Source organism: Cryptomeria japonica, chromosome 8 (assembly GCF_030272615.1).
Source record: "Cryptomeria japonica chromosome 8, Sugi_1.0, whole genome shotgun sequence".
Taxonomy (NCBI): Eukaryota; Viridiplantae; Streptophyta; class Pinopsida; order Cupressales; family Cupressaceae; genus Cryptomeria; species Cryptomeria japonica.
Genome location: NC_081412.1, coordinates 443,351,619 through 443,423,707, shown reverse-complemented (window position 1 = coordinate 443,423,707; position 72,089 = coordinate 443,351,619). Strand labels below are relative to the sequence as shown.

At 35.3% G+C, this 72,089-nt stretch overlaps 1 long non-coding RNA gene and 1 other non-coding gene across 2 annotated transcripts; one reads left to right on the top strand and one right to left on the bottom strand.

Annotated features, from left to right (window-relative positions):
• The first annotated feature begins 31,979 nt into the window (after positions 1 to 31,979).
• Positions 31,980 to 43,855, top strand: LOC131052366 (uncharacterized). The gene is made up of 5 exons (XR_009107321.2): positions 31,980 to 32,433; positions 32,716 to 32,780; positions 42,778 to 42,843; positions 42,925 to 43,083; positions 43,194 to 43,855. It is a non-coding gene; the product is annotated as an uncharacterized LOC131052366 (long non-coding RNA).
• On the bottom strand, positions 34,677 to 34,749 carry TRNAF-GAA (transfer RNA phenylalanine (anticodon GAA)). Its single transcript has one exon. It is a non-coding gene; the product is annotated as a tRNA-Phe (tRNA).
• Positions 43,856 to 72,089: the final 28,234 nt, after the last annotated feature.

Here is a 72,089-nt window from a genome sequence, read left to right as displayed (position 1 = left end):
TGAATAAAAATGACTAAGTGTCTGGAGACTCATCTCATTTTCAATCATTCTTCACCAATGGAGTCTTCATATTGTTGCAAGGTAGCCTGTACTTCACAGTCATCTGGTCCCACTGTGCTGAATCTGGCATCTGGAGTGGACTTGCCGAAATGGATTTGAATAATTCCTAGAGTTGGACAAAAACAACCAAAAGGGGGTCATGAAGTGCATTTTGGATTTATAAGTCTATTTTTCATTTAGGGAGGGGTCGACAATCATATAGGTGAATATTAGACTTATAAGTCCGAAATGCACTTATGCAAAACACATGAAAGAAGAATGGTCTCTAGTGCAAATCAAGACTATAACCTCGATTTACACCTAAGGAAGAAATATGGTGCAAGTTGGAGTTCCAACATCAGTTTGCACTAACACTTAGCACTTGGCAAAATGCAAAGGAAAATGGTGTGGGTCAGAGTTATAACTCCAACATACACTATTATAGGGAGACTCAGTGTAGATCAAGGATACGACCCCGATCTACACCAAAATGGGGAGACTTGGTGCAGGTTAGGGTTATAACCCCGCCTTGCACCAGAAAGGGGAGAACTTGGTGTAACTCAGGGTTGTCTCTGACTTGTACCTATTTATGGTAAAAATGGAATAACAATATTGAAAGATCAAATGAATTCAGCCACAAAACCCTATCCTAACAACAACAAAGATCCACAATAACATATGAAGATTACCTAAGACAATGCAAATCAACAAAATCACAAAGATTATACCATCACATGTCCAATAGGGTTTGAATCTCCATTCTTCCTATCTCCATTGATCTTGCTTGATATATTTGCTCTCAGATTTTATGTGTGCACAAGAGCTCAACAAAGAATGGAAATGTGGTTGCAAGTAGGCTTGATCGCATATGAAAGTTTGAATGCTAGAATGCTTGGGAATCCTTGACAATGAAGGAAGCATCTTCTTATATAGAAGACACTGTAAGAAATGGAGGGATAAGATTGAGAGGTGTAAAAGATAAATGGTCAGCTAGGATTAGAGGGTAGGTAAAACAAATAAGAAAATAATAAGAGGGTAGGTAGTGTAGGAATTAAGAGATGAATGACATGTGTCATGGGTAGAAAAGGATAATGAATTAATTAAATAAATAAAGATTAAATTAATTAATAGAGGAAGTGGGATCAATTAAATAAATAAAATATTTCTTTAATTTAGGAAAAGGATAATTTAAATAAATAAAAGTATTTATTTAAATGAGGATAGGCTTAGAAGAGGATTAATGAATTAATTAAATAAATAAAGATTTATTTAATTAATAGAAGACTTAGGATAAAATAATTAAATAAATAAAGATAATTATTTAATTAGACAGGACAATTTTAGGTGTCTAGAGTACCAAAAAGGGAGGACTTGGTGTAGGTCGGGTTTATAACCCCAACATGCACAAAAAACATGACTTGGTTATGAAGTGGTGTAAATCAGGGGTTACAAACTTGATTTGCACCAAACTAAATTTTTTGAAGGGGGACTGTAATTCGGGTTTGTAACCCCGATTTACACTTGTGTGCACAAAAGAGGTGTAATTCGAGTTTGTGAACCTCATTTACACCAATACACAAAAAAGACTTAAAATACCCAAAAAAGGACTAGAACCTCTGAATCAAGAATCGAGGGTCCTAAATCATGCATGAGGGGGAATAAAGACTAGCTTGAAAAGCGTTCTTAGATCACATGGACTATAATTGGACAAAATTTGTAGGGGTTATCCTATTTTTGTGACATGCCAAAAATGAGGAAAATAGGCCTACAGCCTAAAAGATGGCAAAGAAGCAAAAAAGTGTGATTTTGTCATTGAAAAGATTCCAGTGTATCAGTGTATGAGAATTTTTTTGAGATTATATTTTATGAGTATGCAAGGCATACCCATAGAGATCGATGGTTGGACTTGCAATTCAAGCTATGCAAGGACACATTTCCACTTGATACCATCATTTCAGTTGTTGACTTTGCAGAGAACTATGCACTAAAGCCATGGGATGAGGTGCAATCCCAATATTACAACTCCACACAAGTTTCTATATTTGTGCATATAGCATTCATTCATGCTAGTGATAGTATAAATGACAACATGAAGATATTGATGGAGTATCATTTCTATATCATCGATGATCACACACATTCTATAAAGTTTGTGCAAGGTTGCTTTCAGATGTTCTACCGTCATTTGGCTAGTAGGGGTATTTCATTCCATCGACATATCATATGGTCAAATAATTTTGCATCACAATTCAATAACTCTTGGATATTTTATTGGTTGAGAAGAATGCATAAGAGCATTGTTTTTCAACATATGTGGAATTTTTGTGAGGCCAGAGATAGAAAGGGGGAGAATGATGGCGTAGGAACATGTATCAAAAGATCCTTGGAATGAGAAGAGTTAAAGTACAAAGATAAAGAAACGTTTATAGATGTGAAAGCTATTGTTGAGTGGTGTAATGCTACAGTGGGCCCATGTAATCAAGGTGAGTCTATAGTTCGTATATTTTTTGGGTTGATAGATGATACTGTCATTGCAAAATACGAGGATTGTTGTACATTGACAGGATCGAGTGAGCTACACTTTTTTAGAAGCTCTAATGCAGGTTCATGGGATATACATATGCGACATATGGTGTGCTTTTTTTCATCATGTGCAAATGAATAATGGAATGAGTGTGAGTCAAAGGAGTGGGTTGATGAATGGTGTACGAGAACTTTGAGCCCACTTGAGACATATCAACTCCTAACAACATTGCAACTCACACAGATGGAAGCATTAGTTGACTTTGACCATGTGTCAGATCTAGTGCAACCAAGTAAATTATCCACATAAATATTTTAATCAAATTCAATTTTATATCATATTTGTTTGCTAAATTCATGTACATGATTGCACATGTCATTCTAGGGCATGTTTATGCAGTTATTATAGCTGAAGACAATGAAGAAGGAACAAGTTATTATTTGTGTGTTGTCTGGAGACAAAAATGAAATTGGATGACCCTGAGAAAATATTGAATACTCTAGAGGATTAGTGGTTGTTATTGGTACATGGCTTAGGAGGTACGAAGTGAAGATGTCTAACTTGTGGTTGTTTGATGACTTTGAAACACATAGAAATAATATTCATTATTTGAACCTTGTGGTGGCATCATTGACTTGATTAAATATGGTGGTAGACCACTGAACAGGAACCGATGGAAGGTTTATGAGTCTAGTCATGAGGCAATTCTTGACATGATAAAGAGTAGAGAGGATCCATATGGTTCATTGAATTGAATGTAAATATAAAAAATTTTATAATATCAAGATTATTTGGATATATGTACTTATGACTTGTATATTTGTACAAATGAAATACACGAGGCATTGTATATCAAATGTCCTTACGATATATTTATGTGCAATATAATTTTGTTTTCCAATGATTGAGATACTTAGTGTTACAATGTTATAGTTATGTGATTTTCAAATGGAAAGGTAATTGAGAATTGGATTATATGATACACTTATGTGATTTTCAACTGGAAAGAGTAATTACTAGCACAAACATTAAAGAGATGACTGATTTGGTCCACTAAAGTAAGTAGTTCTTGAATTAGACTCGTATTACTAGCACAAACAACTTCTTTAATTCACCTTTTTAGAAAATTGATATTTACAGGGAACTAGAAAATAAAGATTTGAAAGCTCCAAGTTGCTTGATCATTCAGAGCCAAACCCTGGTGACACGTTCTCTTAAGTGCTCGAAGTGTGAAAACTGTCAAACTTTAGCGATGTGTCTCTCAGAGCCTGCCACACATACGAATGAGCCTTCTAAACCTACAAGGTCATGTGATGCCCCCCTACAATAACCTCTATCACTTTTTGATTACTCAATTCCATTTGCCTCTACCAAGACTTTTTCTATTGCAATAAAAAGTGTCAAATGCATTTAATGAAAAGTTGTAACATACCCTAAATTTCATTCTTCTCATCATGGATGCAAATCATCAATGTGAGCACATCTAGGAGGCTGGGTTTATGCTAGGCATGCCCTTGTTTCACTCTCCAAGTTACCCAATAGTTTTGAGCAACACCCTAGTGACACATTATCTTAAGTGCTCGAAGTTTGAAAACTATCAAACTTTGGCAACACATCTCTCAGACCTTGCGACACATACAAACAAGTCATTTGAACCTATGAGGTTGTTTGATGCTTCCTTATAAAAATATCTTACTTTTTTATTACTCAATTTCATTTTCTCATGCCCAGATTTTTTCTATTGCAACAAAAAGCGTCTGATGCATTGAAAAGTTGCAACATACCCTAACTTTTGTTATGTTCATCATGGATGCAAACCATCAATGGGAGCGCATCTAGGAGGCTAGGTTTACGCTATGAATGCTCCTATTTCTCTTGCCAAGTTTCCCGATCATTATGAGACACACCCTAGTGACGTGCTCTCTAAGTTCTCAAAGTGTGAAATTTTTTAAACTTTGACGATGTGCATCTCTAAGCTTGCAATACGTATGAACAAGTTGTTTAAACCTACAAGATCAAGTAATGCCCCCTACAAAAACCTCTCTCAGTTTTGGATTACTCAATTCTATTTTCCTGTGCTAAGACTTTTTTGTTGCAATAAAAAGCATAAAATCCATTCAATGAAAAGTTTCTACATACCCTAACTTTCATTATGCTTGTTGTGGATGCAAATTCTCAGCGTGAACATGTCTAGGAGGTTGGGTTTATGCTAGGCATGCTCATGTTTCGCTCATTGTCGCCCAATTGTTCCGAGCCACACCCTAGTGAGACATTTTCTTAAGTTCTCAAAGTGTAAAAATTGTCAAAATTTGGTGACAGGTATCTCAAAGACTGAAACACATACGAACGAGCCATCTAAACCTATGGGGTCATGTGATGCCCCCTACAAAAATCTCATTCACTTTTAAATTACTCAATTCCATTTGCCCATGCTGATACTTTTTCTCTTGCAACAAAAAGCATAAAATGCATTCAATGACAAGTTGCAAAATACCCTAACTTTCATTTTTCTTATCTTGGATACAAACTATCACCGCAAGCTTGTTTGAGAGGCTGAGTTTACACTAGGGATTCCCCTATTTCTCTTGCCAAGTCACCTGATTAGTCCAAGCCACAACCTAGCGACGCGTTCTATTAAGTGCTCAAAGTGTGAAAACTACCAAACTTTAGTGATGTGTATCTTGGAGTCTACGACACGTACAGATGAGACATCTGAGCCTATAGGGTCTTGTGACACCAACTACAAAAAAATCTCTCACTTTTCAATTACTTAGTTCCATTTTCTCATGCCGACATTTTTTTTGTTGCAACAAAAATAGTCAAATGCATTCAATGAAAGGTGGCAACATACCCTAACTTTATTTATTCTCATCATGGGTTCAAACCATCAACACAAGCACATCCAATAGGTCGGGTTTACACTAGGCATGCCCCTTTTTTCCTCACCAAGTCACTTGATCGTTTTGACCCATGCCCTAGTGATGTGTTCTCTTTAGTGCCCTAAGTGTGAAAATTGCCAAGCTTTGACGTTGCATTTCTTGGAACCTCTACAACGTATGAATGATCCATCTAAACCTATGGTTTGTGTGATGCCCCCTACAAAAACCTCTCTCTCTTTTTGATTACTCAATTCCATTTGTCTGTGCTGATACTTTTTCTGTTGTGACAAAAATCCTCAGATGCATTCAATGAAAGGTGGCAACATACCCTAACTTTCTTTCTACTCATTATGGGCACAAATTGTCAACATGAGTGCATCTAGGAGGTTGGGTTTATACCCTTGTTTCACTCACCAAGTCACCTAATCGTTCTAAGCCACACCCTAGCGACGTGTTCTCTTAAGTGCTTGCAATATGAAAACTGTCAAACTTTGGCGACGTGTATCTCAGAGCCCATGGAACATACAAATGAGTTGTCTGAACCTATGATGTCGTATGATGCCCCCTAGAAAAAACTTTGTCAATTTTGGATTACTCAAATTCCATTTTCTCGTGCTGAGACTTTTTTTGTTGTAACAAAAAGCGTTAAATGCATTCAATGAAAAGCTGCAACATACCCTAACTTTCTTTCTTCTTGTCATGGGTGCAAACTATCAACACAAGCATGTCTAAGAGGTCAGGTTTATGTTAGGTATTCTCTTGTTTCACTCACCAAGTTAACCAATTATTCTGAGCTACACCCTAGCAACACTTTCTCTTAAGTGTTCAACATGTGAAAATTGTCAAACTTTGGGGACACGTGTCTCAAAGCTTGTGGCATATATGAACAATTTTTTTGAACCTATAGAGTTGTGTGATGTTCCCCTACAAAAACCTCTCTCACTTTTGGATTACTCATTTCCACTTGCCTGTGCCAAGACTTTTTATGTTGCAACAAAAAGTGTAAAATACATTCAATGAAAAGTTGCAACATACCCTAACTTTATTTTTACTCATTGTAGGTGCAAACCATTAGTGCAAGAATGTCTAGGAGGTTGGGTTTACACTAGGCATGCCCTTGTTTTTCTCGTCAAGTCGTCTGATCATTTCGAGCCACACACTAGCGATGCTTTCCCTTAAGGGCTTGAAATGAGAAAACTATCAAAATTTGACGACATATATCTTGAAGCTTGTGGCACGTATGCACGAGCCATCTGAACCTATGGGGTTATGTGATGCCCCCTACAAAAACCTATCTCACTTTTGGATTAATCAATTCCATTTTCCCGTGCCAAGACCTTTTCTGTTGCAACAAAAAGCATAAAATACATTCAATGAAAAGTTGCAACTTACCCTAACTTTCTTTTTGCTCATTGTGGGTGAAAACCATCAACACGAGTGCATCTAGGAGGTTGGTTTTATGTTAGTCATGCCCCTATTTTCTCACCAACTTACTTGATTGTTTGGAGCCACACCCTAGCGATGCTTTCCTTTAAGTGCTCGAAGTGTGAAAACTGTCAAACTTTGATGACACGTATGTTGGAGCCCACGACATGTATGAACGATCTGCTTAAACCTATGAGGTTGTGTGATTCCCCCTACAAAACCTCTTATTTTTGGATTACTCAATTCTATTTTCCCATGTTGAGACTTTTGCTATTGCAACAAGTGTAAAATGCATTTAATGAAAAGTTGCAACATACCCTAACTTTCATTCTACTCGTCGTGGATGCAAGCCATCAATGTGAGTACATCCAGGAGGCTAGGATTATGCTAGGTATTCCCCTATTTCATTCGTGAATTTGCCCAATCATTCTAAGCCACACCCTAGTGATGCTTTCCCTTAAGTGCTCGAAGTGTAAAAATTGTCAAACTTTGACGATGCATATCTTGGAGTCTGCAACACATACGAATAAGTTGTCTAAACCTACGAGGTTATGTGATAACCCCTACAAAATCCTCTCACTTTTATATTACTCAATTCCATTTTCCTGTGCTGAGACTTTTTCTATTGCAACAAAAAAACATAAAATGCATTCAATGAAAAGATGAAACATACCCTAACTTTCATTTTGCTCATTGTGGATGCAAAACATTAGTACGATCACATTCAGGAGGCCAGGTTTACACTAGGCATGCCCCTATTTTGTTTGCTAATTTGTGTGATCATTCCGAGTCACACCCTAGTGATGTGTTCTCTTAAGTGTTCGAAGTGTGAAAACTATCAAACTTTGGTGATGTGTATCTCAGAGCTCGTGGCACATATGAATGAGTTGTATGAATCTATGAGCTTGTGTGATTCGCCCCTACAAAAACCTCTCTCACTTTTCGATTACTAAGTTCCATTTTCCCGTGCCAATACTTTTTTAGTTGCAACAAAAAGCGTTAGATGCATTCAATGAAAGATGGCAACATACCCTAAATTTCTTTCTGCTCATCATGGGCACAAACCGTCAATGTGAGTGTTTCTAGGAGGTAGGTTTTACGCTAGGAATAACCCTATTTTTCTTACTAAGTCGCCCGATCATTCTGAGCCACACCCTAACAACATGTTCTCTTTAGTGTCCTAAGTGTAAAAATTGTCAAACTTTGACGTTGCGTTTCTTGGAACCTGTGGCACATACGAATGAGCTGTTTGAACTTATGGGGTCATGTGATGCCCACTTTTTTATTACTCAAATCCATTTGTCCATGTCAACACTTTTTCTGTTGCAACAAAAAACATCAAATGCATCAATGAAAGGTGGAAACATACCTTGACTTTCTTTCTGCTCGTCGTGGGTGCAAACCATCAACGTGAGCATTCCCAAGAGGTTGAGTTTACACTAGCATGTCCCTATTTTTCTCACCAAGTCACCCGATCATTTTTTGCCACACCCTAGCGACATGTTCTCTTCAATTCCCTAAGTGTGAAAACTGTCAAACTTTGACGTTGCATTTCTCAGAACTTGTGGCACATAAAAATGAGCTATCAAAACCTACGAGTTCATGTGATGCCCCTTATTAAATATATGTGACAATCAAATAGAGTTGTTTTGTATGAAACAAATGAAAAATTAGTGTTTGAAAACAAATTAGACTTGATTTTAGGACTATTTTCGGACAACAAAGATCAAATCGAGTGATTAGCCCCTAAGATTGATAAGAAAAGTGTAAATAGACAAATCTAACATTTCTAAACACTCTTCTAATAGAAATAACTCATTCAAGCACTCAAGTTCACAAAAATACAGTCTGCATGTGTGGTATAAGTATGAAACTTGGCATGCTTTTTTGTAAACCTATAATCAACAACAATCTTTCTCTTTTTTAATTCCTTCAAGAGGACTTTGTAAGGGTATTCATGTTACCATGGACTGTAAAAAACTTCAAATGGTATTATTCATCTTGGAGAACCTACTTACAACCTAGGCATTTATGAGGGCACATATTATAACTTACATTCTTATAATTGGTCATTTTCTTATCATGATGATGTTTTCTACATGTATGCACAAATAAAATGTTAATAATAGTTCATTAAAATATAGGATTATCATAACTTCATTACGATTGTCTTAGCTTCATTGTTAAGATTTTCACAACATTTTTAGAATAGTCATAGGTTCATTTCTAATGTATGTTACTTTCTTAGGATAATGATAGGTTCACAAGACAATCATAACTTCATTAGGATAGTAGTCTATTTAGGACTCTCATAGTTTCATTACACATGTCATAACCATGTTAAGATGTGATTTAACTTCATGAGGACTATGTTAAGCAAGATCATATATTGTACCTAATTTTCATTCTTAATTAGAATGCATGCTACAATCTATTGATTCCTAAAATTGCACTTTAGGAAAACAACCTTATGTGAAGTTCAGTGAGTGGGTAACCAAGTGCGCTTCACTGGAAAAACTTCAGGATTCAGAAGCCGACTCTTCATGTTTAAAAAAAAGGAGGAGAGAAAAACTTAAAAACTAAACTAAACTATGGTGATATGCTAGAACTTTAATGTTTAGGACTCAGAGAGCACATAGTGCCATACTTTAAAAGCACAACCAAAGACCCACTAACAGTATATCTATCACAAAGAATCAATTTATCATTCAAAGTCTCACCCATTTGACATAATGCAATTTTAATACATACCTACCACATAAATTGAAAGAGTACCAAGGATGATTCAACTTGCAAGAATTACATTAAAAATCACAAAAGCTAAAATTCAGATTACAGAACCTTAACATTTACTCCCAATTTCACACTAAACACGATTTATCTATCGAGTGAAATAAAACAAACACAAAGGCCAGGAGTTGGCACAGTCTGAGTGTCTAATTTGCATAGAAATTCAAAAATAACAATGCTATGGCCGAGAGTAAAAATGCTAAAAAATCATTCCTGAGGGTGAACTCCCTACAATTGATGACCCTTTCACCTTAAAAAGACTTCACTCACGAATTGGGATGCCCAAGGAAATAGGAAGAATCATGAGAATTCACCACGTGGCCATGACCATCCAGGGATGTTACAACCTTTTTGCCTTGTGAACATGCTTCTCCATCATACTGAGAGTCATCATTTCTACTTGAACAGATCGATTCCCTGTTCCCACCCTCACACTTCCCTAAGAGGACACCTGCCACTTGATCATGCTTTCAAATAGACTCTGTTTGTGAAAAGTTTAGGCATTCTGCCTTCCCTACGCGTGGTTCCCTATTTGTTTTGTTGGCTGGGACACGTGGCACACGAGTGGGGCTCCTCGACATCTTTTATTTATTTCCCTCTAAAACTCCTCCAGAGCCAATGTGTGGCATCTCCTCGCGTATGGGACTTGTAGCATAGAGCCACTTGCGAGAGTCATGTGAGGAAAGAACACGTGGCAATGTGGCGGAGCTCTGAAGGATCAAGGTAAGAGAACATTTTCCAAAAACACGCCCAACCAACATGTGGCTTTCGTGGAAATGACTTAAATCAAACTTTAGGGGCGCGAAGGACAAAAACCTACGGACATACAAGGCTCGAAAGAGAAATTATGGATTTATCCACACAATATTCATGTCTCCGTGGACTATGAAAAAATTGAAATTCTAGGCATGAAACTACAAATATTTACTATTACCAACTTATGAAGTTGAATTGTGGAACAAAAATTGATTTCAATTAAGAATGTAATAAGAATTGTAGACTAAACCGATATAATATATAATATCTCACATAGAAAAATGTTGATACAATTAGAGAATCTTGATTTCAATCATCAAATATATATGTGTGATTATGGATAATAGTTGCAATATGATTTGCATTAACCAAAAAAGTCATAAAGTCATACAACATTTCATGTTGATAAGAGTATAACATATATATCCAATATAGTGATACAAGCTTACCAACAACCATATGGACATAAAGTGTCACATATACATAATACAAAACATATGCCCAAAAATTCCATACATGCATACAACAAAGGCCCCTAGTCTACTGATTTCCCACTAGCACAAGGAAATAGATCACGAGCTGCCTTCAACTATCGAGGGGATGGAGGTGTATGTTATGTTGGAGTATTTTGAATGTTCTCACTAGTCCTCCTATCTAGACTTCTCTGGATCTCCAACTGATACAATCAAAAGTATAGACAACAATGCATAATATATATAAAAAATAAATTGTAGAATGACATATAATAGAACAATTACTTACCGCAAATATATAGTCACGTTATTCATCTACAATGGGGGAATGTTCACACCCAAGAGTGACAAGGCTCTGCAACAAGCATTAAGATATCAATTAAACTACATACGAAGTATCATCACAATTCTCAATAATAGACCATTAAAAGAATGAGTGAAATTTACTAATTTGTCTCATACCTCTGACAAAGCTTCCAAACTTGCTACTGCTATAGCAACACCATGATCCAATGTAGCGCAAACATCGGGAGGAGTATCTGATGTCAACAACTAAAAATGAAACAACTATTATTCAATTATCAAAACTCCCTAAAATTGTTTTACAACCACATTAATGAATAAGGTTACCTCAATGCAAGTGTCTCGACAAACTTCACTGTGAGGCGTCGATGTCAAAGGTCCAACACCAAACTTTATGACATCCAAAGTGACTTATAAGAAAAATCATTCATATAATGTTTACTATTCACATGTAATAGTTGAATTAATTACTGGATACATACTTGATCACTCAATGGTGCCATGTAAAATGTGGCTAAGGGAATGTCATAGGTAGTATAAACACTATGACCCTGCTTTTTTATCATAGTCATTGTACTAATTTAGTTATTCTAACACTTCAAAATAAAATTTAATAGACAAAATTAAATGAACTTACAAAAATTACTTGGGTATCAATGTCGAATGTCTCATTCATCAGAGACTCTATCATGACCATATTCTATATAGAAAATGGTTGTTGTGTAGGTACATGCTGACTATTATTAGGGTCATAAGTGCAAAGAGCCCTGCATGACTGACACTAGTGAGATGGAACTAGAGGCCTATAAGATTCACCCCATCAACATGTACAAGAGGCTCAACATATTGTATGATGGTCTAAGTCAACGAGCTAATGGACTCTAAGGTATCCACCTCAACATTGTGCTTCACATGGAAGGAATGGTCATGTGCTCCACCATAGGTCTAACCAAGGGTCTTTGTGCCACATTTGGGTCACATTGTTCCCCTTTTCTGTTGTGTGAAGATCCCCCACCCCTACCTTGGAAATTTAGGTAGTCAAAATAGTTAGGGATCACATTGAGGAAAAAATCACAATAGAGTTTCCTCAAAAAGTACTAAGGCACCTCATGATTATTACATGGCAGCTAATCAAATACCATCCACCACCTATCCCAAAAGTTATTATTATCCCTTCATGGTGGCACTAATGGATAGGGAACCTCCTGCATCTAGGTTGTAAGGGTTGATTGGTTCGAGGGTCCGTGAAAAGTGCACACAGGTCAACTTTTTTTCTTTTCTTTATTGTAGCATATGATAACTTGTTTGCATGAAATTATTTTTGTTCTTCTCTTTTGTAGGACCACGCATTAATTTGACCACTCACTGAAGCTACATGGGCTACGATATATTGCAGTGAATTCGCAAGGCTTGTCCTATGAGAGGTTGTTAAATTAGGATCTTTAAGCCTATTTATCAATTCAAGTTGTTTTTTGTTGTTTCCAATTTGCCCTAATATGTTTTCTTGTGTGCTTGGGGGATGTCTAGGAATTGGGGGAGGGGTTGGTTGTGCCTCTTCTTTAGAAGGCTCTTGATGAGGAGATGGTGATGGGTTTTAAATATTTTCAGATGGATTTTGCATTCCTAAAATTTAAAACAAATTTCAATTTAAAAACCTAATTTAATCCATAGTTTAAACAAAATTTGAGAGAAAAAAAATGCATACTTCTTCGAGCCCCTTGACATCGTGGTGCCATTTTGATCAAGATCTCACACCTTTGGGAGCAAAAACATGGTCTCTATTTGGTGTGCGTAGTTTGGAAGGTGAAAAAAACAATTGACCCCATAGGCTTGATAGAAAAAATGAGGAAAGATTGTGAATTTTGAGTTTTTATTTCACTTTAACTATTTGGCACATGCCAAATAGGGTGCACACCTTATTTGGTGTGCGCCAAAAGGCTTGATGGGGGCCAATCATTTTTTTGGCACCTTTTTAGTTCCCCATCTTGGTGCACTCGCCCTATGTATGTATGTATGTATGTATGTATGTTGTATGTATGTATGTATGTATGTATGTATGTGAAATGGAAATGCACAAATAATGCATTAAAATAATAAAGAGAAAACATGAATACCTAATGAGGTACTCTAGAGGATGTCACGGTCATGACCAAAAGAATATGGACAAAGATAAGGGAACTTAGATGTGAAAATTTTATGGGCAATGGTACAAAGCAACCATAATGTGAGAACAATTTGCGAATCCATCAGGAGGACAAGTGTGAACTTGAGAAGGCTATAAATTAATGGCATTTAAGTGATTTCCTATCATTCATGGTCAAGTGCATCACTAATAATGATCAAGACAAAAGATAGTGATAACATTTTGACATCATATTGCCTTGTGTTGAGATAGTTGTGAAAGGTTTAGTGTTGGTTTTAAAGTGAAAAACTTTGTATGAGGTCTATCATAAAATAGGTTTCTTTGTGGAAGTCTTATATAGTTCATGAAGCAACAATATGCATTGACCTTTTGTTTGTTGAGAATGTGTTTCCATATGCACACTTCAAAGGATAGAGATATAAGGAAAAATAATAGTCCTTGTGAAAGATTAAATGTTTAAATCTCAAATGGAGAATCCTGAAACTCATTGGATAGATAACATGAAGTATAGGTAGTGGTACTAGTGAGTTTTACCTCTTCTTTATCAAAAGGTCATCCATATGATAGTCACGATATACTAGGAATAGACAAAAAATAATCACATAGTTACAATATTCTAGCTTTGGACAATCCTTTCATCAAGATGATAGATTATCCTTGTCAAGTTTGGACTGCCTTTTGGTTGTCTAAATATATTAAAAGAAAATAAAATGATTCTAAAACAAGTCTTCAACTATAGGAAAGTCAAGAAATGATAGTACTTGAAGAATATACCTAGAACATAATAGTCGAAGGGATATTTGAAGAGGGGAATGCCATGATAAATGGTAGATTGAGCATTGGACATAGATATTTTACAACATAAAATCTAATGGTTGATAAGGGTTTATCTTTTATGAAGAGAAAGATGGTAAAGGACAACTATGGTTTAGAATACTCTGTGCAAGATCATAATAGAGGATAGCAAGGTTCAACATGACAGTGATAAGAATGAAAAAGATAGTCCTGTGTGCTTATAATTATGTTTCCCAAGTCAAAGAAACTAAGAGAAATAGTCCATAAACCATGAATGAATATGTCATTTTGATAGAGAATATAGCACGAGAATTTTTTTAACAATGTTTGTATGATGAAGTTGTTATAAACCCAAGGCATAGTCAAGTCTTACATGATACTCATACCATAGATTCATTGCTAGGAAGTGCATATAACCAAGGTTTGAATCTCACTATAAATAATGGTTGTTCCTAAGCTCTTCATGTCTTTGTGTCCATTATAGAGATCATTGAGGGGTCCATAGGGAAAACTTAAAGGGACAATCCATAGAAGACTACATGGAAATCATGAATACCTCCATTTGAGAGTGGTGGTATATTTTCATTGCCCTTATTCTAGAAAAATTGTAAGGTGATAACTATGCTCAAAGATGAATAAAAAATGACAGTAGAAATCTTCAAGATTAAGGCCATTAAAATATCCTAGATCAAATGTCAAGGTAAAGTACTAATAAGGAACATCATGATAAGGGACAAGGGTTTGGAATTTGACTTTCTAGTAGTAGGACAATGAACAAGTGATAGTTAATAATTCAATAAAATGCATGTGGAGTGTGACTTTCTTAGAGGGAGAGGAGACATTGTTGTACCATGTAACTTGTAGATTATGAAGCGGCCAACTAAAGTAAACAATCATCAAAAGAATACTTGGACCAAAAAAACTTCTTGACAAACAAAGGTTTAATAAATATGATGTATAATGTTTCCGACACCTTCTTAGGGTAGTTGACCTTTTTCCAAAGAACCAACACATGCCCTGAAAGTGTAGATCAAGGAGACGACAATAGTTGAAGAAGTATGTTATTTTTGAAATATGATGAGAGCATCTACGGCAACTTGGTGACTTGTCCAAGTGGTTGAGGAGTTTAAGGAGATAGTTTTGACTCAGTATGAACTAGTTGAGAGCATTTAGGAATTGATTAAGGGGCACCATAATGGATGGGTCAAAGTATGAGACTTTTCCTCACCTTTCCACCATTTTGGAGGATTTTGAGGCGTCAAAAGTAGGGAGAAATTAGTTGGATGCCTAAGGAGGATTTGAGCAAGAAAGTAATGTACAACACATGTCATTTCTTTCTCAACAAGTGTTCTCTTCTTTTAGCAAGTTGTTGCACACTATACATTGTAGCCTTAGGCTTCTTTTCTAAGTTAGTTCTTGTTTTTTTAGGCTAGTATTATAAATTGAAAGATAGTTTTTTTTTTTTAAACAGGGTGGCAAGCCACATATATTATTATAATAATAAGATACAAAAATCTGGTTCAACAAGCATACCAGCAGGAAAGAACCAGACAAAAGAAAACCTCTGGTTATAGCTTCAATTACAATCGAAATCCCCTAGGTAACTAAAGCTAAACTAATGGAACTAATACTAATGATATGATATAAATATCATTTTTACAAGACCAAGTTTACCAATTTTGTAATTAGCTGCAGGACAACATGTCGGTCTTGATCTCGCTACAATCCAAAAATATTAACTTGAATAACAATTAATACTGCACATACACTTATAATTTCACAACCTGGCCATCCTCTGCAAGTTCCAAAATGTAGAGCCATCAGTTGTCCATATTATACCCATCAAAAAAGATAACAATTGTTTTTTTTTTACCCTCTAATTACTCATCCATTAGTTGGACGTTTTCATCTTGTTGTTCTTGCATAGTGCCCCTATCAACCGCATGTGGAATCCTGCAGCTTCATTGGAACCCTATAATAAGACAGGCCCTAGGGAAACAATTAAATTTGGCACTAATGGTTGCGGATGTGGATTCACCTCGGGGAGTTCCGCATTCAACAGGATTAACAAGGCATTCATCTTTTTCTTGATCAAGGTAACCATTTCATGTCCAACTTCCCTACAATGCCTATCCAAAGTACTTTGTATATATGAGAAGTTATGCATCTCCAACGTGTGTTTAATGTTGTCATAAATTGATACAAAGACATGCCTAGTTAGAAGGAAATGTCGTGGGAAAATTCCCCCAATGTGAGCGTTACCCTCCCATAAGTCATACCTTTGGACTGCAAGCAGAAGTTTATTACTAGGCAAGAATTCATTCTTGACGACTTTGGCAGCAATTAACTCAAGCATTGATAGGGATTGAAGCAAATCAAACGCATTTGACAAGAAAATAGAGATAAGTTGTGAAGGGAAAATGGCCCGTCTTGCCCGAGGAAACAAGATTTCTTCACCAATCACCTGCTTGATACTCCTCCTGATCTGGTATGATTGAATGTGAAAGACTTGTCCCAGAAATATGTCTGTGATGAGTTCTGAGAAGGGTCTCTCCCACTCTTCCACCACTAATAAGACTCTATAATTGCGCGGCATATACTCCGTGTGCTCTCTGTGACATGTTGCGCAAGTAGTGTCCATCTGCAGGCTTCTTTCCATTGAAGCCAACGAGCCCTGTTTTGTTGTTTTGTTAATTTTTTCCCTCTTCAAAACTTGTGTTGTGCACAAACCAGTTTATCTTGCAAGGGAAAATGCCATTGAGATGGAGGAAATGATGTTTAATAGCCGGCCCATCCACCTATGTTTTAATTATGAAATCTTAGCCTACTTGCAAATAATTCGCATGTGGAAGCTTTGCTTAACCATGTACAAGAAGTTCTCGGTTTACATCTCACACGCACCAAGGGTGTAAGTCATGTATGTGAAGATGTCGAGGGACTAATTTAAGACATATTACACATACGATCGTGCTAAGTGATTAATTCACCCTGGTTCGAATTCATTCTTGCAAGTGTAATTAAATGACAACTTAAATGATTAAACATGATGGTTACCCCGTCTCATCACACACGAAATCTCATCACATAAAATGTTTTTTAATATTGGAAATTCTTTTAAATCACGTTCATCCTTGATCGATTCAACTTGAAGCCCATCGTAGCCCATGTTTGCAAGTATGTTTGTCATCTTATTACCTTCCCTGTATGTGTGCGAGATATGAAATGCTTCAAATGAATCTAGCAAATTCCAAACTTGTCTGAGAATATAATTGATCCTCCAATTTAATGTTTTCCTCTATATGCATGCATTAATAATAAGAAAGGAGTCCCCTTCAACATGAACTTTTGCATAACTTTTGCATAACCCAATTTCTTTGCGATAATCAATCCTTCCAATAACGCTTGCACCTCTATCGTATTGTTAGTTCCTGGGGGCAAAACAAAAGATTTGAATGCTTTTAACTTACCCATATGATCCCTAATACAAGCTCCAGCCCCTAAGTCACCTGGGTTCCCTCTTGATGACCCATCAAAGTTAAGTTTGACAAAATCTCGATGAGGGGGTTGCCATAAAACATTAGATCTATCAACCTTATTCAATTTATTAGAAGAAGGCAAGCTGGAGTTAGACGGTGATAAAATATGCTTCCAATTTTTGATAATGGAAGAGTCCCATGACAAAAATAATGAAGAAATGTTAAAATAGGATTGAATGTGAACATTAACTATATCTGAAACTTATTTCTCTATAATTTCCAAAACTTTATCAACAATCAGAGACACTTTCTTAAAGACTCTTTTATTTCTTTACCACCAGATGGACCAAATGACTATTGCTAGAATGATGTGCCAAATACAAGAAAAAGTGGAGGAGGTAAACAGAGTAGGCCATGACTGAAACAAATCTCATACTGTGTTTGGCAAAGGCAATGAAATTTGCAATCTGTTCAAAATGAAGAACCACAGTTGTTGAGCTAATGGACATTGAACAAACAAGTGGTCAACTGTTTCACTTTCCTTATTACACAAAACACAAAAAAATGCTTGCGAAATTTGCAGCTTGACTAGTCTATCACCAGTTAAAATCTTGTTTTGATTACCAACCAAGAGAAACAACCTGCTTTAGGCAAGACCTTGTTATTCCAAAAAAATTTAAATGCTCTTTGGTTCTGTTGTTGATCCATCATAAGTTGTAAAGCTGCATATCCATTTTTAACTGAGAATACACCTTGTTTTGATGGAGCCCAAAATTTTTATCTGAATTATCTGAAAGAAATACAATCCTCTGATCCAAAAGGTTTTGTAACATCTTCTTTTGATTATCATCAGTAATAACAAGCGAAAAATCTTTCCAAATGGCCTTTCCTGAATGTAATTCAATTCCACTGATATAATCAATGAGTTTCTCACCCCATGCATGAGTAAGGATAGGAATTATTCCTTGCAGGTGTTGACATTGTGCTAATGGAGGGTGTCCATTCCATGAGTCATTCCAGAAATGAATTGTCTCCCCAATAATTTTGTTGCGGATGGTCTTGCTAACCATGGCGTTATATCCGAAAAACAAAGCATATGGAATGGTGAAGATAATATTGAGTTCAATATTAAAGACCTCATTAGAAATGACAAAATTATGGGGAAAGAAAGATTGCATTTTAATCATGGTTGTATTAATGATTAAACATCAAAAATTTGAAAAGGAGATGATAGCTTGTCAGAAGAGCAACGTTTTAAATAAGAATATTAAAAATTTGCAAGCTTTGTGGGTGCTTATTTTCAAGTGTTCGAGTGTCATCTGGAAGCTTGCTTTGAATTTGTTGAAGCAAAAAAATTGCAGAACGATTTCAAGAATGGGAGGTGACCTTAGAAGAGAGGAACTCAATAACCTTTCTAGATGGTGGGAGATGCCCAAGGTCTGGACAAAGTCGGAGAAGGGTTTTACGACGTCATTCATGGAAAAACTGGTGGATTATGACAAAAGCAGAGTTAACTTGGCGGTTACTAGAGTGACTGAAAATTGGAAAAATGGCACTTTCAAAATCCATGGTGTCAAATTCAAGCTAGGCGCGAACCTCATCTCTACAGTCACGGGTATGCCCCATACTGGTCTCAATTTCTTTGGGGACTTGAAAGTATCCAATAATGTTGTGAAGCTCTTTCCGCGCAAAGATAAGGAGAGAGCTAAATTAGGCAAAGTGTTTGGGAGGTACTATGATGCATCTAACATTAAAAAATATGGGGTTTTGTGCTTAATGCCATTATGGAGTATATCACTATGGAGGGTCGCTTCACCAGGGTCCATACATATCACTTTGTGCTTCTGAACCACTTTAGGCATGAGAAAAGGGTGTCTCTTCCTGATTACCTTTTCAGGTCCCTGTTGCGCTCATTGAACAAGCACAGTAAGAATCCCTCTTCTCCTGTGCTACATTATGGTCTTATTTTGCTCATTTACGAGCATTGTAAGATTTGGCAATTTAGGAAAACAAAAGGCTGTCGGTGTCCCCAGGCAAAGGCAAGAGGAAAAGTGAGGATTTTGGGCCCAGCAAGGATGAGCAGAAATAGAGTAAAAAGGCTAAAAAAGGCTCTATGGAGAAAAATGTGGAGGACATGGATTTGAGCCATACAATAAGGATGTGGAGGTTGATCTTGAGTATACAAGAAAAGAAGGTAGTGATATGGAGACTGATGATACTGATAGGGTGGAGAGCTGGAAAGATGAGGAAGTGGGGTAAGAGGAAGGAGGAGAAGAGGAAGATTCCGATCAAAAAGATCGGTCAAGGAAACATCCAGAATGGACAGTGGTAATGAGAAGGAAAATCAGGAAGAGGATGAGGGTAATAAGGAGGAACCTACCAACAGTGCGAGCCCTGGTGATCTCAACAACCAGCCCATGGAGGAGCCAGATAACCAGAAAAAACAGGAGGACAAGAAAATGGAAACAAAGCTGAACAAGGATAAGGAGGATACGAGCATGGAAAAGGATAGAGCTGGTGATGAGATGAATACTCGTATGCTTATCTTGGATAAGATTAAGAACCAGTCTGATGCTCGTCTGGGTTTCAATAGATGGGTTTATAAAAGAATTAATAAAATAGAAAAAAGGCTAAACATCAAGAAGAGCAGGGACAGAAAGGTGAAAGAAACCTGGAGAAATGGAAAAAGGAAATGGACGAAAAGGTGGAGAAGCTAGAAGTTCAGATCAGCAAGCTGGAGGAAGGGAAGGCTGCCATGAAGAATTTCCTGGTTTTGATTCTGGAGATCCTCAACTCTGCAACCAAGAACATGGAGGAAATTGCCAAATACATTGATGGTCCCAGCCCTACCAAGTCTATTGTGGACCTTGATGCTGAAGAGGCTGCTACTGAGGCTGGGAATGTGGATAGTGCTCCTGGAGGTGCGACCAAAAGGACCAGGGCGAGCTTGAAAAAGGTTGCCTTGGATTCTTCAAAGGAAATCCCAATTCTCAAGGAGAATATCAAAGAAAAGCAAGGGATTAGCGAGAAATTGGCTAATGCCCTTAAAAAAATAATGTAATTTGTCTTTTTTCTATTTTTGCTGGTTGTTGTTGGTAGTGTTGGACTTTTGTGTTGCCTTTTGTCCAGTACTTTGCTGGTTTTTTCGCTGTCTGCCATGTTTTAGTTTCTTAATGCTTTTATCTTTTATGGTTCCTTTGTAAAGGGTTTCGGGGTCCCTTCAAAACCTGATTTTCCCGTAATCAAAAACTTTCCAAGAAATATATGTGGTTACCAATTCTCTGGAGGACATCATGAAGTTCCACATTGCAGATCTATTTGGGGGATTAGCAATGGTGAGGATTCTCAAAGGGTTTGAAGAATCTAGATACTTCACTTGCATAATTTGACACCATTTTGCATTAGGCCTGGAGTACATTTTCCACACCAATTTGCCTCCAAGTGTTTTATTCCATTTGGTGACGTCATGCAATCCTACTCCTCCCACCACCTTTCCATGTGTCATATTGGTGAGTGAAATTAATGGAATTTTCTTTTCTTAAGATAAATTAGCCTTCCATAAAAAGCTTCAGATAATTTTCTGGATCTTCATGACAACTGATTTTGGGGCCTTAAGAACAAAGATGTAGTAGTTAGGTATGGAGGCCAAAACAATTTTGATAAGAAGGATGCGACCTGAGAGAGACAACCATCTAACTCGCCAAGCTGAAATTCTAGACTTAATCCTTTCAAGCACATTTTCCCAATAAGTTGATTTATTAGCCCCCATAAAGAAAGGAATACCTAAGTACGAGCAAGGTAAATCTTCTAGCTTGAATCCCAAAATTTTGATGATCTTTTTGCTAACTGCAGCTCTTGTGTTGAAAATAAATACCTTTGATTTCTAAGCATTAATTTTTTGTCCTGAAACTGATGTGTAGGATTCTAAAACTTTCTTAATCTGATTAGCCTCTGCTATAGTGGATTTACCATATAAAAGAAATTCATCCGCAAAGAGTGTATGTGTGACTGAAATGGGAGTATTGGGAATGTGGATACCCTGCCAAGTGCCCTTTTCATTATTAAATTTGATTAATCTACTAAGCGCTTAAGCCATAATGATGAACAAGAAAGGGGATAGGGGGTCTCCTTGCCTAACACCTTGAGTAGCTGTAAAGAAACCTGAAGGTGTCCCATTGATAATGATTGAGAAGAATTCTCCTGAAATACATGCTCTAATCCATTGGCACCATTTATCAGAGAATCCAAATTTGTGGAGAACTTTTAAGAGAAAATTTCAATTTACCCTATCATAAGCCTTCATCATATCAAGCTTAGAAATAAAAGATGGCATTTGGGCGGTTTGGACAGAATGGAGAACTTAATGTGCAACTAATGCTCCTTCCATAGTTTCCCTCCCAGGGAAAAATCCCCCTTGTTCAAGTGAAATAAGTTTTGGAATGAGTTTTTGCAATCTTCGATAAATGGACTTAGTAAGGATTTTATAGATGGTATTACACAAGGAGATAGGCCTAAATTCTGCAAAAGTTTTTGGTTCTCTAACCTTGGGCAGAATTGCTACATTAGTAACATTGAACATCTTCAACACTGAAGCACTTCTTCTTGACTCTTCAAGTGCTACCACTAAATCAAAGCCTATAATATCCCAACACTTTTGGAAGAAAAGGGTTGTATATCCATCAAGACCCAAGGCTTTATCCGGGGCAAGTGAAAACACCACTCCATGAACTTCTTCTAGAGTGAATGGTTTCATGAGGTCCTCATTGTCACTTTGGGAGATGATATTTGGGATAACATCTAAGACTTCTTGTTCTTTAGAAACCAAATGCGTATTACTAATAAGGGGAGGAGCAAGCAAATTTTTTTTAAAATTCACTCCTTCATCTTGAATTTCCCGAGGTTTTGTTAGCTTAGTGCCTGAAATAGCATCATTAATCTCAAATATTGAAGAGGCCATTCTTTTTTCTTTTGCTGACGCATGAAAGAATTTTGTATTCCTATCTCCGTCTTTCAACCAGAGTTCCCTAGACTTCCGCCTCCAAAACTTCCTCTCTCTTACATAACTCTTCCCATGTTGTTTGTAGATGTTTTTGCCTGTCATACGTGGCATTATCCATGCCCTGCATAATGATATGATCCTAAATTTTTGCTAACTCTTTTGCCACCATATCTTTTTCATGAAAAATGTTCTTAAAAACTGTCACATTCCATACTTTGATTTGAGATTTAACATACTGCATTTTCTTGTAAAATTGAAGCATTTTATTGCCATTATGAAATGGTGCACTCACCCACCATTAACAAAGTAGGGGAAGGAAATGAGGATGTATGAACCACATCCTTTCAAATTTGAACGAAGGTCGATGCACATAAGGTGAAGTCTTAGGAGAGACACTAAGTGAAATGGAAAAGTGGTCTGAGCAGATAAGAGGGAGAATCTCTGATTCAAATTGATAATTTTGTAACAACCATTGTTGAGAAATGAGAAATCTGTCAATCTCTTAACTATATGTGAGAAGTTCTTTCTCCTATTTGTCCATGTAAAAAACCCTTCTTTGGCACTATATCTGTTAATGCATTATCAAAGGTAAAACCCACAAAATATTCAATAGTCCTTAATGGAGAACAAACACCCCCTCTTTTTTCTTGGAGGGAGACAATAGCATTGAAGTCTCCTCCCAGAATAATGTTGTGATCTGCAAAATGATTAATAACTATCGCTATTGTATTCCAGAGCCTCTTTTTGTCAAGTGTACTAGTGGGGCCATAAACATTAAATAGCTTGAAAGACAGATCAAACTTTTGAATATTCAATAGCTACCAATTATTACCTATGGTTACTATTTATGCATTTACTATTTTAGGATTCCACAAAACTATAAGCCCTTCTGAAGCTCCCTGAGCCGGAACATGCAATGATTTCCATTTTGACCACTTGTGAATAGTGTTATGAAAGTATCTTGAGAGGTTTTGGTTTCTTGCAACATAACAATATCAGCTGTTGTCGAATCAAGGCGGTGCTTAATTCGATTTATTTTGTCAAAGGCATTAACATTCCATGAAATTATTCTCATTGAGGGCGAGGAGAGAAACATGCCCTCCTCGGGCTTTTAATGACAATAAATTTACCATCTAAAGTGAATTGAATGCCAACTATTATTTCCTCTTTCAATTTAGTTGATTTTGGTTTTCTCCCTCTTAGTTTTGGTGAGTTAGATAACGGAGAAAGGCTGGCAGGTGATTGGGAGATTGACAAAGATTGTGAGAAACCATATGGAGGATCTTGCTGGCTTTCACAATCTGTTTGGTAATTGTTGACCTCTACTTCCATATTACTACGCAAAATGTCAATATGAGGGTCCTGAAACACAGTTGGCATAACTATTAAGTGATTTGGGAGAAATTGATCATCCTCATTTATAACATCTTCAACAATTTCATCAAATAATTGGGAACCAACTGAATGTAACATTTCATTGGCATCTAAGTTGTCTAATGACTTTTGGACCTTGGGTTCCTCATACCATTGAACTGCCCGAACTAGGCATAGCCAATCATTAGCAACTTGGTCTAGTTTGTTTGGTGATCTCTGCACATCAAGCTCCTCAGACCATAGTAGTGACCTCTTGGAACATGGGAAATAATTGCTACCATCTTCCTTAAACGCATTCAATAGATCAAGAGGCTGACTAGATGTAGACAGTCTAGAGGCCACCATATTTATTTTACTAGAGATTTCTGAAAATAAACCATTCGCCTTCCTTGGAAAGTATAGTGAAGTAAAACTCATGTTCTTAAAATATAGAGAAGGAGATATCATTTTGGCCACAAAAGTTTTACCAATTTCCTCTAATGCATGTAAGCATAAGAAGTTGGTGAGAGTCAAGCCTTGATCCTTCTAATTGAAAAATTGAAGTGCAAATATTAACCAGTTGACTAATGATCTTTGCACCTTGGGGTCCTCGTACCACTGAGTAGCCCGGGCTGGGCATAGCCAGTCATTAGCTATATGGCCTAGGTTATCTGATGATCTCTGCACACCCAGCTTCTCACACCATTGTAGTGGCCTCTTGTAACATGGGGCAAGATTACTACTATCTTCCTTAGTGGCATTCAATAAATCAACAGGCCGACTAGATGTAGACAATCTAGAGACCAACATATTTATTTTACAAAAGATTTCTGAGAATAAACCATTCGCCTTCCTTGGAGAGTATAATGAAATAAAACCCATGCCCTTAATATTTCAAGAGAGAGATAACATTCTGACCACAAAAGTTTTACATCATCTGGAGCATGCGAGGATACGAAGATGGTGAAAATCAAGCCTTGATCCTTTTGATTGAGAATTTTTACTACAGACATTAACCAGTTCCAATTTGAAGAGATATTGACTGTATTTAACCTTTCAGAAGGCAATATCTGCATTTCCTGATTTGTGGATTGGTTCTTATGCTTAGAAATAGATGTCATAGAATGATTATTATGGTTATTATCAACTTGAATGTGTTGAATGGGAATAGGACTATCATGCAAATCCACACCTGATCTAGAGGCAAACAAACAAAGGGATGGATCTATGGAATGATCATCACATACTTTTATTGTTTGTTGCAAATCTTGTTGACATTGGGCATTGAAATGTGCCAGAACGTCTAAGTGAGAATCCACTATTTCAGGTTCTTCAAGAATGATAGATTGCTTCCAAGTACCAAATTTGGAAACAACTGATAGACTATCTGGTAGCAATTTAGCCATGTCCAGAAGCAAGCACACTCGAATCGGAAGATGAGTAAATTCAAAAGGAATTAGATCATGCTTAATGAAAATTCCAATTTGGTTTGTAAATAACTCAATCAGCTCTAAATCTCTGTATTCCAAAGGCAAGGATGAAAAGGAGATCCAGAAGGGGGCAAATTTGCAAATTGCAAAATCCGTCTTGAAATTTGGTACCCATGGGACAGTGAAAAGACCAAAACCCTTACAAAACCAACCCTTAAACTTATGGACCATATCCCTAGAATTTTTTGAATGAAATATTGCAATAAAAAACCCTGATCCATTATCACTATAAAAAATCTCCTTAACCCCTTTCCAACATTTCTTAGCCCATGGCAATAAATCGGCAGATGAAGGAGAAGATTTCCAAAACTTACCAACAAGCACTCTCTCTCAGATGCAAAATTTGAGGCATAATAACCTGGTCCGAGAGAGTAACCTTGTACTGCTTATCAAGGCGGCCTGGTTTAGGAGTGATCGCATTATCTCTCTTTTTGATCGGCAGTGCAATCTGGACTTTATTCAACTTTTTTTTCCTCCAAATTTTTAAAGGCTCATCAAATGGTCGATGGGGGAATCTCCTCAACCGATCTGTATTTTCCAACTTGCCTATCAAACTTTGGGTTAAAGGGAACTCTAAGAATGAAATCTAAAGAGTCTTAGCTCCCTGCACTATCAAATTTTGGGTTGAAGGGGGCTCTAAGTGTGGAATCTGAAAAATCTCGGTTCCCTGCAATCGAAATATTGTTCGGATAGGAAAGGAACTCGGGATTGCATATTGGTATATTATTGGGCCAGGAAGTATACGAAGGTATAGACTGGCCGTAGGGTATATATATGCTTTTGAAATCCGCTTTAATATGGCTTCTCAGATGATCTAAGAACCCTTTTCCCTTGACAGGATCCCGTGGATGCTCAGAGAAATAGCCCTCACAGATATCAAATATTAGTTGCTTTTGTTTGGATAGTCTTTTGAACGAAGGTCTTTGATGTTGTCGGGTATTCCAGATATGCTTATTCCTCTAATAATCCCAGTGAAAATTCCTGGAGCCCGCGGAGTTCCATTGGCCTGGTTCCTGCCATCTATTGCTGTTGCTGCTAGTCTGGTACACGTTTTTTCTCACAGGTTCAAATTTATTCCTTCCCGCCTGCCCAACTCCAGCGGACCACATCATCCCTTTCTTTTGCATTTCCTTTTTGGTTCCTTAAATTGAAAGATAGTTATTTTTGGACTTGTAATGGTATTATAACTCAATACTTGTTTTTTAGGCTTGTACAAGCTATTGTAAACACCTTTTAATCAATAAAATATAAGATTTTTTTTCCTTCAAAATAAATTATTTTTAATATGTATTATCATATGATTGATGTATCTTCTTCATATTTGTATGAAGATCATTGAAGCTATTTCTCATTATCAACACCTATAGGTAGAAAATATGTGTTTTGTGGAGGTTATAAGTTGTGTGGATGATATTAATAGTCAAAGTTATGAAGAAATGTTACATTTTTCTTCTAAGATAGTAAATATCAATGACCTACCTTTTAAATAATAATGTATGAGCATATGAAACTTCTGAGTAGTGCATAGACCAACATTGCCATTAGTTAGTTGTGTATCCAAAACAACAGTTTAGCTTTGAAATTAGCTTGGTGCATCACTCTAGTAGAGGTAGGTTCAATTCATGTTACTTTCAATCCTTTTTCCACTATGCAATGATAGTTAGTCTAGTTTAGGTGATTGCAACAAGGGAACTAGACCTCTTCATATGTTGACCTCTAACTATCAAATCCCACACTTTGAGAGGTCTTCCTATGTTTCACAAGGTTGTTGAGTTGAGAGCTTGACAAGGGTGTAAACTTTAGTGATAACACACACCATTCAAAAAAACAACTAAACCTGTAACCAAAACTCTCAATGAACACGATGAAGTTGAAACATTGTGCAACACTCAGGAGGAATAAGCACATCCCTTGATACATAGTCAAAATGATGTTGAGGTCCAAACATCTTAAGGCTACAAATGAGAAAAAATTACAATTGGTATTTCATGGGTTGGTTCAATACAAAAATATGATTGATATATCCATAAATATTTATATATCATGTCATAAGAATGCACCAAGGTTACTTAATCTCTATAAAATGAGAAGAATAGTTTTGGATTACAAATTGTTGGTGCTTGAATATTAGAGTGATTACAAAAGAGAAATTTATAGATGGAAACTCTATAAAAGGTTCCAAAGACCTTATTATATTGAATCGATGTTGATTAGATATATAATGTAACTATGAACATCTTTTAGTGGTGGTTTTTTTTTTCCCAAAAGGGTTTCTTGTCTAATTGTTTGTGTCTCATGAAATCTTGTGGATGTGCACCATTCTATTTACTTGTGTACATTTCATTAGATACATTGTTAAGTGTTAATGATTATTATCAAAATATATAATATTAAACTTTTTTCATCCTATTCTATTGATCATCTATAATACAGGTCAAAATCCATAACTAATATAACTTTTAAGGCCATGCCAAATATGATGAAATTTATTCTTTGAAATTTGATATCAATCAAATAGAGAGGATTTATTTGCAAAAAAAGGTCAATTAATGAAACCATTGTCACCCATGATTTGATGACCATGATGGCTAAATCAAATATCAATAAACCAAATGTTTGGGTTAATTGAGAGATTTTATGTAAGAATATTAAAAGATTCAATTTGGATTGAAATGAAGGAAAAATGTTTTTAGTTGCATTTCAATCCCGTAGTACTCCATCTTATTTAATATAGGTGTTGTTGGTTTCCTTGAGCCTAGAAAGAGTGATCCCTAGTTCTCTTTTTGTTCATGATTATGCCTAGATCTTTTAGGAGACCCATAAGTCTTAAAAAATCAAATAATGTGTTGGAAATGAACTATTTACATGGATATAATGATCTTATTCACTCATATTCTATTTGCGAATGATACCATGCTCTTTAGGGAGGCTTTTTTTTTCTTGAAGCAACATCACTCAAATATATCCACCCTTTCTACATAGTTAATATTATGAAGTCAATTTATTAACAAGAAAAAAAATAAAGAAAGTTTAATACTTCTCCAAGGCTAGGGTGGGATTGCAATATATATGGGTTTCAAAAATGGTAAATTTTTAAAGCAAATATCATGTCATTTAATTTTCTAGAGTTAGGAAACATTTTATTTGGAAGAAAATGATTAAATCTAGTAAATCCAAATTATCCTCTTAGAGAGTTAAATAAATCTCCTCTTTTTAGAATATTATGATGATTATGTTTGTTATGTGAACCCCTCTCATTCATTTGATTTTTCTACCTTGAAAATTCTTTTAGCATTTCCAAAGCTCTTAATATATCATAGAATTTTATGGAAAATAATAAATAAGAGAAATAAATAACAACTTTGAAATGTATAAACATAGTTTGACTTCGAGAGCTAAATTTGTATGGAGAATTATTTGAATCCTTTAGTCAAATGGAATTATATTCTAAAAAGTATATGTATTCAAGTGATTCAAATATAATTTTCACTACTGCCAGTCTTCCCAATGACTTAAATTTTTAATTTTTTTAAATTTATATTAGATAAATTATCTTTAATCATCTTGCATAGGAGTTCACTAGTTTATGAGAAAATTATTCTAGGATGACTCCTAAAACAAGCTTAAGCTCATTCAATAAATGAATGATTTGAAATATGTAAGGGATCTTCTTATCTCAAAATGGGATATGTATGTCCAAGATTATACATGCCTTAGAGAGATTGAAGGTTTAAATATTTTGTATTAGAAATTTTTGTTTTTTAGAAGAATTAGAGAAAAGTAAAAATTTTATTAGAGAAGGGAAGGAAAAGTTAAGATGAGCATGTTTGAAGAATTGAAGCTATTTCTATTTGTAATAAAGTTTTAAATGCTATCATAAATATTATTTGTTCAAATCTAGAAACTTTTCTTGGGTTTCCATCCTTAAAATTTTGTTAAAGAGATATAAGTTAGATGAAATTGGTTATATTGGTCGATGTAGATGTACCCTTTGTACACAAGAAGAGGGAACAATAGCACATGCATTTCTTCATTGCCCCTTCACCCTTACATACTAGCTTGTTTGTGTGCTTATCTAAATTGGTGTAGAGCTCTCATAGAAACTTAGCTTCAATTTTTAAAGTACTTGCTTCTCTTAAATCCAAATGAAGTCTTCTCTTGTTTGTAGGTAGCTAGCCCTTGTTTTCTTATTTGACACATTTGGAAAGAAAAAAATAGAAGGATATTTTAAGAAAATATTCTCTCTTTTGAGATGATACTATCTATATTAGAAGTTGCTATTTTAAAATTGGCTATGGCAAGAGTAAGAGAAAAGTCTCAAAGGAAAATTTTTTCCTCCTCTTAAGATAAAGATATGTTAAAAATTGGAAATGGTTAAACCTTTCTCCTATTGGGACTTTAAGAGCTAATCTCTGCCTTTCAAGGAGGGAAAAGGCAAAACTAAAATCCCGTTCATCCAAACTCTTCAAACACAATTTTGATGGGGCATCTAATGATAATTTGGGGGTTTCTAGAGTGAGTTTTGTGATTAAGGATACTTAAAAAATCTTGTTAAAGAAACTTCTAAAATATTGAAAGAAGGCACTTCTAAAATATTGAAAGAAGGCACTTCAAAAATCTTGTTAAAGAAATTTCTAAAATATTGAAAGAAGGCAAGTTAACAATGAAGCTAAAGATTTTGTTTTATTTTTTGGTCTATAGATTGCTTGAATAGAGATGGATATTCATAGTTTAGTGAATAGAGAAGGATTTTCGTAGTTTAGTGAATAGAGAAGGATATTCAATAGTAATTTTCAATTCTCTTATTAATAAAAATCTCCCAATTGAAAATTAAATAACATATTGTATCTAAGATACTCTTACATCCTATTCGTGTTATCGATTACTTAGAAAATCAGGGAATAGATTCAAATAAAGATTTAATAATTGATGACTCCTAAAAAGTTAAGGCTTTGATTTCAATAAGAATAGTTAAATTCGTTAACAAACTTATTTAATCATTTCACTGAACATTCATCACATGTTAATGCATCCATGAAAAACATAGAGCTATTTGGATCATGCCTTGTTGCTAGTAATTTTTTTCATAAAAAGTAATTAATACTTATATAAACAAGAGACGCAAGCGTCAAGTTCCTACCAAGTTGAAGCAAGTATAAGCAATGAGTGAAAATGGATTTTGTAGGAATTGTTAAATTGTCAGGGCTTATTATACAATTTAAGTGGACTTGACATATAGGTTGTTTATGCATATGTTGAATTACTAAGTTCGAAATCATTAAGTTTGCTTAGAGGCCTGCAAATTTAGTTTGATCTATTGTGATGATCCAAATTAAAAGACAAACTACATACCACAATCTGCTAATATCTAATTTAACATCCAGAGAGGCGATAACCTTTAGATATAGCTGCAGCTGAAAAGTAAACAAAGTTTGAGAAATTGAAAGTACAGTCAGAAGCCAAGGTTAGAAGGCATAATAGATCGATGCTCTAAGGATAGTCGGTAGTCAAAGAGGACAGAGTTTCAAGAGAAACAACTATTAGGAAGCCAAGAAGACAGTCTAAAAGAAGTGCAAGATGATAGTCTAAAAGAGGAAGCATTCTTCTTGGTAGTTATCTAAAGATGTGAAAATGTACTATAGCTAAAATGAATTTTAATTCTTAACAAATTGTCAAAAGAATATTTAGTTTGTAACAACTTTTAATTTCAAAGTTGAAAACTTTTTAATATAGCATAGTTAATTTTCATGTATAGTTGTGAAACGAAACATTGAATATGCAAACAATTTCCTACTTAATCTTATGATGATGCTATTATTAAATTTTATTGATAATAAAAATATTTTGAGAAATAAAAATATGAGCAAATACTAGTGAGGTGTACTAGGAAACATGATAAAACTCAACTTGTATTCACTTAATAGACCTTAATAACAAAGTTGACTTCTATTCACTTAGTAGACAATTAATGATCTCGATAACTCTTTTTATCATTTTCCACAATTTTTGAATTCTTAATTTTTAAAATATAATTTTAAATTATTATCATTCATATTATCATCCTCCATAGAATAAAATTAAAAGATCTTTAACTTCCAACTTTTTATTCATTCTAGATGATTGATTTTATCCACCTTATATTTGTATTAACATTACTAATTTCCTAAAAAGGATCTGTAATGTTAAAAAGCCTAAATTGAAATGTACATCTTAATTAATTTGTCACATATTCATTGTCCTTACATCTATGATAAAACAAATTAAAAATCCAAAAGGAGAGATTATATGGACATATAAAATGCATATACATGTATATTTAATAAGCAATCAAACTTGGAAGTTTTGACAAGTCACAATTGAATCACATGTTCAGGTCCAAGTGTCAAAGTAAAACATGTACTTGGCAAACCCTGTTCAACGCCACGTCTAAATGCATTGCATGCCTTCCATTATCATGCTAATAAAAACACTTTTTGTGATATTTATTACTGGCTTGCATTTCTCCTTTAGCATATCATTGGTTAAGCGAAGCATATGAAAAGAAGTCTGCAAATTACAGAAATTGTTGAAGCTCATCGCGCAGGGACTTCTGAGGTCGATACCCTGACTGCCAGTCGTTTATCCTAATAATCCAATTTATTGCACAAATCCTCTCTTTGGATCACGTTGTGAAATTTCTGGAAATTGAATTTGAGTTTGTCACCATTATGAAGTCTCTTTGGTTGCACTGAAGTTCGTGTGGGGGCTTTCTCCCCATAGCCCACAAAGGCGAAAGGGGGAGAAAGCCCGAACTACAGAGGCAGGAGAGGAAGGAAAAACAATGAACGGAGAGGGGGGGGGGGCTTTTTGGGGAAGAACTGGTTCATTTCACTGTGGTTTGGTTGCCGGCAGACCACAGCTGAGCGCCGCATTGGAACACATATTTCATCCGACAAACTATAATTGAGTGCTATTCTTCTGCTCCATTATTGTTGGCCTATGCATTGTGGTGCGAGTCTTTATGCTTGATGCCTCATTGTGGCCTAAGCAATTTCTTATCATGGGATTGTTATTTATTGGTCTGGCATCTTTCTTTTTATTTTACGTGTGGGTGCATAAGGAACAATTTCATCTGCTGCAGAGTTTGGACTTGTATTTCAACTTTGCTGTTTGATTCTAGAAATCCATAATTGCCATAAAGATAGAATATTAGCGCGAGTTTGGTTTAAAAAGTTCTTATTACTGGTTTCATTGAAAGAAATATCTTTCCTGTTTCACTGTTGTTATTCAGGCATTACACCGGATTTGTGATTTTATGAGTTGCTGGAGACAGTTGTTGAACATAGAGAAAACAAGGTGCAATCTGCTATAACTTGTTTAAGCTAATTCCTTTCATTTGTGTATGGCTGTAATAGATTCTGGAACAACATTACTAGATTCAGCTTGAATATCTCAGAAATAAAGATCAACAAAGTACCTCTATTGCTAATATCTTTGAGATTAGATTGCAAGTTAGTGTCCTTTCTTTGTCATTATTTTATGGGCATCAATACCATCTAAATATGAAAGCATAGAATCAGTAAATATGATAAACATGCATACCCGAAACTACTCACCAGTAACACAAGTTAAAAGCAGAGCATACAAAATATATTTTTGGGGTAAAAATTGAAGGTCAGTTTGAGTAGAATTTTACATTTTCCTGATTTTTTTCAAGTATTTTGCTTTGAGGGCTGATGATGTGTCTCCATGTATTATACCTTTTTAACTGTTGATATGACATGTGAATCCATCTAGCTGTGAACCAAATTACTTGGCTTTATCTTTGCCAACTAGCTCTAATCCACGATCTATTCTGTTCCAGCAATTCTGTTCTGGATTTCTCCTGTGACAGTCATATTTGTTTCAAATTGGAGTATCTTCCACTATTTTTCATAATTTAGAGCCACATGCCTGGAGTTGATACATCCATTTTCAATAGTTGTCATCCTCAATTCAAATACCAAGGGGTGGTGGATGTTTACTTTCATGTTTATATTTTATTTACATACAGTGACTTGTTTTTTTTTAATTTTTAAATGACATTTCTGGTACAGCTTTCAGGGAACCAGTGATATCAAGTGGAATAGCTTCAGAAATCAGAGAAACTGTTTATCATTGTCACCTGATAGTTATTTTGAAAGTTGGAATAGAGAGGAAATATACTATTACTATTTTTGGAATAATAGTGCATTTATGTTAGTTGTCATATGGGATTTTTCATTTTTTCTGTTCATTAATCTGGACACTAAGCAGACATTTTGTCAAACAGTTTGCAGGAAGCTAAACTTTGGGTTTATTTCAACAAGTAGGGCGATAAATGTTAAATGTTATTTTGTGTGAGTGCTTAAAAAAAGCAGCAAATTTTGGCATTCTTTTCTAGAAATTTGAAAATAAAAATAGTTCATAGATGCACTTCATTTTCGAATTCCATAATTCCATTACGATATATCCAATAGTCAAACGCAAAAGCTAATTCAATCTAGAAACATAAACTGAATAACCCATGTTTAGAAACAACAATATCTGCACGACAACATCAATACCAAGTGAACAAGAAATTCAGATCAAATATGATTAAAAATTCTAGAACGGATGATATCTATTAAAGGTCGAACATAAACAGATTTTTTAAAACTGCAGAAACAGAGTATTTGAGGGTAGTCGCTAGCAGTTACTTTGAACATGTATTACATGCAACTTGATAATTACAATAGTGGGATTTTTTTCATTCGCAGATTGCGTTTGAAAACTTCACAGTATAATAAAGTTTGTCTGAGCATGCTTCATCTAAATTTGGCTGGCTGCATACTATTATGCTTGTTTTGAGTATGGGTGTCGAGGTGCGTTTTTCTGAGAATCTCAATCTTTTATAGATAGGGAAATTTTTTTTGTAATGTGATAAGTTTTATTTCAGTCTCCAATGGAAATTAGAAAATAATTTTATAAGGATTATTAAATCTGTTTAAAACCAAAACATTCAGAAAAAAATGAGTTGTTGAAAAATACTTTATTTTCATTGGGCAGCTCAAAATAATTATTTGCATCTAACGGATGCGTTCGGAACTAAAAAATTAAGATAAAATTAATATTTCAAAATCAAAAATAGCAATTCAAAATCAAAATTAGCAATCTAGAAGATAGTTAATAAAACATGTTAAAAAAAAATGCCCCATTGACTGTGTGCAAAAGTGAAAGTTTGAAAAGGTAAACTGCGGTGAGCGTGGATCGACCACGCGACCTTCAGATCTTCAGTCTGACGCTCTCCCAACTGAGCTATCCCCGCAAGCTGAGACTTAATGACACATGCCTATTGTGCTTCTTCAAGATGAAATCCCTGCTATTTTGTCTTACCTTTTCAGGACTTCTAGAATCTACAGTAAGGTATATGAAAAGGTTCATATTGAGATTGGCAGTGACAAGAAGATTGAAGGACCGTTGGATTAATTCCATGGTAAACAAAAAAAAAAATGAAATCAGATTACTGGGTACATTAAATAGTAAGTGAATTGACAAATCAGATATCTTTTTCTGAAACAGGTTATGCTACTTATTATAAAAGCAGGCATGTGATTAAGGAACTCTACCAATATTGAACAGTTTACACAAAGGAATATTGAAATGAAAGCAGCCATCAAGTGGCTAATAAATTCTGCCTTATATGATGGAATATTGAACTTTTTGTAGAGGTCTGTAATTCATCCATTATTCAAATTACTTTTTGAATAATATTACATCTCAAGTTTGAAGGAGCCTTAAAGGCTAAACTGTACAAGATTCAATGTCTAAAACTTATTAAATGTTTCTGGGTATTATCTGCTTCTCAAAACAGAATTCACACCAGAATTAAAAGAATCAAAAGTTAAGGAAATTGGTCAATATACAATCTATATAAGTGTTAGCTATCCACGGAACTCTCCAGTGAGAAACTTATCAACTGCCAGCATTAAACCATCTGAAGTGGATGGCCCTTCTTTCATGCCACCTTTCCCACCAGGTGTCTGCAAAAGACCAAGATTAACATGAGCATTCAAGCCTTATAATTGCTATCACAGAGAATACACAGACACCCAAAACAGAGATGATCAAAAGATGAGATGAATTATGAAGAACCAACTTAACCATCTTGGAAGAATGTCTTCCATGGCTTTTCTTGAACACATCATTTTCTCTGCGTGTGGAGAGGGATGAATGAGAAGAAGAAGAGGAAGAGCAATTCACACACCATCCCATTTTTCTTCTTGACCTTGTAATTCTTTTCAGCTCTTCCACCTGCACATATCACTAAAGGAATTGCAGGCCAAATATAATGAAATGAATATATTTATTTGTATGTTGAAGAAGAATTGTACCTGATGGAATGCTTGGAAAAGAGATTGTTCATAATAGTCGAGGAGCTGCTGATTGGTGAAGAAAGGCTGCTCAGGATGATCATTGTTTACAGGAGCTTGCATTTTCTTGGTCCACATTCACAATCAATATAACAAATTTAGAAAGTACTCTTATATATGAAAAGACTATGAGGAATTCAAAATGACTTTTCTAATTAAATTCTGGAAGAATTCAAATGGACCCCGACTTTCCAAATTCCCACTTCATATGAAACATTAACTCAAACATGATAGCTGAGGGGACATCAGGAACGTTTATCCAGCACTCATATTGTAGCATTGACCATATTTAATAATTAATTAAAAAATAAACACATGTTATATTTTAATTATTAATTAATTAAAAAACATGGACAATAATACAATAGGGGTGCTGCGTACACAGAGGTGGCTGGGCAGAGGCTCCTTGGAGGTTACGAGGCAGGGGAAACCTATAAGTTTTGGACAGTTGGCTATTACAGTTTTGCCTATGTTGACGAGTTGAGACACATGCCACATTTGCCTTGCACTTGACAAGTAGCAGTAACTGCTTGAGTGGAACTTTGACTACTGATCTTTAAAGGCAGAGCGCCACTTTCTCTTCGTAAATAATTATGGCGGTCGGTTTGGAAATATAACTATCCCTGCCTGCTTTCCCCATTTCGAACAATAACACAAGGGTTAGTGTTCATCTTGATATCAAAAACATAAGGTTTATCTTGATGTCCACTTTTGTTATGCAAATGCAGAATGACAAGTTTTTCAAAGATGAGGCAGCGGATGAGAAGGGTGATCGCGCCAGAATGGTAAGTTGTTTGTTTCTACTCAATGACATAAATCGTGGTGTTGGTGCATCGTTTTCTTTAGTAGAATGTCAGCAAGGCTGACATGCTTCAATAGCTTATCTTTTACAAGATTCCATGAATGAACAAACTAGCATTCACAGCCTGACATGATGGTTAATATGTGGGTTTAACTTTTCCCACTACTAAGCGGTCTAGTTTGATACCTTATTTGCAAAAGCTATATCTAGTATTGCAGCAAATGGAAAAACGACCACCTGACATTGTTTGATATGTCATTTGCAAAACCTCTGACGAGGATTGTAGGTTTTTAAATAAGCAAACAATAACAAGATGTCTCAGGTCGATGCCCCAGAGCTTCATTCATAGCGTGTTCTTTAATAAATTTGAAAAGTGAAGGTGATTAGATTTTTGTAGAGATTGGATGCATTGACCTGCTCTCCAAAAAAATTCCAAAAAAAACCACGGGTTTCAGTTATACAAGTCCGATAAAATCCCGCAGAAATGTATTTATCTCGTTTATCAGATTTTTTATATTGCAATGCGGGAGTGGTAGAAACAGAATGGCATGGAATGCTCAGTTTATAGTGACATATGCATAAGCAATGAGGACATCTTGAAAATTAACAATCTAAGCACATTATTTGAAGGTGCAAGGATGGAAAAAACAGCAAATTTGTTGATGAAGATCCACTCTCAGAGAATGGATCTGGAAAGGAAGTTACAGCTGCTTAAGGATACAGTGCCCTATTGCTAAAGAGTTTTTTATGCTGTTCTTGGGTCCCATAGATTGCTTGGACCTCATGAACGTTATCAAAATCTTTCATTCATTCATTTAATGACTTTAGAAGCGATAAATCTCTAACTATAAGCTAAAATGTTGAAGTACAAATTTTTACTCGATTGTATTAAAATAACTCGCATTATGTTTACCTCTGAAAATCTGATTTTTTTATAAACATAGTCTACATTGTCTTGAAGAACCCATAGTTTGCTGCATAGGCTTTTAGAAAAAAGTCAGGGAAATCAGAAAAGGAAAGAGTTATAGTCTTCAAATTAAAGCTTTATCCATTCCTTGAACTCGAGGTTTATGACATCAATTTTGTTGGAGATGCCATCAACAATCATCTTAAATATAGCATAGAAATTGTAAGGGTTGAAGCAAAATACAGTGTACACTAAAATGTGTGATTTTTCAAACTGAGGAATATCTTGCTGTTAAGGTACCATTATTATACCATACTCTCTGCCAAGCTAGATGTGTGCAAACATTGCAAACATGTTGTCTTATGTAGAAACAACAATCTGTTTCTAGAGGGTGCAGCAGAAGCCATCATTAGTTCATCTAACAGTATGGCTGCCAGGAGGGAGAGGTTTGTCTGCATGAGGTCAAACAATTTTTTCTTTCTTTTTTCATTACGATACCAGTCTGTTAATCAACTGTTGAAAGCAGCAGGGGAGTTGACATTTCGTTTAAATATTTAGAAAACTACGGAAAGCAAAGGAAACAAAATGGAAAAGATTGAAGTGAAATTTCATATGCCAACAGGAGGCAATAAAGTATTAGCACAAACAGCATAATAATAATAAGCATTCACTGTGTTTATATAGTCATTACTCTAAACCTTCTTTAGCTAGAATAGGGCAGGCAGTCCATCAATCTAGCTGAGAATTTCAAAAGGACTGCCATGCGGCTGACAGTATGAGGAGATGAAATTTTACTTTACAAGTGATACCTCCAAGGTCCTGCAAAATTGAGAGGTAAAGGCCTAAGTTCTATTTTAAGAAAATGATTAAATTTAGTAAAGGAGCCAAAACCTCAAAGTCAAAATTATGCTTTTATATCCAACAATCTATAGCAGAATAGTAGATCGAGGAGTGCCCTACAAACTTTTAGAGGTGTCCCACAAAGCTGTTTATTAACTGAGATTATGCCATCATCAATCTATAAAAACTGGGATCAGTTCCTATTTAGAGGGAAGACCAGCCCTCAAACAACTGAAGAACATACCTGGAGTATTCTAAATGGAATCTAATTAGTACGAAGAGTCCACTGAATTGCATAGTTTTTTAAGTGTATATAAATCAAAACCTTAGCTTACAGTATCCACCCAAAACAAGAACAAGAAGCTTCCCTCTACGATTCATGAGATATATTTAAAAATCAAAAGTCAGTTCTTTATCAATTTCATCATTTCTAAGATGTTCTTTACCCTGTATTCAGGCAAAATTTTGTTTTGCTGAGCAAAGCATATTTTAGTATTTGATGGTTGTTCATTCAGGTACAGATCTAGATCGATCGATTCTCCTCCTTATTGATCTATCCGCCCGCTTATCCGCTTTGGGCAGATTGATCATCCGTTTTATAGATTGATGGTCTCTAGGGTGGGGGTGAGGTTTGGTCATCACAGGATAGAATTGGAGAATGTTTGCAAAGCAGTACAAAAAATCCAACTCTTGCATAATTGCTGCCTAAATAAATGTGAGGATCTTGCTGCATGTGGAATTTGTTACACCCAACTGGAGGATTGTCTTTCAGATGTAAGCCCTTTGTTTGATTTCTTGCCTTCTTTTTGATCGATCAATTTATGGTTGCAAGCCTTTCCGGGCTTTCTGCTAACCAATTTTTAAGGTTCTGCATAATAATAATGAAAATGTTAAAAGTTATTCTAGTTGAGGAAAATTGAATCATGAATTTCATTTTTAATTGGTTTTTTCCCCACTTTCACTCTGGTGAATTTAGTTTTTGGGGAAAATTATTTTTTTTACAGACTCTAAAAAGTTTGCTCTCAAATTTGTGGGGTTTTCTCTGGATTTTAGTTATTGATATTGCACTGAAAGTTTCTGTCAGTTAGTCAGAATAATCACTGTTTCAGGGTGGTTAATAGATTTTCCTATTTAAATATTGGATTGGCAGTACAATGTTTTGTCTTAGTTCATAAGATTGTCATTTTGGTTGGATCACCAGCAGAAACCCTTTAAATAATCTTAATCAACCCTATCTCTCTGTAGAACAGTCTATCTAGTTCAGGGACTTTTGCTTCCCCCCATATGCATTTATGTTAGGTGAAGCATTCTTTTTCAATGGCTGACAGAATCTAAAATTAATGCCTGGCTTCCATCATTGAACGTTACATCTTAGCAACTCATTGGTCAACAGACAAAATGTAAGGAATATTTGTTCTTCCTCAATTAGTTCTTGAACTTTCAAGACCATTATTTGTGATCCAAGGGGAGGACTGTTATGATTAGGCTGACACACCAGCATTTTGGATGAGGGTATTGAGGTATTTTATGATGATTTGGCTAAGTTAAGCAGACAGATTTTGGTTCATGAATTTGCTATATTAGCCAAAGATAAGTTTTTTCTATTTGTCTATTCTTGTGCAGTGCTATACGTTTTATTCACACTAAGTACTTTTAGCCCTTCATTATGCACTTCTAAGCATAGTTCGCAAGTGCATAGTGCTCACAACACCAGTAAAGGCAGGAGCCTAAGGAAAGGGTTGCAACTTGCAATCGAACCAAAGGCAGGAGCCTAAGGAAAGGGTTGCAACTGGCAATCGAACCAGCTTGCTAATAAAGTTAACTTTGACGCTGCTTTTTTCATAATGAATGAATTGAATGAAATTTTGTATTTGTTATGTTGATTCTTCTAGTCATTGCTTACTAGTCTTATTATATTCTGAACTTCGTGTTTGACCATTATATTGTGAGCTCTTTCTTTGTAACTACAGCTTTATTTACTATAATAAAGGTGACCGAAACAGTCAAAATAGTATATTTTTGTGTTCAATAACTGGGAGTAACTCCTGCATCTGCTCCACAATCTTGTTCTCAAAAGAGCTCAAACAACACCACTCAGGGGTGAAGTTTTGTACAGCTAAGTTATTATCTGAGATGAAAAAATCAGCAACTGTTAAATCATCATGACTAGTAAAATACAATGGATTTACAACAACAACAATGATGGGAAATTTTGTCAAGGCTTTTTTAAGAAGAAATTTCCTATTATTGGCTTGATTTTATTGTAGAGACATGCCCGACTATTGAAGAAAATGGTATTTTTCTTTCAATACTGAAGTCAATTTTTGAAATACTCTAAAATAGTTCATTTTTTATCTTTGATGGATCAATACAACATTCAGATCCTTGTATGCATATTGTCAATATCTGTTTGTTTTTAGATTGTAAGCAACATTCGTTTCTTTTGATCACAGAAAATCATGGTTTAAAAAATTAAAAGATGTCCCAAAAAGGAGAGAGGCTACTGAAGAAATGCCATTCTTTGTGTCTAATGTAAACAATGCTGTTTTTCAATAATCCTAGCAGTGGTTCTCCATGTTCCATGTTCCGACTTTCAGACTAGGTGCTTATTCCATCAATGGTTTCTAAAGACGAAACCACTGCATCAATGAGAATATTTGTATTTCTCTTCCGATGTTGTAAGTACATGAGAATCCATTGGTATGACATAAGCAGATGGTCCAAATGGGAGACCGACAATTAATAGTTTTTTTTTCACTTTTAATAGTAAAGAAATTGCAGGCATATCTAGTCAAGCAACTAGAAGCCTTCGTGTAGGTAACAAAAAGCATATTTAGATCACTTCTAGAATGTCAAGAACATTAGCAAATATTATATTGTCAATTTCAAAGAGTAATGAATTAATGTTAGCCAATGGGCAATGTTATATGCCTGTCCCGGTATTCTCATCTAGATTCTCTCAAATACCGAATTGAATTAACAAAACCTGCAAAAACACCACCAATCCCTCTCACACAAGCATTGCATAGAGAAAATCAGAGAGGTTTTTGTGAGGCTCCAACATCAGAGGACAAGCAGCTGAATCTGCATCAGCAGTAGTTTCAAAAGGATTAAAGAGAGAAAAGGGTCACTCTCTAAAATTTTTCAAGCATACTCATCATTAGGAGTATTGTAGATGACATCTTGGATAATAGAGTTTTGCAGCACGTATGATATATATTTTTTTCCCAAAACCGCTATGCCAGCATTTGGCAGGAACTACGCTGCAGCACAACCCTTGTTCATATTGCATCTTGATCGGACACGTTTGAGCCTGCCTGCCTGCATATTCTGGTCCAGAATTAATAATAAATTTAAAACGTACACGAAGAATTGCAAAATGACTTTTTTAATTCAATGTGGGGAGAATTCGAATGGCCGCCAACTCTCCAAATTTTCACTTAAAATATGAAAAATTAATTAAATCATATCTTTTTTATATTGCATCCTGATCGGACACATATTGTAAGTTTCATCTTGTATCTTTGAGTAGAAAGGCTAGTGATCAAAATCAAAGACTATTTTTTATCAAGACAAGAGATCGAAACCATAGACTAATGTCAATTATTCTTCTCATCTTTGATTGTTACCAGTATTTTGTAATCCTTTACACTTAAATGCAATGCAATAAAATTACAAACTCCATCTTTAATTAACAAGCTATTTATTTACTTACTGAAATCCTTGAAATCCTTTCCAATTGGATATTGTATATAAATGTAAAGGATTTATGTAAGTAAATAAGTACTTCTTAATTAAAGAAATGTTTTTAATTTTATTGTATGGGATTTAAGTGTAAAGGATCACAAAATATGGTAATAGTCAAAGATCAGAAGGATAACTGAAATTAGTCTACGGTTTTGATCGTTGGTCTTTCCAGTCAAAGATAGGAGATGAACTTTGCAATCCCTGTCCGATTAGGATGCAATATAAAAAAAAAATATGTTTTAATTTATTTTTCATATTAAGTAAAAAAAAAGTCATTTTCCATTCTTTCTGATCTTTTTCTATGGAAATACTTTTTAAAATTTTTTTTTTTTTTTTTTGATAAAAGTGGATAGAACCACTGAACTATATTAAATTTTAAAAGTTTTTGAAATACTTTTTAAATTTGTTACTGATTAAGATGCAATATAAAAAAATATGTTCTAATTTATTTTTCATATTAATTTAAAATATGGAGAGTTGGCACCCATTTGAATTCTCCCAGAGTTGAATTAAAAAAAGTCATTTTGCATACTTTCTAGTCTCTTTCTATGGGAATACTTTTTAAATTTGCTATTGATTGTAGACCAAAAAATGTAAGTTCCTCTTAACAATTATCATCCTGAGCAGCATTTCTCCACCAATCAACAGCTGCTGGACTATTATAAGCAATCTCTTTTCCAAGCATTCCATCAGGTACAATTCTTCTTTTAACATATAAGTAAATATATACATTTTTTTATATTTGGCCTGCAATTCCTTTAGCGACATGTGCAGGTGGAAGAGCTGGAGAGAATTGCAAGGTCAAGAAGAATGATGGGCTAGTGTGTGGATTGCTCTTCCTCTTCTTCTTGTCGTTCATCGAAATCATCCCTCTCCACATGCAGAGAAAGTGATGTGTTCAAGAAAAGCCATGGAAGACGATCATCCAAGATGGTTAAGTTGGTTCTTCATAATTCTTCTCATTTTTTGATTGTGTGTCCTCGTATTCTCTGTAATAGTAATATTAACGCTTGAATGCTCATGTTAATCTTGGTCTTTTGCAGACACCCTTTTAGAAAGGTGGCATGAAAGAAGAGCCACCCACTTCAGATGGTTTAATGCTGGCATTTGATAAGTTTCTCACTGGAGAATTTCGTAGATAGCTAACAGCTATATAGTTTGTACATTGACCAATTTCCTTAATTTCTGATTCTTTGAATTCTGGTGTGAATTCTGTTTCGAGAAGCAAAGATTCCCATAAACAATTAATAAGATAAGGAAGGCATAGGAATTCATCATGTTATGGATAGTGAGAACATAAGATCATAGTGACATCTAAACAATGAACAAGTGAACTATTGAAAGTGGCAAACACAATATGTGAAGAGTACTAGAAAATTACAGAAGGAATATAAGAAGATATAAAACTAACAAAATAGAGAGAATACATTATAAACATAATGATAAAAATGCCATAAGAAAATTTCCCCTTGAATGGCAAAACAAACCATAATTCTCTTAAGAGTGGCAAAACAAACCATAAATCATATAGGTGAAATGAGGGTAAGAAAATGTAGTGCAAATAAGGCATAACCAAAAGGTCAAAATATAAGAACATGTGAAATATAAAAATAAAAAATATCTGTCGATGAGTTTAGAATTGCTCATTGTATCATAGAACATAGTGGCAATATCCACCTTGTCATCTTCTATAATAGTTGTTGTAAACGTACCATCAATAAGTGGAACATTTTTTGTTTTATCTTTGAAACATTGGTTATCTAGAAAGATTTGACATTTAGTAGTTTTTGGCATCAAACTTTTGTTCTTTTGTTCTTATAATATTAGTTATTTATCTTTCTTTGTGTAATAAGTGATGATCTATACTTAACTTGATCTTATAACATCGTTTTATTATTTTGGTTTCTTTTGTCCTTCTATTTTTTTTGGTAGTTTTTATGAAATTTTTTTTTCATTCTCTATGGGTGTTGTTTAGAAGTGGGAATGAAACATCCAAAGTGAAATGAATAAAGTTCACAAGGTGGTCAAATGATTCTTGCATAATTTTTACAAATCTACTTTCATGAACAAATTCAACACATTGATGCACACTAAATTACAATTTCCCAATTTTTGTACCCTTTTTTTTGTTCATAATCATCATATGCATTAGACCCTCAAGCTTCACTAAAGAAGATAAAATTTTGAACAATTTTGAACCTTTGATTTCTTTTATTAAGGTGAAATGGGATTTTGAAAGGGCATTGTCCAATATATTTGTTCATTCTATTTATTTTACATCAAAGGGACATGGACTCCTCAAATGTACAAACCAAAATTCACAGACCAGAATAATATGTATATTCAAATGAGAGGGGGTGGCATGTGCATGCAACCACCTATATGTGTTAAAATGAAAAAATATAATCTTATATATATATATAAAAAAAAATCATTATTTATTATACTTCTTTGATGATACATATAATAAGTAAAATGTATATATATTATATTTAGTTTTCAAGTTTTAAACATACATAAAATAGATTTGTGTGTTTTTAAATTATAATTATTTTAAATATATAAAAAATAAATATTTAGATAGACAAATGTATATTTTTAAAGAAAGAATACATTAAGAAATTAAAAATTAAAAATTAAAAAAACATGAAATGAGATGAAAGAATTACAAAGGAAGGAGGATGATCATGACTCTTTTATCTCTTCTAGGTTGCCTCCAACCTACAAAATGAGACAAAGAGATGTGAGAATCCATTTAATTAGTATCTCTTTAGAGTAAAACAATATAATGGATGCCTTAGAGCTAAGGGCGTTTATGAATCTCATTCATTGGGTGAGATTTGATGCTTACTATTTTGGAAAACCTAATAAATTAATTTAGAAGTAATGATTGTATAACCAAATATAATTTTAAAATTAATACATGGTGGGGCCATGTTTTTCATTAAGGAAAAACAAGTTTTTAAGGGACCAGAAACCCTTTACAAGACAGGTTTTAGAAGGACCTGCAACCTGAACCGAAAGATAAACTTGAAAGACCACTCAAAGAAATAGAACACAAAAGAGATTTGGCACAACCAATCAAAAGAAGGGGAACAACAATACAAACCCCCACCAAAAACCACCAAGCTGCAACAAACCAACAACCCTAACCCAACCAGGAAGGATCAAGAATTTGACCTACCCTTGTTGGATCGAAGGGTCATATCAAAAGAGGACTAGGACAATTTAGATTTTTTACTTTTAACAGTAATCCATCCCTCCTCAACCCTGGCACCAACCTTTTGCCAAGAGGATGGGTCCAAAATAGAGGACCTCCCATCATCAGGAGGAACAAAGCCAACATCTAGAGAGGCAAAGATAACAGAAGATCCAACAACAATATGAGATGCGAGAGGGTCATCCATCGAAGAGGAAGAGCCAACATTTTTCAAATGATCACTCGGGATGCCACCGCAGGCATCCACACATTCCTGAGGCAAGGCAACACTAGAAACAGAGGCAGCAACCAGAGGCGTACCCTCGGCCTGAGGAACTTGTGCCACCACCTGGGAGAAGCTTTTCTTTTTAACAAAATAGTGTTCAGAGGATGCACCCGTCCACCAAGAAGCAGATCTTTTTTTCTTTTTATCTGTTTCACACCCTGCAGCAACATGTCCAGTCTAGGGCCATGTTGTTTAGGACCTTCATCTTAAGTTATCACTTAAGTTTTTTTAAAAATTTTTGTTATCAATTTGTAAGTATAAATTTAGCCTCACTTTATTTATTTGTTTTAATTGTTTATTTTGTTATGACCCCCCCTTTTTTTAAATTTATTTAATCAAAATTTATGTGCGTGTGCATGCATGTGTATGCATATGTTTTAAGTTAATGAATTATATTTTGAGAGTTGGTTTAAATTAAAATAGAAAAGATGAATATTTTTGTTTTTTATTAAAATTAGATATGCTTTTAAGATTTTTGAAAATAAAGAATTAAAACTCCATGATAGTAGAAAGAGGTTGCTAATTATATGTTAAGAGTTGCACACCTAGTCTAGCTCCATAAGCTAATATTTGCAACTACTACAAAAATTGTTTGGCATAAAACCTCTTTTCCATATCGAAAGGATTAGACTTGCCTCTTTTATCTCCACTATAGATCTCACCTAAAGGTTGGCTCAATTCCCTTTGAATACAAAAGAGATATGTGATAACATTTCATTTTTTAATTTTGAATGTTTTACATGTTGAATGATGTTGATTTATTGATAAGCTAGTTTCTTTAGGAATAGCTTCTAGTTATTTTGCCTCATTTAATCATTGTGACCATACTACAATTGAAGCATTCAAGAGATATTTCTCCTCTGTCAAGACAATCTACCAATTGGATCACATTTCTATTCTATATTACTTGAAATGTATTTAAGGTAGTAGTTATAGATTTCTTGTGTGATTATGATTAGACTTATTATAGTTATGAATATCATATCTATTAGTGTAATTTCCCCTTTTCTAGCACGCATTGTATGATGTTGTCGTTAGCCTATTTCTCCATGGTCCTATAGGCTAACCAAGACTTTTAAGGGATCTTGATGTAGGTAGTTTCAGTTATATGCGATTTTGAGGTGTTTTGATGTGATTTTGGGGATACTTGTACTATTTATAGTAAGTTAGTTGGGCCAGGTCAGAATCATCGGTGGTTCATGAATAATAATTTGTCAATGGTTATTGATGATATTGAGTTGAGATTTTAATAATAATTTGTGATTATTGATTAATTTATCAATAAAGTTAAGTTATAAAGTTAAATTAAAATATTTAAGTTTATTGATGTGGGAACTTAAGTTAAAAGGGAAAGTAATTTAAATATTAAATTTCCCTTTATTGAAGTATGTGGAGACATGAATGTTAAAGGGAAACAAGTATATATTTTATCCCACATTGGCTAGAAAGTGTGTGAGCTCTCTTGGGGAAATTATAAAAGGTTCTTAAGAGCTCATTTATGGTTATGCTTGGTTTATTATTTTCTCTTGGAGAATTTGGGAGCTTCTAGCTTTCAGTTTTGAGCCCCAGGAGGGAAACCCTTGGGATTTTGGTGGATTGGACGAAAACCTAAGTCTACCCTTTGTTGGATTCATTTCAGAATTCAAATTGTGCTTCATTGATCAATGTGACTATTTAATGGTGTGGGATTTTGCAAGAGGATGGAAATGGTCACTCTAACATTTGGGTGAATGTTATAGTGTTGGGCACCAAGTTTTATGCATGGTTGTAAGGGAAAAAGAAAAATAATATTTCTAGGATTGAAGGTAGTTGTATGGATCAATACATGAGGAATGAATAGAGTTTACTCTTTAATATTTGTTGTTTGTGTTTGGACAAGAAGCATCCAAACCAAGTTGTGAGTCTGAAAGGACTCTATAAGAAGTGATGCGATGCATTTCTGGGCTGAAATCAAAAACAAGAGTTGAATCTTTGACTATGTGTGACCAAGTACTGATTATAGTAGCAACTCATTCTCCTTCCACATTTGGCACTAACTTATGATTGAAGACCCTAAATTATATGAGGTGTTTGGAAGGACATAACATTGAGTATGGGAAAATTTTCAACTGTTGATTATAAATTTATGAGTTTTGCAATACTACTCTTAGATTGATCTGCATAGAACATAAGGTCAAAAATTTGTTATTTTGTTCCTAATAACTTTGTATCTGCTTTTTGCAAATTAAACTAAATTTTTGTCATTTCAATTACATACAAGTTGAGAACATTAATCTTTATTGTTTAGTTCATGTAATTTCGATTCATACATGAATGGAGAAATATATTGAGAACATCTTATCAAATATTTATTTACACCTCTGCAAACTCTAAAAAAATAAACATTTGCAAATCAGACATATGCATGTTCAAATCTGAAAAATCATATTAATTGCACATGGGCAAACTATTTGTCATTACGCTCAATAGTTAGATAGTGCAAAATAGTTGGGCAAGATTCCATAGGAGATCCTATAGTTAGGATTAAGGTGCCATCAGTCCTACATAATTAATTACTCCTAATGTTATTTGTAAATTATTCATAAGGGGTGGGAGTTTCACCAATGGAAGTAAAAATACTTTACTAGATTGGTAATTATTTATTTACTAGCAACTGTAAGTTAATTATTTATGAGTAGTGATTACTATCCACATTTACCATGAGGTTAACCACAAGTAAATATGAGGTTCTTCTAGAATCTACTATTAGTGTATGATAGGTGTAAGAGCATCTATTTTTATTGGTGTCTTATAACTATAAGAGAATATACTAGTATTAGATGGTGTGCATGTTATTATAGTTTATGACAACATGTAAGAACATCTTATGACAATTGTCATAAAGTTGCATGTGTAATAATGGTTCTATTTTTGCACTTGTAAGAGGGAATTTCAATGGTGTGTCATATGGATTTTTACCATGGTTTTTTGGAACCTTGTTTTGACCCATGGTAATGGTATTTTGGGCCTCCATAAGTGTTAGAACATAATGTTATTATGGGTCATTACCCTTATGACATTTATATATTTTTCAAACCTGAAATCCTTTCAACACCTAGGACATCATAAGATCTTGGAAATTTTATTTTTTTCTATAGGCATAAATAGGTTAAATAACCATAAATCGTAAACTCTAGGCCCTAATCTTAAACATTATATACTAAAACCTTAAAAAAAAATCCCTAAATCATCAATGTTCAACACTTTGTCACCAAACTCTAGTATAGGAAGAGTGATCCTAGACTAAACATGTGCATAACCTAAGATCAATTCATTGGCCTACATAACATTATAGGTGCGAGTAGGCTTGGCTTACTATCCATAAGGAAGAGTCGCATTGTCTTAGACTCACACTTTTGTTTATTACATTTGATTGTAATTAATTGATAGTGTGTGCGCTCATATGAACTAAGTTAACAAATAAATTTAACAAAATGCAATAGATATAGAATGGAAAGCAAAAATAGTAAAGAATATCGAGGATGGGAACACAAAGAGAAATCTGAATCTAAAATCTAAAGTTGACTATGTAGGATAGAAGTGTTAGGATCCCTAGTTTGGAAGTGACAAATGCTTCAAGATATTACCAAAAATACAATTAGGAATTTCTACACATCTATCTCCGATAAATTTGGGTCAAACTATTAGGATAGTGGTATTGGGTACCCTAGTTTAGGATTTTTCATCCATTCAAAGTTTGACACTATTTGTCATTGTTTTCTCTACTTATCTCTAACTTCATTGCTTTTGGATTTTGACCTACAAACAAAAAATAAGGAAGAATGTTTGTGTTGTCTAGGGGCTTCCCTAAGTTAGATCATGTGTTGATGCTCCCACCTCCACAAGAGTAATGATGAGTGATAAAGTGCACGTCTTCACAAGAATAGGGGCTATGTAAGTGATAAAATTCAAAATGACAAGATTACCTAAAGTATTGAACTGTCTCATGTAGTTCCACATAAAGGTGGTGATCTGTGTCGAGGAAATAGTGTCTCAACCTTGCATTTACATAAGGTTACTATTTATAGTAAGTTTTTTGTTTGAGTACGAATTGGTCCAAATTTTTCCATAAATCTTTGGATTGGTAAGATAAGTATTCCAGTAAATTTTCTTTGCAAGATCATGTCTAGATTTGAAGATATTAAAGTTTTTGTATTTGAAAATTGTAAATGAAAGTTTTGGAGTCAATTTTGAGGGCTTTAGAAGCTCTTAAACAACCCAAAAGTGTTCATAACTAGTGTAGAAGGTTATATATTGATAGTGAATGTTGTGAAATTTCTAACGCTTCAAACAATTTGTTAATAAGACACCAGGTTCAAAAGTTATGGACTCCAAAAGTTGGGTCTCCTGAAATAAAAAAATATAAAAAACGTGTTAGACACATAAATGAGTTGTAAAAGAGAGGTACACGTGTTGATGTGTATTTTGACAAATTTTATGACATCTATGATTAGAGATTTAGATGAGTTTCACTTTATTAGGTGGTTTTAGCCCATGGTTTTGTAATATTGTTTGATGAATTCATGTATTGTATCTCTTGTATAGGAGGTGTGTGAGATGGAGGCAGTGTGCAAGAGTCTTATAACTATTGAATTATCTCTAAATCTCTGGTTGGTGATACTCTTGCAAAAATATTGCTCTGCAAGTATATTGTAATCTATTATTGATTTTTGAATAATATATTAGGTGGCTTTTGAAGTGGGAAGTTTTTCTCCCAAAAGGGTTTTCCTCATGTAAATCACTATGTTGTGGTATGCCTGCTATTTATGTTTATTTCTCTTAAGTTTTTGTAACTGTTGTAAAGATCTATAATTTTTTTTGCATTAGTGTAGGAAGTTGTTCCACTACTTAACTTCCTTACAAGTGGTATCAAATCTTGATCACATTTGATTTCAATTGTGGGTTGTTGGGTTTATTGAGTTAATCTAGATTCGAGTGAGAGCTTGTGTAGAAAATATTTTTTTATCTTGTTACAGGAGTTTTTCGATGGTAAGTTCGTTAGGGAGAATAGAGGTGGAGAAATTTTCTGGAAGTAATTTTGAGATGTGGAAGCTGAAGATGGGGGATCTAATAGATCGAGATCTGTGGGATGTTGTTGATGCGAATGTCTCAAGACCTACATATCCTCTTGCAGTTTCTTAGTATGATGTTATGGACCATAAAGAAAAGGGTCCAAATTGAATTGTTCTTGACATGCTTTTTTTCTAATCAATGTCCATGAAGAGACCTTTGCAAAGAAGTTATGGAACAAGCTTGGTGAGTTGTATCAAGCCAAATCTTTATTAAATCAGATTTTCTAGAGGAAAAAATTATATTCCTTGAGAATGAAAGAAGGTGGGGGGTTATAGACCACTTTGAATAATTCAATATGTGGGTGGTTCAATTGGAATTTGTTAGTGTCAAGACAGATGAAGAGGAGAAATGCCATATCTTGCTTTGTTCTTTCCCTGATTTGTGGGATTCTATTGTTATGGCTATCAACAATCCCTAATTATTTATCGAAGACCTAAGGAAAAAGGCAAGAAGAATGAGAAGCATGATAAATCCAAGTCTAGAGAGATCCCAATCTCCTAGAAAGTCCAAAGTCATTTGCTGGAATTGTGGAAAATTAGGACACTTTCATAAGGATTGTAAAGAAGAAAAGAAGAAGAAAAAGAAGTTTCATCCTAATTTTGAGTCTGATAAGAAAGATGGTGATGCATTCATTATAGCTTTGGCTACTCGTGCAGGTAATGATACATGGTTAATTGAATCAAGTGCATCTTTTCATATGACTATCAATAGAGATTGATTTTATAAATATGAAAAATTTAATGGAGATTAGGTGTACTTGGGTGATTATTCTCATTTAGAAATTAGTGGTCATGGTAAAGCTAGAATAAGGTTTCTTGATGGTAGAATAAAAAACATTAGCAGTGTGTTGCATATCCCTAGACTAAAATGAAATTTGATAGATGCAGGTATGCAGATGGTCTTTTCTGATGCAGGATGTAAAATGGTTAGAGGTGCTATGGTGATTGCTAGAGGTGTTAGATTTGGCACATTGTATAAGCTAGAAGCATACACTGTTGATTATAATAGTACTTCTATAAAAATTAAATCTATAGATACTTCGTTGGAAGATGTGAGGGTTTCACCTTTAGTAGATGGTCATGGCTTTTGGGTACTTAAGGGTTCTTTTTCTTCTGAGGCAAAGTTGCCTATAGAGAAGACTTTGTTATGGCATGAAAGACAACCACATTTGAGAAAACGACCTAAGGACCTTGAAAAATAAAAACCTTGTTGAAGGTATGAATGATTTTAATCTTGACTTTGATTTTTGTGAGAATTGCATTTATAGAAAACAAAACCACATTTAGTTTTACTCGATTTCTCATAAATCTTGAGGTGTGTTGGATCTTATTCATTTTGAAGTATTTGGTCTTGTAGATGTTCCTTCCTTGGAAAATTCATGTATTATGTTTCATTTATTGATGATTTTAGTAGAAGGACATGGGTATATTTTCTAAAGAGAATATGAAGTTTTCAGTCAATTTAAAGAATTTAAAGTAATGGTTGAGTTATCGACTGCGAAGAAAATAAAATGTTTGACGACTGATAATGGTGGTGAATTTTGCTTTAATGATTTTGATAGATTCTGTAAAGACAGTGGCATTAATAGATAGAAAACAACTCTGTGTTCTCCACAATAGAATGGAGTTGCAGAAAGAATGGACAAGACACTGATGGAAAAGGCTAGAATTATGTTGAGTGATGTTAGTTTAGAAATGATACAAGCTTTGGTGCCCTATTGCACAAAAGGTAATACATAATAGAAGTGTTATTTTTAGAGAAATGAAGCCTCCTTTTGTTATGTTGTGACTAGAACAAACTAAATAGGAAGATGTGATTCAATTTCATTCTACTCTTGAAAGAATTGTATTGAGACCCCTAGATAGGCAAGAGGTTGAGGACAACTCATCTAGCTCTGAATCTTCAGAAGAGGAGAAAGAACCACCAACTCATCTTATTCAAAGGTCTACAAGACATAGACAACTGCCTAAAAGGTATTCACCTAATGATTGTAGATGTATTTTTACTTTAAATACTAATATTGATGAACCTAGATCTATAGAAGAGGCATTAGGTATAAATGATTCAAAATCCTAGAAGGTTGTTATGGAAGAAGAAATGGTAGCTTTGAAAAAGAATGATACATGGGATCTTGTACCATTGCCTAAAGGACATAGACTCGTTGTTGCAAATGGGCGTTCAAGAAAAACATTGGTTTAGATGGACCTATTGATAAGTATAAAGCAAGGTTAGTTGTGAAAAGATACTCTCATGTGGAGGGTGTTGATTATGGTGCGATATTTTCTCCTATTGCAAAAATGACATCCATTATATTTTTGTTTTCTATTGTTATTGTTTATGATTTAGAAGTTGAGCAAATGGATGTGAAAACTGCTTTTGTTCATGGTGATTTGGAGGAGGATATTTATGACATAGCCAGAGCATTATGTGGTAAAAAGTAAAAGTAATTTGGTCTGTAAATTAAAGAAATCTGTGTATGGCCTCAAAAAGATTCCTACAATGTGGTACCAAAAATTTGATACATATGTGTTGAGTTTGAGATTTGAGCATTCTAAATCATATCACTGCTGTTTATTACAAATTTGATGGTGATCATTTCATGTACATTGCATTATATGTTGATGATATGTTATTCATTGGTAAAGGGAAAGGTATGATTTAAGAACTAAAGTCTTCACTTGTTTCTAAATTTGAAATGAAAGATCTTGTGGTAGCGAAACACATTCCTGGGATGGTGATTAGAAGAGATAGGGTAAACAGAAAGTTATGGCTAGACTGAAGTAAGTATGCGAATTCAATTTTATGGAGGTTCAACATGCATGATTGTAGACCATTGTGTGTTCTTTTTGTACTTGGAACAAAATTATCTATTTCAGATTGTCCTACATCCCCATCATAGATGGAAGACATAAGTAGAGTGTCTTAGTAGTGTTGTTGAATATTTGATGTATGTTATGATCTGTACTAGACCAGACATTGCCCAACTAGTGGGAATTCTTTCTAGATATATGTCTAATCCTGGTAGAATTCATTATGACATAGTTAAAATGCTATTCAGATATTTCAAGGGTACCTCAAAATATTCTTTGTGTTATCATGGTAATTTGATAGGAGACAAACTTTCATTGATATTCATGGTTATGTGGATTCAAACTAGGTAGGTGATGTTGATAGTAGAAGATCCACCAATGCTTAGTAGTGTTGTTGATAGTAGAGTGTCTTAGTAGTGTTGTTGAATATTTGATGTATGCTATGATCTACACTAGACCAGACATTGCCCAACTAGTGGGAGTTCTTTCTAGATATATGTCTAATCCTGGTAGAATTCATTATGACATAGTTAAAATTTCACTGATATTCATGGTTATGTGGATTCAAACTAGGTAGGCAATGTTGATAGTAGAAGATCCACCAATGCTTATGTGTTTACTTTATTTGGTGGTGCAATTAGCTGGATGAGTAAGCGATAGGCTATAGTTGTCTTGTCAACTGCTAAAGAAGAGTATATGGTAGCTACTCATGCTTGTTAAAAATCCATATGGCTTAAGATACTATGTTCAGATATTGGAATAAAACAAGGTGTAGTGACAGTTTATTGTGGCAGTCAAAGTGTAATCTACCTAGCTAAGAACCCAACATTTCATGCCTAGACCAAGCACATTGATGTTGAATATCATTTTGTTAGAGATATGGTCAAATATGGCAAGGTGAAGTTGGTTAAGGTAGAGACTTTGATGAATGTTGTAGATTCTTTAACTAAGGTTGTGAGCACAAATAAGTATAGATGGTGTTCAAAGTCTATGGGCCTCATGGCCCCTAGCAATTAATTTATGGTTGTACTATATGGAAATAGGGTTTCACAAGTTTAGCTATGTAAACTAGGAAAATGACCTATTTCACACACATCACATTAAAAGGAGGATGAACTCAATAAATCCAACCTCAAATCTATTAGGAAGAGGATTGAATGTTCATTGGAGTCCTATTTCCTTTTGTTTGAGTCAAAGATTATCAATTGAAAGGATCCAAATTGAGGGCAACTAATTAGGCCAGGAAGTGTATGCATGAGCTCACAATTTAGACTAATTATACTAACTGATAGTGGAATATTTTTTTTACAACAGGTACAAAAATGAATAGGGAATTTGACTGTGCACCTATTACTAAAATTTGATACTGATCTAGCAGGTCCAGGGTGCCTAGAATGCCCTGGTCTTCTAAGGTTGAGCTAATGTCAGAGAATTTGGATCCTGAGACTACTTGAGATCCACCTTTGAAAACTAGTGTAGAATATAGAGGACTAGGATTCCCCCAATGCCTTGGTCCTAAGACAAGGGCTCCCCTAACTACTCTGGTCCCCAAAAACTAGGTTTAGATTTTGTAAAATCTTGTACCAACTTCTTGAGGCTTTTTGAGGTCTTTTGGCAACACTTGGTACTTTTAGTTGCACACAAGAGGAAAGAAAGAGGGTTGTGTATACGAGTTTTCCTTAGTTCAAACCCCAAGTTTGGAATTAACCCTGTTATTGAATTGAAATTGAACTGGAATCAAATTTAAAATCTTGCCTTTTTAGGGAAATGTTGGATCTGGAATTAAAATACTTGAATGTAGATGATTATACCTTCAATAGGTGATGCAATGCTCTTAGGATAAGTCCTCCATGTGTTGATGCAATAATATGATAAACCACATAAAATCCATCATAAAAACATAATTGAAACATAATATGAAGATGTCTTGATGTAGTTTGCTACTCCTTGAATTAGATCCGATGTTGAAGTATTTCTCTTGAGTTGAAATATTAGCATAATGATGATATGATAGGTAGGATCTGAAAATGAATTGAGAAGGATGCCTTATATAGGGATTTCATAATTGAAATAATCTTTAGGCTGACTTAGATTTGATATATTTTCACATGGAGTGGGATTTTAATTAGATAAGATCACCAATTTATCCTCCCAAAATTTGATTAAAAAAGTGTGAGACCAGGAAGGTAATGCACCTTGGTCCCACCAACATTTTTCCGACTTTGTAGGAATACAAGATAATGGGGTTCTAATGCCAATTCCAGCTCGGTGGCTCAAACCATAATGTATAGATATGTGGAATGTGTCTTGGAAGTTGAAATTGGAGTAGGATTAAGGATAAATCAAGATAAAATGATAAAATGCACACCTATAATTAAGGGCCCAAATAAGAGTGTGATGATGTAATAAAGTGGAATAAGACCCATAATATTAAATTTAAATTAATATATGTCTCATAATGCATAGAGGAAAGGGAAATACTAAAATAGGTGCTAGGAGAGTGAAATTGGACACACTAATAAAGGTGTACAATGTACGACATTACAATGGTGTAGATACTCCATTTGCTCTTGCAAGGTACTGGGCAACTAGGAGAGTGTTGGGAAAATGGTGTCTCATGGTGTCTCAACCTTGCATTTACATAAAGTTACTATTTATAGTAAGTTTTTTGTTTGAGCATGAATTGGTCCAAAATTTTCCCCAAAGCTTTGGATTGGCTAGATAAGCATGCCAACGAATTTTTGTTGCAAGATCATGTCTATATTTGAAGATATTAATATGTTTTCAAAAGTTGTGAATGAAAGTTTTAGTGTTAAATTTGAGAGATCTAGAGGCTCCAAAACAACCCAAAAGTGTTCATAACTAACATAGTAGGTTATAGCTTGATAGAGTACATTGTGAGCTTTTTTGTATTTTATACAGTTCGTTAATTGGACACCCAGTTCAAAAGTTATGGCCTTCAAAAGTTGGGTTTCTTGAAATAGAAGATATAAAACACAACAAACATATAAATGAGTTGTAAAAGGGAGGTACATGTGTTGATGTGTGTTTTGACACATCACAGGGCATCTAGGATTGGAGATAAGATGGGTTCCACTTTATTGGGTCATTTTAGCCCATGTTTTTGCAATACCGTTTGATGGTTTCATTTATTGCATCTCCTCTCTATGAGGTACATGAGATGGAGGTTGTGTGTAAGAGTCTTATAGCTATTGAGTTACCTTTGAATCTCTAGTGAGTGATACTCTTATGAAAAGCTTGCTCTACAAGTATTTTGTAATCTATTATTGAAATTTGAATAATATACTGGGCAACTTTTAGAGTGTGGGTTTTTTCTCCCAAAAGGTTTTTCCCCTCGTAAATCATTGTGTTGTAGTATGCATGCTATTTATGTTTATTTTTGTAACTATTGTAAGGATCTATAATTTTTTTTTTGCATTACTCTTATCTCAAGGTTAGTGTAGGAAGTTGATTTGCTACTTAACTTCCTTACAATCCAATGCTCTTGGGAAGTCCTGCAAGTGTTAATGCAATAACATAATGATAATAAGTGCTAAACTTGAATCCATACATGTGTATAATGTTCGTAGTTTGTTGTTCTATATATTGATATCTTATTCCTTATATGATTTCTCTGTATTAGATTATATTGTAGTGGTCAATAGCTAGCTAGTTTGTTCTGATTAATTTGAAAAATAGGTTTTAAGAACCCAAAACCTTTAACATAAGAGCAAAAGATAGTTCAGTAGAGAACAACAAAACCAACAATAAGACAACATTTAAATGACTGGCAAGAAGGCCAACAAACCAAACAGACAAAAAAAGACTAGGAACAAAAAAGCATAAAAAACCAAATAAAAGACCTAGTCAGCTAACAACACCTATACAGACTTTAGAAGATTAGTAGCCTTGATGACCAACAGGTCATAATTTGCTAAAGCAACTTTGAGCTCTTTGATTTCCTTGTTTGGCTTTTTCTCCTTCTTCTTGCCTTTGGTCCTCATTCTTGGTCCTTGCACATCTCCCATGTCTTCCATATCAGGTTCCTACTCTAGGGATCCCTTCTCATTCTCCAGCTTACTGATCAGGATTTTGGTGTTGTTAGCCAAGGCCTTCAGAATGTTATGGCTTTGTTCAGCAATGCTTCTAAGACAAGTTTCAATTTTGTTGAGTTTGTTGTCAATATCCACCATTCTTTAGTCCCTAGCAGTGTCATTGGTTTTTATTTCCTCCAGGGCCTTCTCCACTTGCTCAAACCTTGGGTTGAAGGCATCCTTGATCTCTTTAGCTCTGGCAATAGTCTTTCCCAAATCATCAACATACTCAGCCATGGATTTACCTTCACCGATGCTGATTGTCTCTAGAATTTGAAGCCTATGACTCAGTTTCTTGTTTTCTTCCACAACTTTCTTGTGACTGTTTATGAGCAGTCAAGGGTGTCCACAAACCCCTTCAAACCCTTTTGTCGAAGGGTTTGAAGGGGGTATTTTTTCACCAGCCTTGGCCTGATCAGTTTTGGGAACATCCCCACCAGTAATCTTATCAGCATCTCCACCAACACTTTGGTTGAAACCATCCCCCATAATCTCCTCCTCAAATTTTTGGTCCACATCAAAATCCTTACTCTGCACTTTGTCCTCCGACTCCAACTCAGAATTGCCTTGCCTTTTCTTCTTTTTCCTTTTCTGAAAGGAAGAATTAGATTTCTTCTTCTGAGGGGATGAAGATTCATCCTTTTCAGAGTCCTCAGAGACCTCCTCCTCCGAGGAATAGTGAATCTGGAAGATCCTCAGAGACCTCCTCCTCTGAGGAATAGTGAATCTGGAAGATCTTCTCTTTAATTTTTTTCTTGCCCTTAGAAGTGGATAGCTTAATGCTCACCTATTTTCTTTTCTTACCAAATTTAGCCTTAGAGTCCTCCAGATTCTCCTCATTCTCACTTTTCAAATCACCATCAGAATCCTCACCCATAGAAAAATCAGAGTCCGACCCTTCGTCCTCAGAATCAGAGATAGAAAGCTGGGGGTGGACGATTTGATTAGCTTTAATACGATTATATATTAAAACCATAAGACCTTGGTGCATAGTAGTGTCTCCCTTAGGGTTCTATCTATGGGCTTTGATAGTGGCATTCATATAGCAAATCAAGAAATAGGGTATGTTAACTGTCTTCATACTTGAAATGGTTGAGCAACACAAAATGGTAGCCATAAACTTTGGTAAATCTGCCATCCAAAGTGATGTAATGCATAATAGAAAACATAACCTCCCTCCAAGGCTTAGCAAAAGCCCTGGGAGGGTAGTAGGTCTTGCTAAGCTTAACCAGGCGCTTCTTCTCCTTAGTAGTTTCAGGGTATCACTCGATGGCATCCTTGCTAATATTTCTATCCCTGTAGAAATTACTTCCCTCCCTCCTGAGACCCATCACCTGAGCAATGAGGTCTTCGTCAATGGAGATAGTTTGATCTCCCATCTTCAGGGTGCCCTTCCTCCAATTTTCACTGAAAAAATTAGTGATTTTAGCATCCCTCCCATGGAGTCTTTCCATATACTTCATTAGCCTGCCCTTCTGCAAAATACTACAGATTTCCTCCTTTTGTTTCCATTCCTTACAATTACTGGGCTTGTAGCGACACCTGTTTCCTCCCACAATTTCACAGCTCAAACCAGAAAATCAAGAGTTGTAGATAGCTATAGGAAAGAAATTTATCGAAGCGACCCCAAATACCTAGAAAGTGTGGGAGAAGGTGGCATTCATCTTATCATTATTGGTACTGACACAATAATAATTAATATTAGCCCTCCAAGTCATGCTATTAGTCATTATATAATCCATTTAAGATCTTTGAGGTTTAGTTATATTGATCCATGAAAATGATCGATTTGGCATCATTGAGGAGATCCTCTTCGCCCTTCTAGGTAATCATGTTGTCATGAGTGACCACCACATTAGCTGCCTAGTCAATGGGGCCATTTGCTTCACGATAAATGTGGGAAATAAAACATTTATCAAAGGTGTTAATGAGATCCCTAGCAGCCTTAATGATATTGTTGATAGTCCATGAGGGCTTAGTAATTCCTTTAAGGCAATTAATGATATTATTAGAGTCCCCCTCGATCCAGAGGTAGGGACAGTTCCACCTTTTAGCCAAAAGGATGCCTTGGAGAGCAGCCACAACTTTTGCCATGTGGTTAGTTTGGTAACCTATAGGAACAACAACAATTTCCTTACAAATGCCATTTTCATTTCTGAGAATTGCACCACATCCCGCTGGACCAGGATTGCCTTTAACATCACCATCAAAGTTGATTTTGAGCCACCCATGAGGGGGAGAGTACCATTTAGCTTCAAGTCTCTTACTTTGTTTAGAATCAATACTAACAACACTCTTCAAGTTCCAGGAGTTGAGAATGTGAGCTTCCAGGAAATTGACAAGATTGCAAGGTTCTCCAATGATCCTGAGGTTCTCCACTATTGCCCTTTGATTTTTCTGAAAAACAACATCCTGGGGGAGAGAAGTATCTCTAAAGATGCAGTTTTTTCTTTCTTTCCAAATCCCCCACAAGATGTGAGGGAGAGAGAGCTGCCACAAAGATCTCAAAGAGGGATTAGACCAATGGTAACTCCAAGAATGGAACAAATCTTGAATAGAGTTAGGAAACACCCATTCCATACAAAAATTCTTAAGAAATATTTCCCAAATTGAGACACTAAAAGAACAGTGAATAGCCAAGTGGTCCACAAACTCTTCCTCCTTAAGACACAAAGCACACCTATTGGGGAAATTAAAACCTCTAATCTTCTGGTTGTCTAGAGTCAAAATTTTGTTTTGGAGAATGGTCCAGTAGAAGATATTGATCTTTAGAATAAGACCCTTAATCCAAACTTTAGACCAGAAGGGGTTCTCTGAGGGGGCTGGAGTTAGCAGTCCATACGTGGAAGAAATAGTAATGTTGCCTTTAGGTTCAAATTTCCAAATAAGAATATCTTCTTCATTATTCAACCAAGCAGAAAACAAGTGTTTCTTGAGATTGATGAGGCTAGGGTGAATTCCTTCAATATTCTACCATTTGTCACCTATCCAGTACCCCTCAACCAAGGAACCAAAAACTCTTTTACAAGGGGCAGCAAAAGGGGCCCAATCATGGATTTCTAGAAAAGGCTTATCAAGCAACCATGAATCTTCCCAAAATCTGACTTTCCTACCATTACCAACTCTCCATTTTACCCCTTTGGCGATGTTGTATTTACACTTAGAAGCATGATTCCAAATGTGAGACCCGTTGATACTGAAATCAAAATTGATGAAAGAGAAAAGAGATGAAGACAGAAGAGGATACTTACTTCTCCAAATTTCACATCACTCAGTGTCAGAGTGGAACAATCTCCATATCTGTTTAGACAAAAGAGCTTCATTGAGGGTCTTGATTCTCCTCAGACTCAGACCACCCTTTATTTTTGATCTACAAACCTTGTCCCAAGCCACTAAATCCATTCTCTTCTTTTCCTCTACCTCAGACCAAATAATTTTTTTTTGGATTTTTTCTATAACATCAACAAACTTAACTGGGATTCTGAAGAGATTAAGAGTATAAATAGGAATTCTTTGAAGGTATGCTTTGAGAAGTTGTAACTTGCCAACCTGACTTAAGAGAGCACCTTTCCAACCAACAAGATTTCTTTGAAATTTATCCACCAAAGAAATCCAAAAGGAATTAGGGGGAGCCATGCCCAGGGGGAGGCCAAGGTAGGTAGTAGGGAGATCAACAATCTGACATTCCATAATTCTACTAATTCTATGTTGTCCTCTCTTAGGAGTGTTGATGAAAAACACTTTACTTTTAACCCAATTGATAAGCTTGCCAGAAGCAGACACAAACTTGCATAGGGTGTCCTTCAGGATTTTGGCTTCCGAAATACTTGAATCCCCCATAATGATGGTGTCATCCACAAATTGTTGGTGGGAGTACGTGTGATCAGCAGAAGAGGGTTGGAGACCTTTAAAGATACCTCTTGTCACCATGCTTTCCATGTACCTACCAAAGAATTCAACCATAATGATGAAGAGAATAGGGGAGATGGGATCTCCTTGCCTCAAGCCTCTGGAGGCTTTAAAGAAAGGGGAGGGGAATCCATTAACAAGAACAACAAAGGAGGTAGAGTAGATAAGCTGCTTGAAGAGGTCCACACATCTGTTAGAGAATCCAAAAGCCAAGAGAACCTTCATGAGGAAAGACCAATCGACCAAGTCATAAGCCTTAGAGAGATCAAGCTTAAGAATAAAACCCTGCTTCTTCGCCATAAAAAGGGAATGGATATTCTCATGGGCAGTAATGATGGAATCAAGAATTTGCCTTCCTAGCACAAAACCATTCTACTGATGACTGATCAAAGAGGGAAGGAAATTCAAGAGTCTGGAGGTGAGGACCTTGGAAATTATCTTATAGAAAGAGTTGCATAAACTGATTGGCTTGAACTTATCCATGGAGTCAACTCCTTGAATTTTGGGGATCAAAGCTATGAAGATGCCATTAATTTATTTCAGTAATTTTCTTGCCCAAAAAAATTCTTTAACCCCATTAGAGACATCTTTCCCAATAATATCTTGTAACTCTTGGAAGAAGAACAAAGGGAAGCCATCAGGTCCAGGGGCTTTATTTCCCTCAAAATAAAAGACAACATTTTTGATCTCCAAGTCTGAAGGGATGGAAGTCAAAAAAGCATTCTTTTTCTCATCAATAAGGCAAGTAATGTTCTAAAGGAAGGAATTTTAAACATCATCATCCAAGCTTTGATCCCTACAAAGAAGATCAGAGAAGAAACTTTTTGCCTCATTTATAATCTCCTCCTCCTTGACCAACTCCACATTGTCCACCATCAGTTTTTTGATCCTATTAGCCACTTTGTGTTTGATAGTCGACATATGGAAGAATCTGGTATTCTTATCTCCTTCCTTCAGCCAAATACATCTAGATCACTGCTTCCAAAAAGATTATTCTTTAGCAATGATATCATGGTATCTTTTGAGGATCTCATTTTCTTCTGCAATAGTCACCGTAGAGAATCCATCCTTTTGGATTTGGTACTGAATTTTGTTGAGGTGTTCCTGAATTTTTCCTTTGGCCTCAAAAATATTCCCAAAGCTAGATTTATTCCATGTCCTTATGTTATCTTTTATGCTTTTAAGTTTTTTCACAACTCTATACATGGCAGTACCCTCAACTTGAATGTTCCACCATTCTTGAATTTTATGAGTAAGATCTGGGTGTAAAGTCCATATTTTTTCAAACCTAAAGGGAAAATGCCTTCTCCTGTTAATAGGATCAGCAATAAGAGCTATAGGGTAGTGGTCAGACCCAACATGAATGTGAGAAGACAGAGAACAAAAATAATGTCTGAACCAATCATCAGATATAAGAGCCCTATCAAGGTGAACTTGAATAAGGTCATTTCCAGCCCTCCTATTAGTCCAAGTGTAGTTGAAACCCTACATCTCCACATCATTAAGGGCCTGAGTGTTTATAAAATCCATGAGGGCCAGTCTTCTATCCAACTGAGAATGACATCCACCAAATTTTTCCTCCTCTTTCAACGGGGTATTGAAGTCTCCCATGACTAGCCAATTGAGGTTCTTGCCCCTTATTTCCATAAGTTTTTTCCAAAAATTGCTTCTGGCTTTCAAGGTATTTGGAGCATACATGTTTGTGAGGACCCAAGAGGTGTTATCCTTTAAATGCTCAAATTTAATGCAATAAAAATTGCTCTCTTGAATAAGAACTTGACCTCTCACACTATTGAGATTCCAGATTGTTGCAATGCCTCCAGAGGCACCTTCTGAGCTACCACCACAGATGCTACCAGATTTAAAGAAAGTCAAAGCTTCAACCTTTTCTCTACCCATCTTAGTTTCTTGAATAAGAAAAACATCAGGTTTACTATCCCTAATCATATTCCTAATAATATCATGCTTGTGGGGATTATTAAGTCCCCTTGTGTTCCAAGAAACAATCTTCATAATTACTTACCAATTCTTAAATCCTTCAAAGTCCTCTGAGTCCCATCTGATATGTTCTTGCTAGCCTCCTTAGCTCTAACTTTGTGGTTTGAATGTTGTCCTGGGGATGAGGAGACATACCCTACATCAACTTGAGCAATTCTACTAGACTTCCTTATTTGGGCAGCAGAGGGAGTGGATCCTTTCTTGTTCCCATGTTTTGGAAATTTCCACTCGGCTTCTTTCTCAAAGATCGCTTTAGGATCACTAAGGATTCTAGAAATCTCTTCTTCATTACCCCATATAGGTGATCTGGATTCATGTGAAGAGCTATTAACTATTTTAGAGGCATGATCTGAATCAGAAAGATTTAGACCAAGATAGTACAATTCTGGGCCTCTTGAAAATCAGAATTGTTTGTGAGAGGGGTAGAATCTGCCTTTTCTTCTTGTGATCAGTAATCTCCCCTTCCTCAGATTGCTCGACTTCCTTAATATCCTTGTCCTTTTGATCCTATTCATTGAAAGCTTTCTTACTAGCCAAGGTGTTAGCAATCACCATCTGGATAGTTTCTTTAGAAGGTTCATTCTAATCTATTATTTCCTCTCTTGGGATCTGCCCTCCCAAGTTGTTATCTGCTTCCATTTGTTCCTTCGTCAAATATTCTTAGGGGGAGAGATGTTTAGAAATAGACGCTGAGGAGACCACATCCTTGTTCTCCCCCAAGGGTCTAAAATAGTTGATCTCAGCTAGGTCAGTTTCCTTATTTTTGACTTGCCAGACCTTTTTCTTCGGAGCCTTTCTACTCTCTACTACAGTTTTGACTTGCATATTATCCCATTTGGGCTTTAGAGGGCCATGTTTAGCCCAGTGACCTACTTTTTTATAGTGGAAACAAGAAAAGGGGATGGATTTGTATTTGATTTGTTGTTTCCAAGTACCCAACGTAGACACAATATCTATCTGCTCAGGCATATCTACGTCATGGGAAATCCCTACACATAATCTGGCATGAGTGAGCCTCCTTTTTTAGGTTGTGACCAGATCAATTGAAAGGAGCTCACCAAAAGAGTTTGCTATACCCAAGAAAATACTTTATGCCCAGTATTCAAGAGGCAGACCTGGGAGCTTAACCCAAACTGGGACTTGCACCAGAAGAGATTCACTCATATTTAGATTCAGGTGCCATTTCTAGAGGACCAGAGTTGTCTTTCCAACCAACCAAGGACTACCACAGAGGATCCTTATTTTGTCTTCTTCACAAGAAAGGAAAAGGTGAGAAGGCCTTTGGGCAGAGCCGAAATTTCAACATTGCCTTTCAAAGCCCATTTCCGTTTAACATAAGCCCTAACAACTTCAATGTTTGGGTGTGGTCCCATAAATTTACCCACTAGAGAGTTCAACATACTACTTTTGTTATGGTCCAAAACTGAGTCAGGAATAGAGATGGAAAACTTACCACCAATTGGGTCCGATATATTCTTGATAGGAGGCAAGGAAGATTTCCTAGATGGTCTAGTTCCAAAGAGGGTTGACAACTTTCTAACTTCTTTTCCATTCTCCAAAACAACTTCACATGGGTTGGACCCCCCAATCGCGTTTCTAGGACCCGCATTCTTTTTTCGGCAGAGTACTGTCAGCCTTCAAAATATCCGGAGGCTTGTCCTTTTCCCTGTTAGGATTAATGACAGTCCCAAAGATACTGAGAGGGGGGGTGAATCAGTATCTAACCGGTTAGTAGAATATTTAAACTTATTAAGAACTTTGCATCCCAAAACAGTGTACCGGTAAATAAGAATTAATGTAGTAAACAGGAACAATAAAGACAACATAGAAAATACACCATAACACAAGATGTTTAATGAGGAAACCCGGTGTGGGAAAAACCTTAGTGGGATTTGTGACCCACAATATTCACTCACTGGGCAATGAATAAATATTACTTACAATGAGGGGCCTACACATATAGGGAGGCCAATTGCCTCCACATATAGGGAGGCCAACTGCCTAGAGCATATTGCTCAATAAGGGTCACATTGACTACAAAAATGGATTATGAAATCCAATACAATGTATTGCTTCAAAATAGCATCAACTATGCCAAGTTTAGATCTGGTTTAAGCTCATTCCATTACCAAAACCTTCGCTGTCAACTATATTACCTTATACACAATTTTTATACATATATTCTCTCCATGCATACTACCTTACTACACAAAATGACCTATAAGATCTCATACATATATATGAGTCTTTTACAATATGCCATGTCGGCTTTACAAAAGATAACTATATTTAAATACAATAAACAAAAGTTTATTCCCTGTCGGCTGGGGTGTCGATAAGTATTGTTTCCGCTGTCGGTGAAGTGTTTGCTGGTGTATGTAGATGTCTATTGCCGGTGCCGGTAACTACCGGTGGCTTACCAGATGAATGCCAGAAGGTTGCCAGATGGTTGCCATTAATGACAACACCAACTATTCTTATAAGAGTGTAGAATGCCAACAATCTCCCCCTTTGGCATTGATGGCAACACTCATGAGAAAAATCCAAAAATTGTTCCAAAACTGAAGTCCAAAAAGTTACCAAAAAGATGTGCTCCCCTGAGCAAGTGATCTCCTCTGAGTAATCATTTTTCTCTTTTCACTACTCCCCCTTTGACATCAATGACAAAGGTTGTAAAAAATTGTCAAACGAGTGTAAAAATGTCACCTTAAAATTTGTAACCGGTTGGTTACAGTCTGAAATATGTCTGTCAAAACCAAATTAAGACTCTGCATGAATTTGTTGTTGTCATTCAAGGTTGCCTCAGTTTGTTGGATCGTGTCAGTGAGATGATGCATGTGTTCTTCTGGTGATCTTTCTCCTTGAAGTAATGCCTTAGAGATTTCATTTCTCAGAGAGATAAGATTGTCCAACTTAGGACCAAGTTTATACTTAAGTTCTCTTGCATTAGACTTAATCCTTGCCTTCTCTTTCTCAAATTGCTCCAATTTCTCCTCAATAACTAATATAAGTTCGAATGAACCAATTATGTTATTAGCTATTTCATCTATTTCTTTATGTACTCTGTTGTTCTCCTTTTCTATGTCCTTTGTCAAAAGATGTGGTTTGCATGTTTCTCTATACAGCTCTTTGTATTCCAAAATTGTAGTGTTCAGTGTCAGTAATAGTGTATTCATGTGTTATGTATACTTATTTATTGTGTCCTCAAAGAATTTATCCTTCTCCTTTTCAACTTTCTCTTTGAAGGTGTCCTCATTCACCTTATCAACCGTTATTACATTGTCAGCAATGAATTTGGACAATGTGTCCAATTTACCTAAAGAATCCTTTACATGATCTATGTTACATTTCGGTGCAATCAATTTAAGAATTGGTATGGTGTCATCAATTTCCTTGTAGGCCAATGCATTACAATATGTTATCTTCTTGATTGAATCCAGGAGTACCTCTGTTACATTAGTAGGTCTGAATTTGCTTGATGAAGTGCCAGATGTCTGACCTATTACCTTAATTACCTCTGTGCTTCCAACATTTGTAACCATTTTGCTGGTGTTATCCTTCGGTGGATTAGTCTAAGTTTTCATTTCAACCAGTAAAGGTTTTTTTGATTGTTTATGTATCTCAGTGATTATCGATTTCTCTGCCTCAGTATGTACCTCTACCTTTGTAGGTTTCTCTATGTGCTCAGCTGTCGGTGTCTTAGTCTCAGTAGGTTTCTCTGTGCCAATATCTATACCTTCAGTATTTTTCCCAGCATCCAATGGTTGCTCTGTTTGTAATGATTGCTCTGTTGGGATCTCAACCTCAATAGTCTCTACTGATTTTTCAGCAATGTTGCCACTGTCAACATTATCATCCTTAACCTCTGTAGTGTCCTTATCCACAACAATGTTCACTTCCTGAGTATCCACATTCATGGTGAATAGTATTTCAGATTAAGGGCTAGTGTCATCATGTGTGATACCTTTAGTGTCAGCAACCAATGGATCAACAGTATGTACTGGTGCAGTATCCAAAGGTGGTGGTAAATTGTCAGTGATCTTGAATGTTTTCTTTGGCCGGTTCATTTCCTCTTGTTTCTCCTTTTCAACAAAAAAGATATCACATTTATTAGCAGTCTCCTCTGCAATCTCATTTACTCTACCTGCCATCAAACTTACTTGACGGTGACCACTAGAAAAAATGGATCTGTTAGCCCCACAAATTAGATCATCAATTTCCTCTTTTGAGTTAACTGGATGTGCAGCTAGAAGTTTTTCAATTTTTAGTTTCTTATCCAATTCCATCACTGCAATCCTTTTTGCATCTAATCTTCTATATAGTTCATTAGGTAAATCATCCACTACTTCAATTAAAACCTTTTTGTATATATCCAGATGTAAAATTATACTGTTCTCAATGCTTTCCTTGTCCGAATCTTTGAATGTATTATACAATTTACTCACATTAGCCAAATTACCATCATCAGTTATTTCATTTAATAAATTATCTAATGAAGGTATGACCACTTTTTGTTTCTTCTTCGGAGTTAGTTTCTTATCCAGTTGCCTTACTACCTATTGTTTCTTCCTTAAAGTCCTTGTTCTTTTGGGTGAAGGAGAGGGTATCGGTGAAGGTTTTCTCTTCCTCTCAACTCTTTTGAATTCAGCTGGTATCTCACTATTAGAAGATGTGCCAACCGGTGAAATGTGTGCCTCCGGTTGCAGTCCTTCCAGCTCACTAGCCGTTATCCCAATAAAGTTCATAACATTTTCTTTGATTTCCTATACCTTCTTTTATGCATCCCTAATATACCTTTCTCTTTTCTTCCTTTGTTTCATTGTTTTCACACCACTCTCAATAGTTTCAGTACTACCAAAAATTTGTTCACTTAGTTCTCTTGGTGCATTTAACAAGGCTTTTGCATATGTCTCAATAATGTTGAGATCTACCTCATAGCCCATTTCAGTTACCCATACAGTCCTAGGAAGTACAACTTCCATCCATGTCTCATCCTTTTTGATGACAAAAAATATTTCTTTGTCATATTTGTCCACTACACTCTGCAGTAGTCTTTCTCTAGTTTTCATTTTGGCTTGAAAAGCTTTAAAGTATTCAGTTATATTGTTGTCTTTTGTAGTTCCCATGCTGATAAAAACTTCCTATAATTGTTTTCCTACTGGTATGTCATATCCAAATTCTTTTGGTCCTATACCAAGAATTTCCATAGTGAAATACAACATTAAGCATACTAAAAGATTACCAAAGCGAAATGTCCCTTTTTCATCTCCTTTAATCTTTTTCAAATTATCAATGAGTTCATCTTTGAGCCATTCACACACATCAATCATTGCATTGTTGTTGACCATTTCATAAGCACTATTAATGCAAAGACTAGAAACTGAATTGAGTCAGTTTGCATGTGTAGTCTTGTAACCAAGTATCATACTTATGAATCTCACATTGATGTCTTTGATGTCATTCACTCTTAGTGATCTACTGTCTGATGTTGCTCCAGTTCGGGTCATTACTTTTTTGTTAGGAACTTTCTTTGTTTTGACTGGTCTACTGCAGGTTGAGGGTAAACCAATTACTACCCTAATTACTTGCCAGGTAAATTTGCAGACAGAATCCAACCATAGAAATTCTCCATGTGTTCTACTTAGGACAATTCTCACTACTTCTTCCAGAAATTCAGAGATATTCAATATCTCAACAAAACCTAAAGTCTCCACAATCTTGTGTTCAGGTTTAACAGTGCCATTTTCATCACAAATTACTATTCTAAACATTTTTTAACAATTCCTTAGAACCTAATTCTTCAATGTTACAATGAATATAAATCCTAGGGTCTTCAGCATAAGCTACACCTTTAGGATTTTTTGAAAAAGCACCTATGGAATCATCTTGCTTAGCTACTTCGGGAATTACCTTAAACACGAGCCTAGGGCGTTTTATGTTTTCCACAATAGTAGGGTTCACAATAAATTCAAGAGCAGAAGAAGAAGCCATTTGAAAATACCTTTAGCTACCTAACAATATATGAATGCTTGAAAGAAATCACTTCACACCTTTGCCTTGAATGCCTTAGCTCTATTTTCGCGCTCTCTGCTGATTTGAATGCTCGGTGAATAAAAAATGAGAGAAATCCGATGATTTATAATGACTTTTCTTTCAACAACCACATGAAATGCTCACCGATTAAGTGAAAACTTAACACATCTGCCAATAAAGAAGAAATCTATCTTCTCACCATTGACTAAGGGTAATCTGTATGATATTGAATTTTCTACAATACCCCCAAAGGGTTACTTCTCAGTTGGATGAAGAATATCTTGCCGATGGAGGGATACTCTGTTCAACCGGTGAAGAAATAGTCTCATCAACATTCTGATTTGTTTTCCTAATCCATTGTTTTGAAAATTCTTGCTTTACCTCATCAACCTTCTCTTTGTCTTTGAAACTGGATCCTTTATTATTTGCCGGTGATGTCTTGCTTCTACAAAATTTTGCAATATGTCCAATCTTGTTACAAGCATAACAAGTCACATTATTCCTCTGAATAAATTTTCCATATCCTATGTCGGTTTGTGTTTAGCATTGATTAGATAAGTGTCCATATCTTCCACAAACATACATTTCACATTCATTCTGCAATTTTCTGAATTATGACCAACTTTTTTGCATTTGGAACATTGACCAGTGGGTGCATTAATGTTCTGATTGTTTGTAAATCTACATTGATTTGCTTTATGACCATATTTGTTGTAATTGAAACATTTGTCATTAAACTTGTAAGCAATAGGTTGTCTTACCGGTTTACTATGATCATGATTGTTTGCAGTACCAGAACTTTCTCCAACTTCAAATCCAAGTCCATTTGTATCTCCATTTGGTTTCTGATTTTTCAACATATCATCAAGTTCCTCTCAACTTTTCTTGAATTTCTCTTTGTGTTGATTGGCAGTAGCCAACTCATTTTCTAGAATTCCCTTTTGTCTCATAAGTTCAGTTTTATCATGTTGCATGTGAATCAGATCTGTCTTCAACATATCATTTTCATGACCGAGTCTTAGATTTTCATTTCCAGCATCATTGAGTCTCCTAGTCAAGTCATCTTCATTCTTCTTCCTGTCTTCAATGTCTTTAAAAAACCTCATAGTCATATATTTCATTTCATTCTTCATTGTACTGTTTTCTTGTCTCAACTTGTTCATAAGTTCATTAAGAGTTTCCTTTTCATCATTATCATTCCGCATCTTCTCATGAAGTTCTTTTCTTTTATTTTGAGCTATAGTAAGATTCTCCTAAAGTCCTTGAATGAATTCCTGTGTAGTCCTCAGATCATCTTCAAGTTTGATATTCTTCAACTTCTCTGCATCATAATCTACAAGAGCTCCTTCCAATTGTTTTCTTAAGTTATCCATCTATACCGGTGTCAGAATCTTCCTCAAGCTATTAGGCTTTTGAAAATAGAGGACCAGGCTCTGATACTAATTTTTAGGATTAATGACAGTCCCAAAGATACTGAGAGGGGGGGTGAATCAGTATCTAACCGGTTAGCAGAATATTTAAACTTATTAAGAACTTTGCATCCCAAAACAATGTATTAGCAAATAAGAATTAATGCAGTAAATAGGAACAATAAACACAACATAGAAAATACACCATAACACAAAATGTTAAACGAGGAAACCCGGTGTGGGAAAAACCTTGGTGGGATTTGTGACCCACAATATTCACTCACTGGCCAATGAATAAATATTACTTATAATGAGGGGCCTACACATGTAGGGAGACCAACTTCCTAGAGCACATTGCTCAATAAGAGTCACACTGACTACAAAAATGGATTATGAAATACAATACAATGTACTACTTCAAAATAGCATCAACTATGCCAAGTTTTATACCGGTTTACGCTCATTCCATTACCAAAACCTTCGCTGTCAACTATATCACCTTATACATAATTTTCATACATATATTCTCTCCATGCATACTACCTTACTACACAAAATGACCTATAAGATCTCATACATATATATGAGTCTTTTACAATATGCCATGTCGGTTTTACAAAAGATAATTACATTTAAATACAATAAACAAAACTTTATTCCCTATCGCTGGGGTGTTGGTAAGCATTATTGTCGTTGTCGATGAAGTGTCTGCCGATGTCAGTAACTATCGATGGCTTACCAGATGAATGCCAGAAGGTTGCCAGATGGTTGGCATCAATGACAACACCAACTATTCTCATAAGAGTGTAGAATGCCAACACTCCCCCATCTGGCCAACTCCATCGATCTAGCCGCTACCTCCATTAGAACCAGAATTCTCGCCTTGCAGAGAATTTGAAATTTAAATTCTTCTATTGCTGCCTACTCCTCCTCCATGCAAGATCTCCATTTCTAATACTATCCTACTCCAGAAGATTGTCGTTCCTACTCTTAGCTAGTTTATACAAAACTCTCAACACCCATAATTGGGACTTGCACAAGGTTATTTTGACTGTAGGACAAAAAATAATGATTAAATGAAAATATTGA